General features: G+C 37.2%; 3 protein-coding genes across 19 annotated transcripts; 1 reads left to right on the plus strand and 2 right to left on the minus strand.

Annotated features, from left to right (window-relative positions):
- Window positions 1-2,444: 2,444 nt before the first annotated feature.
- On the minus strand, window positions 2,445-49,165 carry LOC127975000 (leukocyte elastase inhibitor). 17 transcript variants are annotated; one of them, XM_052578691.1, is made up of 9 exons: window positions 48,753-49,151; window positions 26,434-26,571; window positions 26,132-26,287; window positions 25,914-26,031; window positions 25,636-25,778; window positions 25,476-25,553; window positions 20,837-20,926; window positions 20,429-20,535; window positions 13,232-14,067 (listed from the first exon to the last, which is right to left on the minus strand). In XM_052578691.1, exons 1-9 carry the CDS (start codon window positions 48,975-48,977, stop codon window positions 13,767-13,769), a joined length of 1,356 nt encoding a protein of 451 aa, XP_052434651.1. In that variant the 5' UTR covers window positions 48,978-49,151; the 3' UTR covers window positions 13,232-13,766. The 17 variants fall into 17 exon arrangements, with proteins under 17 accessions (XP_052434654.1, XP_052434660.1, XP_052434656.1 ...); XM_052578702.1 differs by lacking the exons at window positions 20,429-20,535; window positions 20,837-20,926; window positions 48,753-49,151 and adding exons at window positions 24,905-25,120; window positions 30,211-30,387; window positions 30,500-30,607 and having other exon boundaries at window positions 13,256-13,958; window positions 25,386-25,553; XM_052578694.1 differs by lacking the exons at window positions 13,232-14,067; window positions 20,429-20,535; window positions 20,837-20,926 and adding exons at window positions 2,445-2,973; window positions 24,905-25,120 and having other exon boundaries at window positions 25,386-25,553; window positions 48,753-49,086.
- On the minus strand, window positions 39,570-41,561 carry LOC127975003 (THAP domain-containing protein 10-like). Its single transcript, XM_052578706.1, has 3 exons — window positions 40,981-41,561; window positions 40,369-40,510; window positions 39,570-40,182 (listed from the first exon to the last, which is right to left on the minus strand). The coding sequence occupies exons 1-3, from the start codon at window positions 41,329-41,331 to the stop codon at window positions 39,959-39,961; spliced, it is 717 nt and encodes a 238-aa protein (XP_052434666.1). The 5' UTR covers window positions 41,332-41,561; the 3' UTR covers window positions 39,570-39,958.
- An 8,100-nt stretch (window positions 49,166-57,265) lies between the features above and the next one.
- On the plus strand, window positions 57,266-59,146 carry LOC127975425 (uncharacterized protein C1orf232-like). The gene is made up of 2 exons (XM_052579471.1): window positions 57,266-57,601; window positions 58,297-59,146. Exons 1-2 carry the CDS (start codon window positions 57,498-57,500, stop codon window positions 58,637-58,639), a joined length of 447 nt encoding a protein of 148 aa, XP_052435431.1. The 5' UTR covers window positions 57,266-57,497; the 3' UTR covers window positions 58,640-59,146.
- Window positions 59,147-72,089: the final 12,943 nt, after the last annotated feature.

A 72,089-nucleotide genomic window follows, 5' to 3' on the forward strand; every position in this document is an offset into this window, starting at 1 on the left:
TCTCTGATCTGAAATTTCAAGCTGATCTTTGAGTCTATTTTTAGTTGCCTTTCTTTATGTCTTTTCAGTAAAACATGCCAACAAATAAAATCAAACACCACATAAATAACACTAGTTAATCGATTGTATTAAGTTTGATTGTAAATGTGACAATTTGCCCCAACCCTTTATCCCTAAAATTCCTAAATCTACGTATGTTTTCAGCAACATTCATTCAGTAATGTTACGAAAAACAAACATTTCGTTAATGGTACAAATGTAAAAGGATGCTGTCTCCCATCTTCTGCACCCCACTCTCAGCAATAAAGAGAATTATGTGAGCAGTGAACAGCTTCAAATACCTTGGCGTACACATCTCCGAGGACCTGACCTGGACTAACCACATTCAAGCTCAAGTTAAAAAAGCCAGACAATGACTGTACCATCTGAGACTCCTGAGAAAATTCAAGGTTTCCCCTAGAATACTGAAAACGTTTTTTTTTTTTATCAGGGCTATAGAAAGTATATTGAGTGCATCTCATGGTATGGAAACAGCTCAGCTGAGCGCATCTCCAGAACTGATCTCCACTCTCTGTAAGACATCCACACCAGGAGATGTAAATCTAGGGCTGTAAAGATCCTCAAAGACTCTACCCACCGTGAAAACCCACTCTTTAATCTGCTACAGTCAGGCAGATGCTTCCACAGTCTGATGGCAAAAACAGAGGAGTTTCTTCCCTCACGCTATCAGACTACTAAACATGGACATTATACACACTGCACTTTAGAGACTCTGGTAGTGTAGGGTTACCCAATAACTTTTTTAAGATTACCTAACTATGCAACTCATCCTCACTGCACATCATCTGTGTATTAGTTAAATATATTGTGTATATTTCATTATTTGTATTAAATTATCTTATTTTTTCTTATTTTTCTGTATATTTCATTCGTATTTAATTATCTTCTTATTTCTTTCTTCTTATTTTTTTTCCTATATTTTTATTTTTTTGTATTTTTTGTATTTTCTCTTATTAATTTTTTTTTTTTTGCACAGTCTAAAAAGAGTATACCAGACCTACATTTCACTGCTTGTTGTACAGTATGTCATATAGCTTGTATGTGACAAAAAATGTTTTTTGAATCTGTATATAACAACTTTGGAACACACCACAACATGCGACACATTTATAATATATATATATATGTGTGTGTGTGTGTGTGTGTGTGTATATATATATATATAGTCTAACTACTTTGGTAATTAATTTTCCTCTCTTTCTGTTTTGAAAGAGAGTTAAATAGAAACCAGTTTTATTCGAGTTTCTTACATTGTGTCTAAATGACCAGATTTCATTTGTAACAGTGGGTTCTATATATAAACAAAAATACAAAACCTCCCCCTCCCTGATTTTGGATATACTGCAGTAATAATCTAACTTCTGTGACAGGGCTGACGGGTCGTGAGATGTAAGGATCCATGTGCGAGCTTTTATTAGGAGCCTGTCCTCCATCACAAAACGACCATATGGGTGTTTTACACCAATCTCACAGTAATTTGTACATATTTTACTACTGTAGGTGGATTATTCGTTCAACTGACCACACCTAACCCCTCCCCTAAACCTAACCTTCACAGAAATCAATGCTAATTGATGATTTATTGAGCATATACATTTTCTTGCACGTCCATTCCCTGGGATCGAACCCATGATAGCATGATTACATATCAAGGTATAACACAATAATCTACTAACTGAGCTACACGAAACGCAAACCGGAGGGCAAATAAAAGAGTACAAAACATTAATATGAAAACGACATTTTGCCGATAGGGGCGCAATTGTAGTAAACGCTCTGATGCGTCGTATTTCAGGGATTTGGACAAACGACCTACACAAGCGTATTGGTTGGAGGACAGACAGAGGTGTGGTCATAACAGGCCTGGGTCAAACACTGGCAAACAGGTATATAGAAGGCAAGACACAAGAATAATCCAAGGGAAAGCGTTGGTCCTCGATGAGTGAACAATATCCAGAGGACTAAGCAAGAGGGGTAATCCAGTAACCAGAGCAAAAGCGTCAAAACACGACACGGAGGGTAGGGCAAGAAAAAGACAATGAAAACTAAAAACTGAAACAAGACTATTTTAACTAGAAACAGAGTCAAGATTACTGAAACAAGACTATGAAAACTAGAAACTAAGACAAGACTAAGAGAACTAACACGGAAAGGCTTTTGTATCTCTAGGAGAGGGATATTCGCAGAACAATACTTGGCTGTGTGTGAGTGGAAGTCCAATGCTTATAAAGCGTGTCAATGATTGTGCTGTGTGTGTGTGTGATTGGTCTCAGGTGACTGTGATTGGTGCAATGGAGCATGGGAAATGTAGTCAAGGGTGTACTGTGTAATTTGAGAGTCTGTGTTGTGGATGATGGAGAATAAATGGAAGATCAGTGACCAGATCATGACAGCCTCGTTTAATGCAGGAAACAACATAAGTGTTCGATGTTTACATAAACTGTTGCATAGATTACATATATGACATGAAAAGACCCGTGCAAAACTGCAACATCTGAATTATCAATAGATGAGACCAGGACAACTGTACTGCATTTAATATCTTCAATTAAAATACGTCGTCACAACATTTAAATTGCAACAGGTTCTGATACTGTTGGCACATTTACATGTTTCTTATACCAAAAGATGACAATTAGTAGCAGTTGTCCAGAGTCTCCTCTACTGATTCTAACCAGATCACCAACTAAACCAGCTGCAAGGGTCTCAAGCAGCAGGATTCGATCACGGAGAGCAGAAGCGTCCGCAAAACAGAATGCTCTTGGTTGGATTATGACGGATAAAGAAGAGGAATGGATGATCTGCAATAAAGGCCCGTGGGATCCTCCGACCCTTTTTCATCACGACGACGGCGGTGGCCGCAGCTGCTTCAGTTCCTTCCTCGTTTACTTCAACAAAGGCTTTATGAATCACCTTCGAAACCACCAGATCATTGTTGGGTGACATGCCTGAAAGATTCACCTTCTTCCCGTCAAACACATCCTCCATTCCCATGCTGATCAGAAGACTCTTCATGTCATAGGTTTCCTCCATCTTGAATCTGGGCAGAGATACTAGAAGTTTTTGTTGATGCATGACTTCAGGTCTCGTCCACTCAATCAGCTTCTCGTAGCTCAGTGCCTTTTCAAGCTGGATGAGACATAAAAATGTTTGAATGATTTTTGAAACCATCATGAATACTAAGAACTCTGCACATGTATTTGCTGATGAAACAACAAACCACATTCACTCTGGTTATTTGCACTGATGTTTCAGTGAAAAACCTTTAATATTCATAGAACCGTTTAATTTGATTAAAGGTTCTTTAGATGATTCAAATGTTCTTCACACGAAGAACGAATGGTTATTTTTAGAACTGTTCACTGAAAGATGACTCTTCTATGGCTTTGATGGAAAATATCCCTTTTTGGAGCAGAACCTGTGCTGTCTCACCTTCTGAAGGCCTGTGGTTTCATCTTGAATCTCGTTAGGAAGGATGATCAACATACTGAGATTATTCCCAACATACGGCAGCTCCAGAACCTGACTGTCCATCTCTGGGATGAAGGACAGAGGAAACATTTTGTTCTGATTCATCATCTTCACTGGTTTAGTTTGAGTCTGCAGAGCATCAATGCAAACACATCAAAACTCCTCCGATTTAATTTCATTACATTAAATCAACAAGAAGATGAAATCTCACCTTGTTCAACTTGAACTGTTCATCTCTGGTGGCTTCTTTTGGGAATTTCTCCATCCAGTTCCCCTTGAAGTAGATGGCGTTCACCAAGACCAGTCTCGTCATCGCATCGATGGATCCCTGTGGAAGCAAGTCCTTGATCTTCCCTGAAAATAAAATACTATAATAGTATATCAAAGATTCTTTTGAAACGTAATGCTCTACAAATAAATGTATGAAAGATCTTTGTTTTTAAATCAAGTCACCTTTATTTATATAGCGCTTTAAACTAAAAAGATTGCGTCAAAGCAACTGAACAACATTCATTAGGAAAACAGTGTGTCAATAATGCAAAATGACAGTTAAAGGCAGTTCATCATTGAATGCAGTGATGTCATCATCTCAGTTCAGTTTAAATAGAGCATCACAGTCCCGCCCCCAGCTGGTGCCAGAAGTAAAAATTCAATACAATTGAACAATTTCTGCATTGACAGTTGGGGTATAAGCCATAAAAACGTAACCATACATGGTAGACTTAAAACCAGCTACGTCTGTACTAAGCGATAGTATATGCTCATATAAACGCCAAAGGTTCATGGGGCACTAACCTTGTTTTGAGATAAATGCCTTTTATTCGCGATGTCTTGGATAAGTACTTCATTACCCACAATCCTGAACAATCCCACAATCAGTGATGCATCTGATTGGTGGAACTGCTTTCACACACGCACACAATATATAAAATACACGATGATAAATATAAAAATCAATACACAGTACCTATATAAAACACAATTCATTTACACGGTTAATACTGAAAGAACTGCTATTACTGCACATTCACTATATAAAATAAAATTCACTGGAGGAAAAGGTTCGCGCGGGCGACCGTCATCAGATTTGAAGTCGCTCAAATGGCTCTTTCGCGTTTGTGGCCTCAGTCGAATTCAGTTAGGCGCGGTGGTTTATGGGATGAGTGGTTCCTTCGCTCGAAATGAAAATATGTACACAGTCTTTTACCTTTGACTTTTTTTGAATTTTCTCTTAATTATTTCACTCTAAATGATATGTTATATGCTTATGATTTCAGCCGTAGCTGGTTATCCTCACACATGCTCTAAAACTCTTTAGATACAGATTTTTCCGAAAGTCAATGGGAGAAATGAATGGGAAATTTACTTCCGGCACCAAAGCTCTCTCGGGCTGTGGGCGGGACTGTGATGCTCTATAGTATCTGTGCGTTAATTTGCAATTAAGTCAATGATATCGCTGTGAAAGAAGTGACCCCAACTAAGCAAGGCAGAGGCGACAGCAGCAAGGAACCAAAACTCCATCGGTGACAGAATGGAGAAAAAAACCTTGGGAGAAACCAGGCTCAGTTGGGGGGCCAGTTCTCCTCTGACCAGACGAAACCAGTAGTTCAATTCCAGGCTGCAGCAAAGTCAGATTGTGCAGAAGAATCATCTGTTTCCTGTGGTCTTGTCCTGGTGGTCATCTGAGACAAGGTCTTTACAGGGGATCTGTATCTGGGGCTCTAGTTGTCCTGGTCTCCGCTGTCTTTCAGGGATGTAGAGGTCCTTTCTAGGTGCTGATCCACCATCTGGTCTGGATACGTACTGGATCTGCTGCCCGCAGTTGATTTAGATATTCTAGGAATTATCTATTTAACAGTGAGTCACTTTAAATTCAGATTAAGTTGGTCTTCACCTTGAGTGTTTTTCTCCACCCATTTGTTGATGTCGACACGTGTAGCGTCTGGTTTCTTCTTGAAGTCCACCTCCTCCAGTCCAGCTTCATAGTATCTTTTTGCATCATTAAGGAATTTCTGTTAACATAGCAAATCAATTAAATTAGCAATCATTTCCAGAACCTTACTCTTTAACACCACAAGCAAACCTTAAATTAATTGTTTTAACTGAGCCTTACCTCCACAAACTGGTATGATTGCTCTCCGTAGAGACGGTTGGCGAGACTCAACACATACGGTGCTCCTGGTTTCTTCACTTCACTCATGATCTTGTTGAAGCTGGAATGAATTTGGTCCTCAGTCTTTTGTCCAGCATCTGGCTGAGGAGGACATTTCTGTTTGCATCAACAATATCTAAATTATTCAGATGAACACAAAGACTACATGCATGACTACAGCAAATACAGCTTTTATTGCAAGTCATGAGGTTAGTGTTTCACATAAATACTCATAATAAATATAAGGTTCAGGAGGTACCTCAAACGTCTGGGTTTGTTGTGTAATGGATGGTCCATGTTGACCATGTTGAGCTTGTTGATGAGATGCTGGAGTCACTGCGTCAGGTTTGGGAGGATTGGTAAAACTCAGGACCTAGACAATTTTATTATGGTAGAATTCAAATCTTAGTATCCTCAGTCAAAAATGGCTGGTCTTTTAATTATATTTTTTTTAATCTCAAATTATTCTTTATTTTCACCAAATCTAAGATTTCATGATAATGTAACATAACGAGAAATATATAAGCAATTTGAATACCCTGTGAGAGCAAAGCCAGCTAGTTTTGATAACATTAGCATTTTTGTGATGACTGTGAGGCTTAATAAATTTAATATCAAACCATAAGTGCAGATTGGAACATTAAACCATAAGTGCAGATTGGAAATATAGTGCATATTTGGAATATAGCTAAAGCACAAGCTGCAACAGTGAGGACAAGTATATAATAATCATTTCTGGGTGAGCTGTTCCTTTAAAAATCTTTTGCGCAAAAGGCTTGCGTCACTTCCTGATCTTGTTTTCTCTCTTTCTCTATTTACTTTCACTTCACTCTCTCTCAGTTAAAGTAGGATCAGAAATTCAGATTGTGTGAGATCACCTTAAACATCTGCGCCGCTGTGTTTTCTTTTGCTCCGAGCGACACCATGGCCAGAGCCGAGGAGATGCTGATCGGAGAGTAGAACACATTTCCTGATGCGTCTCCTTCACTGATCTTCTTGAACAGGTTTAGACAGAACTGTGTGTTTGCTGCAGACAAAGACTCCATTTTCACGAGCTGAGCAAGAAAGAAGAAGAGAGAAAATAATTCCAAATCACTTTGTTCAGTTGTCATTTCCTATGTACACTTCACGTTTGTTAAAGAAACATAGAGGCTTTGTGTCTCATATGACATCAGTCCATCAGAACAGTTGTTTGAGGGTCATTTACACACACAGATACTTCTTAGTTCTATCAGACTATTAATTAAATAAAAATACTTCAAACTAATGAAAAATAGAGAAGTGAAATAAAAGCCTTACCTAGAGTATTCAGTAGAAGTGTCCCGTGTGTCAATGTATTCTCTTCTGTGTCCTTTTAATAAATGTTGCCCAGCCTCTAAAACAAATCCTGACTTCCTGTCAAACTAAAGGCTTGTTAGAGCTGAATGTAGTCGAGGGGAGGGTGGATGATTCAGCATCTCTCAGTAGATAAGTGATCAGAAAACCTTAGCTTTCCTTCTCAGCTAACACTGAATGTTCTCAAAAAACATTATTTATGTAATTTATGGAACTTTTTTCTGAAATGTGATGTGAAATGGGTGTTTGTGTTACATGTTTAATAGTTGTTTCAGAATGTTTGGAGAAAACTAAGAAGTAACATTCCCAAAAGGTTTGCTAAATAAATAGATCATTTATTACGATAAAGTGGAAAGTTTGCTTACTGTTGTATAATAATGAAAAAAAAAAACTTTGTTTTGGACATTCAAAGAATATTCTGAAATAAAATTTTAATAACTTAACCGGAACGTTAGCAAAACATTCTTAGAACGTAAATTTGTTAGTTGTATTAGGATAACAACCGTAACAATAATAATAATAAAGTGTCACGGGTGGTAAACCGTAGTCTCGGGTTTGCACTATCTGGGTGGAGTTTTGTTGGTCTCTCGTCAGCACTGATTGTTTCATGTGCGCGTCTCCGTTAATTGTTCATCTGCCACAGCTCCCCCCATTACCCGATTCTTACTTATTGCCCTGTCTTTCATCTTGTGTTTGTCAGAGCATTGTTTGAAGTTTCCCGATCACATGCCTTGTTTCTCGTTCCTGTTTCATCTCTTCGTTGGATCACCGTCAGACATCTCCACATACCTGTTGTTCCTGCCACTCTTCTCTGTTAACTGGACTCAGTCAATAAGTCCTATTTCTATTTACTTGCACTTGCTTCCTCACCCTTATTAACCGTTACATAAAGAAAGATCAAAATACAAGTATGTTTAAAAATAGTAAAATGTCTTATCTTTCAAACTTTAAATTGTTTTTAGTTTTTGTTTTTAGTAACTTTCTAACTGCATCTGGCAGTGGGGGATTCTGGCTTGTGCAGCTACCTAGGGCCGCTTTCTTCTGCTCTATATACTTTATTTTAAGCGGTTTCTATAGCGTGATCAGGCCCGTCGCAACAAGGCAGGCAAACCAAGCAATTGCTCGGGGCCCCAAGACAACGACTGGTTAAGAATAAAATGCAACGTCACTGTGTAAGCGCCCCTTTGATCGTCAATGCAGTAACGTGTAATGACACTGTTATCGGGTTCCCCCTCAAGGGGGCCTCTCTCAGTAGTCGCTGACAGCAGCCAGCCAACCAAGTCAAGTGATCTCTGCTTTTTTTTTTTTTTTTTTCGAACGGAAGGAATATGGTTACTGTAATATGTTTTTTTTTTTTTGTTAACGGGATAAGGAAAACGCAGATCAGAAATCGCAGACTGCAAGGAGTCAGCAGTGTTTTGATTTGAGGGCTCAGGCAAACATAAAGAGAACGTCGTGGCGTGTTTCGATTGCAAGAATCGCGGAATCCAGTCATAAAAACGGAATTTACAGTTTAACGCAGAATGACACGTAATTTGCCAAATTCTGAATGAATGAAATATGTCATTGCGCTTACATCAAACCACGATACGGACTAATATCTGTAAATATTAAGCAGGAACAGTCTGTTTAAATGTAAATCCTGCATGTTCTGCGTGTCTCTGTTAATGAAAGGAGCAGAAGCGAGTCTTCCTTGAAGACGCACTGAAGCGCGTGTGACGCTCGCGGTGATTTCAGTCTCGCGTCTGATGTCTCACTAAATAAGGATGTGAACACATGAACAACATCTACAGAACTGCTCTTAACAAAAACTTTAGTTTGCTTAATTTTCAATAATTAAAAGATAAATTAATGTTTGGTGTTTAATGTGCATCTCAGAAAATGCTTTATTTAAAAACCCACCTGAATGGCACTTAAATGCACTTAATTCATCTGTCAACTTTATTTGACATTGTTCAAAGTACAAGTACAGACAGAGAAACAATTATTAATAATTAAATGTTGTTGTTGTTTTTTTTTTGTTTTGTTGTTTTTTGATGTATGCATTGCATTCTATGCATTAAAAAAAGGAAACTTAGTTGTTCATTTAACACACCCCTGAGCTGGTAATAGTGACCTCTTTCAATATGCTAACAGTGAAATGGTAAAACGTACTTCACAGGTAATTTCAGATTTTTGTTTCAATTATTTCCCAGGTACACCATCAACTTCATCCTCAACATCAACAGATGCATCTCTTCTCAGTGCTGATGTTTCCCCTATAAAGCACACGGTACCACAAGCTCTATAATTATAGCTGATATCCTGCACAGCCCAGAGTTCAAAAGTATGTGCTGTCATATAATTAGAAGGGGCCTCTATGTCCATTTTGCTTGGGGCCCCCCAATTCCTTCAAACGGCCCTGAGCGTGATATATGACAAATATCAACCATGCATATAGTTACATGATCCATGTAATGCGCAAGGATGAATCTCTCCACTCGCAAGCGGAGTTCCTTCACTATCACAATACTGGATGTGTGCTTTTAAACACACATTATTTTTATTTTATGAATTGTCTCTGTTCTCGCTCCGATATTGCGTGTACTCGCTCAAACGTTGTCTTTTCATCACTAAAGACTAGCTTTTTATTCTAATTCAAGTGAAGAGTAGGCTTATCTCACTAAATGGAGGCAAGCTGATTATAGTTTATTATATTTATTTTATTAATAGTCTACTTATTTTAGTTAAGTGATTATATTGTAAATATGCATTTATTTAATTATTTCATGTAGTTATTTATTTTATTTTATTTTTTTGTATAGGCTATAGTTTTGCAATAAAAGCATAACAACCAGGGCCCGGTTCCCCGATAACGCTCACTCTTAGCGCGATAAGAAGACCTTGAAAGATATATCTTACCAAAGTTGTTTATGTTTCTAAGTGTGTTCCCCAAAGTGTCCCTTAGGAAGCTTCTTAGCACGCTGCCTCTTACGTCCGACGTCACAAGAGCGCTGTCCAAAGTGAGGGTGCTGAATTAGTTGGCATCGATTGCTCATGAATTACAGCGTTAAGAAAGACAACACGTTCTATGAAAATGAAAAATTCCTCAAATTATTACAGTAACATTTATTTTAACATAGTTTAAGTTATCAGTAAAATATAGACTATAAATTAAATTATCAAATGGTCAGTCATATGTTCCTATGATATGTTGTGACGGACAGACGAACCGGGTATCCCTCGCTAATCATCCACCATCCTTATCCCGTTCTGCCACTTGTGCCGGTTCTTGACATGGGTTTAACGACTTATAAAAATGATATAATACACTTTTATATTAATGGTAAGGTACTTTACAATCAGAATTGATTGGCAAGCAGCTGCAGATACTTATGTTTAATGCGGTATTGACTGCAATCGGTTTATGTTTTTAATAAAAAGCAACCTATCTACAATGAACAGAGAGAGAGAGAGAGAGAGAGTTCGATACAGAATATGATGGGGAAGCAACGTAAAAAGGGCACCAAGCCTATCGTAAGAGGAACTTGAAGTTTTGCTGGACCTTGCCACCAGGTCAGAGATCACACCCCTATGGTCCACTGTAACCTGCACGTTTATGGCCGCGTATCCCTTTCGCGATATGTACGCCTGATCAATCACTGATTGATTGGGGATTGGGATGAGTGTGCCATCCACCAGGATGTAATCCCCGGCATGGCGCATGGGCGTTGGTGACAGTGTGGACGCACCTCCACACAGAGGTCTTGATTAGGCCGTAGCCCTCTCCCACGACCTCGATGAATCTCTCTGTAACAAAAAAAAAAAAAAAAAAAAAGAAAAAAAAAAAATTAGCGCTGGGCTTCAGGGCTTAAAGCAAAATTCCGCCGCGTTTGCCTAGCAAGCGCAGGTTTGAGAAGGTCCAGCAGCTCCATCATGCTCCTTTGATTCAATACAAGGACACGTTGGATCGCTGCTATGGTCGCTTACTGGACATCACCATGCTTACCCATTTATAGATCTTAGCCATTTAGAGCCAAATTGTTTGCCAGATTTTAATTATCAAAAAATCGATTGTCAATTCGCTTTAATTACATTACGAAAAAAGCCTAGGCTAATAGTAATTACCACCTGATACTGTTCTTATACCACATAAAGTCAACTTCATAAATAGGCCTGTATCCATTGCGAACATAATTTATTATGAGTCTTAAAAATAACATAAAAGCATTGTTGAGCCACAACATCACGGGCGTAATTTCCTATGGGGACAGGGGGGACATGTCCCCCCCACTTTTCAAAATCCCGTCAGCTGTCATCGTCATGGAGGAGCAGGACCGAGCAGAACAGACCTGCCTGTCTGTGTCGATGCGCGCGTCCGCATATCGGCAGGGACGTCTCGTGCACACTCTGAATAGTGTAAGCGCACTGAAAGTTCTACTGAGCAGCCGGTATCGCTGTCAGTCATGAAACGCCAGCAACAGATGACTTTAATGTCTTCATGGATGAAAAAAAGAAAAGGAGATGTGAGTTGGTTGATTCAGTAAATTAGCTCAGGTCAGGGTAATCAAAATGTCTGTCTACTTATTTTTTTACATTCTATGGTCTACACACTGATCTATAATATAGATAGATCAGTTGGTCTACACCTGTTGATGAGCTAACATTAACATACACTGTTGCTAGGTAACTTCAGACCATTAGCTAGCTAACCTAAACATTTAATGTTGCCTAGAACATTCTGTGTCCACTTTAAACAGCAGCGTTTTCTGTCAGCAATGTATGACAAGCAGACTCTGGCTGCTGTTATAGGCCACTCAACTCATTATACTCAGATGCAGAAATAAAATAAGTCTTAATAATAAATGTTTTTCTAAACTTGAGTTATTGTTCACTTGAGTTATTGTTCACTTGAGTTATTGTTCACTTACAATATTTGTTCATTTAAAATGGAAGTTAATTAGTAAAAATTGATTTACTTGTTCAAAGAAAAGGCTTGATGTTGAGCTGGCCTGAGTTAGCCTATATTTAATATAGTGTTATGGTTATGTGGTGAGCCTGAGTATAGTTTTACACATCAGCCCAGTCTAGTCTGTAAAGTTATTGATACGCAGTCAGGGTTTTTTTTACACATTAATCTGAAAATGAATGTGGCACACCCAGTTTTTAAAATGTACATCCAGAGACTCTTTTCTGGCTATGTGGACTCAATATGATCATAACTCAGTTGTTTTCATATCAGAGCACAGATGAGGTGGAGCTGCTTCAGAACAGAGAGGTTGAGATAGGGAGAAGTAGCTCAGAGTTGCAGGTATGTGTTTTGTAAAGGGTCAGGTAATTAATTTTAATTATGTCATGTCAGAAACAGGCTAGCACATTTTCGTATTTCATAGGTGAGACAGGGAAAATTTTTAGTGAACGTTTTTTACTTCATAAAATTATTCTCTCAAGTCTTGGGTATTCAACAATAAATAAAGTAAGACATCTTTTTCTTCCACATAGTAGCCTATTATTCTTTTTGGCAGAATTTATCATTATAAACAACGTAATTATTTCCTGGATTTTGTATCACCATAGTCCCTAACTGTATGTAAATGGAGTAAATGGGATTCAAATCGAAAAAATGTTTTCCCATTTTGTGTCCCCCCCACTTTTCAAACCAAAGTTACACCCTTGCACAACATTGTCAACTTATCATAGTTTGACTTGTACTTCGCTGCGCTGATTTCTAAAGACTGCTGTACAGTAGCGTCTTGAGCTCAAACAACGCTAAGAGAGAGATTACGAATGGTCCAGACCAACCTTACGAAAGCGTGACTTACAGAAGATATACTTAGCGTATACGAACGTGTCGGGAATCGAGCCATAAGGTTAAGAGAGAGGTTAAGGAATAGGTTAAGAACTACTTAGCGATAAGAACGTTTTGGGGAACCGGACCCAGGTTCCCTGAAATAAAACTGAAGGTGCTTCTGAAATTAGTGAGGGTGCTATAGTCTTAATGCAGATTTTCACATATTTTGTCCTGTCTAATGTTAAGGTTATCACGATGTCAGTCACTGCTACTTCGAGAGTGAATCCTGCATAAATATGCAGACGTCATTCCCGAAACTTTATAAATAAATAAATAAATAATTATAATTATAAATAAACTAAGAAAGCTTGCAAAGAGTGCTCATAAACTTTAGCAAGCTGTCACTCTTTGTTTAGTGAGTGTATACACAATTTATTATAACACACATCATGTCACCTTGTTCCTGCAAAACCCTCAGAATCTATTTGAGTTTCTTACACCATGCCTGTAATAGCTGTTTTTATTAAATTAATTAAAATTCGAACAAAACAGGTTTTTTTATTGTGTTATAGCTTTGGCATACAGATAATCTGGAAAAACACAAATTCTTAATGTAAAAGGATGCATTTGATGACATATATGACATGTAGAGACCCGTGCTAAACAACAACATCCTTATTATTATCAATAGGTTGAGACCAGGACAACTGTACTGCATTTAATATCTTCAATTACAAACACATCAAGAGCCATAACAGTCTTATTATAGCAATAGCTGTTGTAGTGTGTTTAGTGAATTTAACTTGTAATTTTTGTAATTTTGTGTTTTTGTAATTTCATGTCTAATTTATTACTTCAATTTAAACTAAATAAAAAGAAAAGATGACAATTAGTAGCAGTTGTCCAGAGTCTCCTCTACTGATTCTAACCAGATCACCAACTAAATCAGCTGCAAGGGTCTCAAGCAGCAGGATTCGATCACGGAGAGCAGAAGCGTCCGTAAAACAGAATGCTCTTGGTTGGATTATGACGGATGAAGAAGAGGAATGGATGATCTGCGTTAAAAATGATTTTTGGGCTGATTCTACATAACAGCCTCACGGTGAAGCCGGTGGCTGCAGCTGCTACGGTTCCTTCCTCGTTCACTTCAACAAAGGCTTTATGAATCACCTTCGAAACCACCAGATCATTGTTGGGTGACATGCCTGAAAGATTCACCTTCTGCTCATCAAACACATCCTCCATTCCCATGCTGATCAGAAGACTCTTCATGTCATAGGTTTCCTCTATCTTGAATCTGGGCAGAGATACTTCAACATCTGTTTCATACATGACTTCGGGTCTCGTCCACTCCATCAGCTTCTCGTAGCTCAGTGCCTTTTCAAGCTGGATGAGACAAAAAATGTTTGAATGATTTTTGAAACCATCATGAATACTAAGAACTCAACATGTATTTGCTGATGAAACAACAAACCACATTCACTCTGGTTATTTGCATTGATATAAACCTTTTACATCAAAGAACCTTTTAATTTAAAAAAACACCAAGAAAGAATGGTTCTTTTTAGAACTGTTCACTGAAAGATGATTCTTCTATGACTTTGATGGAAAATATCCCTTTTTGGAGCAGAACCTGTGCTGTCTCACCTTCTGAAGGCCAGTGGTTTCATCTTGAATCTCGTTAGGAAGGATGATCAACATACTGAGATTCTTCCCAACATACGGCAGCTCCAGAACCTGACTGTCCATCTCTGGGATGAGGGCCACAGGAAACTCTGTCGTTTGATTCATCATCTCCACTGGTTTAGTTTGAGTCTGCAGAGCATCAATGCAAACACATCAAAACTCCTCTGATTTCATTTCATTACATTAAATCAAAAAGAAGATGAAATCTCACCTTGTTCAACTTGAACTGTTCATCTCTGGTGGCTTCCATTGGGAATTTCTCCATCCAGTTCCCCTTTAAGTAGATGGCGTTCACCAAGACCAGTCTCGTCCTCGCATCGATGGATCCCTGTGGAAGCAAGTCCTTGATCTTCCCTGAAAATAAAATATTATAATAGTATCTCAAAGATTCTTTTGAAACCTAATGCTCTACAAATAAATGTGTGAAATATCTTTGTCTTTAACAGTGTAGAGTCACTTTAAATTCAGATTAATTTCATGCTGGTCTTCACCTTGAGTGTTTTTCTCCACCCATTTGTTGATGTCGACACGTGTAGCGTCTGGTTTCTTCTTGAAGTCCACCTCCTCCAGTCAAGCTTCATAGTATCTTTTTGCATCATTAAGGAATTTCTGTTAACATAGCAAATCATTTAAATTAGCAATCATTTCCAGAACCTTATTCTTTAACACCACAAGCAAACCTTGAATTAATTGTAGTAATTGAGTCCTACCTCCACAAACTGGTATGATTGCTCTCCGTAGAGACGGTTGGCGAGACTCAACACATACGGGGCTCCTGGTTTCTTCAGTTCACTCATGAGCTTGTTGAAGCTGGAATGAATTTGGTCCTCAGTCTCTGTCGCTGCGTCAGGTTTGGGAGGATTGGTAAAACTCAGGACCTAGACAGTTTTATTATGGTAGAATTCAAATCTTAGTATCCTCGGTCAAAAATGGCTGGTCTTTTTAGAAATTGTTTGTTAATCGAATTTTTGTGAAAAATAAATCCTCTCTGGGACAAAATGACTGCGAGGCTTAATAAATATAATACATTCTGATAACTTAAAAAATATAATGTGAATCAATTTCTTAAATACCCTTTAGAAAGTTTAAAATGCACTACATATAATGACATTTCAAAGAATGGATGATGGTTTGTACTCTCAGGCCATTCATTACCTATAAATAAGTGGAAATATCTGGCATCTTTTTTTGTTCATGCCTGGCACTCAAACATTGATAAGCAGAATAAAGATGCTGTTTATGAAATCATTTTGACATATGTTCTGCTTATAAGTTAATGTTTAACAAATAGGGTCCACTGAACATTTTGCATATTTGGAATATAAAGCACAAGCTGCAACAGTGAAGTGAGGACGATTAAATAATAAGCAATGTTCATTTCTGGGTGAGCTGTTCCTTTAAAAATCTTTTGTGCAAAAGGCTTGCGTCACTTCCTGATCTTGTTTTCTCTCTGTCTCTATTCACTTTCACTTCACTCTCTCTCAGTTAAAGTAGGATCAGAAATTCAGATTGTGTGAGATCACCTTAAACATCTGCTCCACTGTGTTTTCTTTTGCTCCGAGCGACACCATGGCCAGAGCCGAGGAGATGCTGATCGGAGAGTAGAACACATTTCCTGATGCGTCTCCTTCACTGATCTTCTTGAACAGGTTTAGACAGAACTGTGTGTTTGCTGCAGACAAAGACTCCATTTTCACAAGCTGAGCAAGAAAGAAGAGAGATGCATTATCAGCATAACAAATAAAGTGACAATTCTAAAAAGTAGGTTTCATTTCCAATGTGAACAACACCACATGTTTGTCAAAGAAACATGGATGCTTTGTCTCATACGACATCAGATTTCTAATATCAGAACAATAGTTCTGTAGTTGGAGCATTTACACACAGATATAAAATTTACTGATTTGTTATTTCTGTTAGACTATAAACTATTTAAAAGTTACATTAAAGTACAACATTTCTGTAATCTATATACCAGTCAACAGTTTTTGAACAATAAGAATTTTTACATTTTATAAAGAAGTCTCTTCTGCTCACCAAGCCTGCATTTATTTGATCCAAAGTACTACAAAAATATTAATAATGTGAAATATTTTTACTATTTAAAATAACTGCTTTCTATTTGAATATTTATGTGAAATAAAAAAGCTTTTGTCACTTAATACTATACCATTCAAAAGCTTGGAGTCATTATATTTTTATTTTTTGGAAAATAAATTTAACAAGGATGCTTTACATTTATCAAAAGTGATGATAAAGACATGTATAATGTTACAAAATATTTTTATTTCAGATAAAAGCTGTTCTTCTGAACTTTCTATTTATCAAAGATACCTGAAAAAAAAAAACTCAGTTTTTCCAAATACTAAAAATATTTCAATATTTCATATTTGTTTTGCTGTACTTTGGATCAAAATAAATGCAGACTTAGAGAACAGAAGAGACTTAAAAAAAAATTAATTACTGATCAAACACTTTTGACTGGTAGAGTATAGGCAACATAATTTTTTTCTAATTTCTAGCTTTAAATGGCTTAGAAATTATATAACTGCTGGACAATAATCGATAATAATTTGTTAATGTTTATATCTACTACAAACACTTGTTTTATCACATAAGGCAGAATGGTTTCTATACTGTAATAAATGATATGTCATTGAGCACTGCATTATTTATTACCTGGAGATGATATGAAAAACACAAATAAAACATATATTGTCGCAATCGTAGGTTTAATGTCTTCATGTTTCTTGGACGCTTTCTGTCAATTTCCTGGTTCGAGTTTCTGCGCGAGAGTACGAATGAAAGAATCACAGACTGCAGGATTGTTTAGTGCTCCGGGATGTGCATCTCGCTTTATATTCTAGGTCCAAGTAAATTAGGTCCTGCACAGCCTGTCTCTTTGAGTTTTAATCACACCGGCTCTTGATAACCTCGATGCAAACATTGACCGAAAAAGCACGGGGGATGAATTGACGGGATATTTATATCCTGATACATGTTACCTCGCCCCAAAACCCAGCCTCTAAACCAAATCTAGCCTTCCTGTCAAACTAAAGGAATGTGGAGGGGAAGGTGGGCGGCTGGAGTCGAGGGGAGGGGTGGAAAAGTGTTGTTCGGGTGAATGTTTCAACATCTTACAGTAGATCAGCGATGTGCATCAGCAAAAACCTACACTGACTTCCCTTCTCCGCTAATAAATGTTCTCAGAATGTTTCACCAATGTTCTCTCGAAGTTACTGAACAAACGCTTTACGAGGAACTAGAATGTGCTTTCAAAATTATCTGGTCTTAATATAAAAAAAAAAAATGTTTCTGAAACATTTTAGTTCGAAATGTCACTAGTGGTTTCTGAACATTTGGAGAACATTCAAAAGTAGCATTCCCATAATCTTTGCAATTTGAATGTTCAGAGAAAATTCTAAATCGGCTACTACTTTCTGATTTTTCAGACTTCAAACCACAAACAAATGCTTGTTTCCCCCATATTTGCATTTATAGCCTATACACTATATTAAATACTATAGTATATACTAAAAGAATACTATAGTATATACTTATCCACAACATCGGACAGTCAGGCTGATGTGATTCATGTGAATAGTAACTTACTTTCTTTAAAAAGAAGGTTATGAAGTCAGAACTGTGAGTTATTCTGGGTGTGACTGTGCGTGTGTGTGTGTTTTTTTTATTGAAAGTTAACAAATTCCAGTTTATTAGTCTGCAAACCACGAGATGTTCTTGCAAAATATTTTAGGTTTCTTCCCACACATTTGACTAACACATTTCAAGTAAGTGGGCTGTCGTATGTGGATATATATAGTACTGCTTATACGTTTGTGAACTGTTTAGAATAGTCTATATTTGTATATAAATATAACCCAAAAATCATCGGAGTCCGGAAAGTTGACAAAGATACAATATAACATATCTATGAGCAGCAAAAGTATGCGCATCTCTAGGATTAGCTGTTAATTTGAAGGTGAAATTATTGTCCATCTGTTCAGAGGTGTTTTTAATCAGTGAGATGAATATCAGTTGTCAGTATGTGCCCTGTTTTAATTTAAAGAACAGGGATCTATCAAAGTTTGGCCATATTTGTGGAAGTGTATCATGGCACAAACAAATAAGTTCTCTGAGGACCTCAGAAAAAGAGTTGGTGATGCTCATCAGGCTAAAAAGGTTCAAAGCCATCTCTAAAGAGTTTGGACTCCACCAATCCACAGTGAGACAGATTGTGTATAAATGGAGAACAATTCAAGACCAAAATAATTCCCTAGGAGTGCTCCACCAACAAAGAACACTCAAAAAGCAAGACGTGTAAAAGTCTCCTAGGTTTCAAAGGACTGCAGGTTAACTTCTAAGCAAAGGACTTTCTCACATTGGCTAATGTTAATGTTTATGAGCCCACCATCAGGAGAACACTGAACAAGCATGGTGTCCATGGCAGAGTCGCAAGGAAAAACCCACTGCTCCCCCAAAAGAACATTGCTGCATGTCTGCAGTTTGCTAAAGACCATGTGGACAAGCCAGAGGAATACTGGAGAAATGTTTTAAGGACAGATGGGCCAAAATTGAATGTTTTGGTTTAAATGAGCATTGTTATGTTTGAAGAAGGAAACCCAGTATAAGAAGCGTATCCCATCGGTGAAACGTGGTGGTATAGTTCCATGGTTTTGGCCTGTTTTGTTGCATCTGGTCCAGGACAGCTTGCTATCATTGATGGAACAATGAATTCTGAATTATACCAGCAAATTATAAAGGAAAATTTCGGACATCTGTCCGAGAACTGAATCTCAAGAGAAAGTGGGTCATGCAGCAAGACAAAGACCCCAAGCACACAAGTCGTTCTACCAAAGAAAGATAATTTTTGATTAAGTCAAATTCCAGACCTTAATCCAATTTAAATTTAGTGGAAGGACCTAAAGCAAGCAGTTCATAGGAGGAACCCACCAACATCACAGAGCTGAAGTGGTTCTGTACCGAGGAATGGGCTAAAAGCCATTGTGCAGGACTGATCAGCAGTTACAAGAAACGTTACCTGCAGTTATTGTTTCACATTCTTCTGCCACTCACAAATATTTAACAAAAATAGTTTCTATTCTAGATTGTACCAACATGTAGCCAATTGAATACACTGCCTGGACAAAAAAAGGCTTAATGAATCACCTTCGACAGCACCAGGTCATTCCTGGGACGATATGCCTGAAATAATCGCCTTCTGAGGGTAAAAGGCAACTTTTACATGGAAACTGTGCCATGTCATAGTTTTCTGACATTTCAAATTTGGGCAGAACGCAGGCTGCTTATGCGCTCACACAATTCTAGCATTGATTACTTTAAGTCATGGCCAGTTCATTATTACAAGGACACAGAATTTAGTAGGGATGCTATACGACATGTCTCTACAAATATTCAGCGACTGAACTCTTCCAAGCAATAATTTTGATCAAACAATGAAATGTTATGTGTATGTAACTGCTGTTATCGGCTGCATCTGAAATAGGTCATAGCATTGATACCATACCACTGAGTTCAAGAAATAAGCCTGAATACTTTGCGCTTTCAAGGACACACGTATGACACATGTGTGGAGTATGTTAGGAGTTCCGCTGAATGATAGAGTTTGATGAATATACAGAGTAGGATGAATATAGAGATGCAGTTTTACTGTTTTAAGATTAACAGCACTTTGAATCTAGATCAACTTTGAAAGGAGAAAGGAGAGGTTCAGAGAATGCTCTTGGTTGGATTGTGTCGGATGAAGAAGAGGAACGGATGATCTGGTGGCTCCAGCTGCTTCGATTCCTTCCTCGTGTACTTCAACAAAGGCTTTATGAATCACCTTCGAAACCACCAGATCATTGTTGGGTGACATGCCTGAAAGATTCACTTTCTTCCCGTCAAACACATCCTCCATTCCCATGCTGATCAGAAGACTCTTCATGTCATAGGTTTCCTCCATCTTGAATCTGGGCAGAGATACTTCAACTTCTTGTTGATGCATCTTGCTGGGTTTGGTCCACTCCATCAGCTTCTCGTAGCTCAGTGCCTTTTCAAGCTGGATAAGACATACAAATGGTATGCCTCAAATCGACATGAATGCAAATAACTCTGTAATGTATAACAAATAATGAAACAACAAGACATATACACTCTGGATATTTTCATTGATGGTTCAGTGAAGAACCTTTAACATTAATGTAATCTTTTCATTCCAAGTTTCCTTAGATTATTAAATGTTCTTCACACTAAGAAAGAATGGTTCTTTTAAGAACTGTTCATTGAAAGGTTCTTTAGGGAACCCAAGATATTTTTTTTTACTTTGCTGCAAAATGGCCGCAGAACCTGTGCTGTCTCACCTTCTGAAGGCCAGTGATTTCATCTTGAATCTCGTTAGGAAGGATGATCAACATACTGAGATTCTTCCCAACATACGGCAGCTCCAGAACCTGACTGTCCATCTCTGGGATAACATAAAAAACATAAAAAAAAGTAAATCTTTATAAATAACCATCAATTTTTATTAATTAATTATTTAGTGTTTCATTTTATTACCATTAACTAAAAGTAAAGACAAAACCATTAAAAAGGGGTTCATTACTTAAAATGAAATTAACTGAAACAAAATTTTTATAACCCTTAATCATATTTTTATTTTTAGAAGGTTGCCAAAAACACAACAAAATTACTAAAACTTTAACCAAAATAAATAAATAAATAAATAAAACATTAATTCAAAACTTTAATAATAGAACTATAATAGGATCTTTGCACAAACATTTAATAATGCCATTCTAGTATTGCAGACTTGCTCTCTCTTGTTTAAATGCAAACTGTAAACTGTAATGGATTGTAAGATAACTAAAAAAACTAACTAAAAAGATTTTAAAATGGTGTAATCTTAAATTAATATCTTTTGTTGCCATAATTATTTGAATGGTGAAATGGACACGCACTAGCCTGACCTGCAACCGCGTACCCTTTGCCCACCAAAGCCGATGTTGTTCTGAGTGGCTTTGAGGGCAATGCCGGGGCCTTCAGAGACGATGTCGCGCTGGGGGAAAGATAGCTCACGAGCGTCTGTTCCACCCGGGGCATCGCTCTATAACCGTGCTCTCCCATCCCCACGACATTTCCATAATAATCAGATGAGGGGACGTAGAGGCGAGCCGAGAATGGGCGTTTCCACGAGCTGGCGATCTCTTCATGCAGGTCGGGAAAGAATGGAAGGCCCCGGCTGGGAGGTGGCTGACTTGCGCGCAGGAAGCGTTCATCAAGCTTGCTTCGCTGCGGTTCGTTTGTCTTTTCGGCGGGCCAATCAATGCTTAACTTGGCCACCACTCGAGTAACCTCCTCCAAGAGCTCCTCATATTGCGGCGAGTAGAGTGGCAAATCCCTGTCGACCGACTCCACATTATTTTGTTTTGTTATTTGGGTGTTTATGTAATATGTGAGATAATGTACATTCAGCTGGTTGTTATTGCAAAATAAAGGCCTACAGTAACTTATAAGCCTGTCTGGCTTTATTCTGTGATAACCAGCTGGAATGTACATGATCCCTTTATACCCTGTGAGAGTAAACTTAGTACATTTAGTCATTTTTGGGAAAAAAAAGAAAATCCTCTTCATGTCAAAATGATTATGAGGGTTAATGAATATAATCTTACATTTCTCATGTGAATCCATTTCTTAAAGAACATTGGATCACCATTTTATGGACTTTAATTAATTGTGCATGTGTAGCTATTACTGTGTATTAACTGTAATAATTAGCAGCCGGAATGTAAGAGTCAGGTATAGTTCTATTATTTTGTACACATTTTTTGTGTTAATTACAGCAGCTGGTGGTGGCAGAAGTAGTAAGAATTTATCATGTGTTCACCTCGGTGTTAGGGGAAGAAAGAGGGTGATGAAGGAAGTCTTATGTTTGCTGAACACCCCCCCCCCCCCCCCATCCAGAACCGCCCATCATTTCTGCCAGACTGTGAAAAGGAGAAACACATTGGGGGAATGGAAGGCACCATGGCCGTAGCCAATGAAATAGCATAGACGTAACATACTTGTTATACAGATGTCAGCACTAATATGCAACAGTTTTGATTGCATTGATTTTGTTTCTGACAGATAATATTATGTTTTTTTTTTTTGTCTTTAGTTTGTCTTACCAAATGTGGTGCCCTGTCAGAAATAACATGTCTGTGGGCTCATTTGATTACTATCAGTTTAAGTTCTATAATAGTATAATATTGGCTAATCTTACCCCACTCTCCTCATAAGTATTAGACATTTAATTTAATATTTTACATCTATATTTTAAATCTATATTATATACTAATAAACAATTGATTTAGAACATTTATGCTATATTTTAACTATTTATAGGCCTACTATTAATATGGTTTTAATAAAGTATGATGTGTTATAGATTACTACTAGTATCAAGACAAGTGATAATAATGGGAAATATACTTAATTACAAGAATTAAAGTGTGACAAACTGCTGAATATTCTATATGATGTTTTTTTTCTGCTGGCTTGCTGGAGCTTTGTATTCATGTTTGCAATGTTGAACTGTCTTTAGCAGCCTCCCTTCACTCTTTCTATCTCTGTCTTCTTTTTTGGGAAGATTTTTTTCTCGTCTAAAATGTGTGTAGACAAATTTGGTGTAATATATATTATATATGATCAGGTACAATAATTTAATTAGACGTTCTAATTTTAAGAATATTGATATTTTGTACAACTATATTAGAAGGCTGAGTCATTACCGACAAAAACAGACAAAAAAAAGCTGCTTTTTAGTAAAAAGGTGGACGGCGAGAGATATGGACTTAAAGTCTTAAATATAAGTGGAATATATCAACGTTATTTATATGTGCCAGTCTTCCTGCTCCCAGCTGGTGGCACTATGACTTAAACTGGATTTTGGTATAACTCTAATAATTTATTTTCTTAATTTTATTATTATTACTATGAAAATATGTAATTATTAATTTACTAAATAATAAACCAAAACTGCCAGTAGGTGTTGGTAATGTCTTAATGATTAAGTCATCAGGTCATTTATTCATTCGTTTGATTCTTTGAAATGGCTGATTCATTCAGGAGTGAAGTATACGGTTCTTAATGATCGGTTCATTGAATCATTCGACTTGAAGCGGGCCATCACCATCAGACCGATCGGTGTGTGAAATCAAAGTACCACAAGAGTTTAGAGAGCAGACGTCTCCTAGCGCTTTTGAATCGCTCTCGCGGTACTTTGATGCCATACACCGATCGGTCTGTGCAGCGCCACTTGCATATGTGATACTCATATTTTTTTTTAAATGTTTTGCTCAATTTTGCCAACCAGAAGATAACTGTTAATCTCCGAGCAACCCACAGCGCCATTTAATTTCTAAATCCACGTTTTGAACGAATTTAGTGAACCATTTGTCACGTTGAACCATTGGTTTGCTTTGAAGACTCGTGTGATATTATACTTAGCCTACAGCTTGTGTTATATTTCTTAACTATGTGATGTAAATATGAGACACAATGTTGCTTTGCCTCATTAATCATCAGTCCACTGTATAAAATAGTAGATGATCTACATAGGTCTGGGGCGGGGCAAAAGCGTAAAATTAGTTAATAATTGTAACGTGTTATTATTCTCCATAATTCATCGAATTAATGCGTTAATATATATATATATATATATATATATATATATATATATATATATATATAAAGAGAGGAAAGCGGTTTTTATAAAAACAATATATACATTTTTATATACACTACTGTAATAATTTGACTTTAATAGATCCTCGTTTAATGCAGGAAACAACACAAGTGCTTGATGTTTATATAAATTGAAGCATTTGATTACATATAGGACATTCAGAGACCCGTGCAAAACCACAACATCTGAATTATCATCAATAGGTTGAGACCAGGACAACTGTACTGCATTTAATGTCTTCAATTAAAAATACGTCAAGAGTCACAACATTTATGATGTGCACTGTAAAGTATCTCTCAAGCTGAGAAAAATATCCATACTTTGAATAGATATTTTGTTTTATTACTATTAATTTAATCTAAGTCTTTCTCATGTAAATTGCAACAGGTTCTGATACTGTTGGCATTTATAAGTAAAGATGACAATTAGTAGTAGTTGTCCAGAGTCTCCTCTACTGATTCTAACCAGATCACCAACTAAATCAGCTGCAAGGGTCTCAAGGAGCAGGACTGAATCACGGAGAGCAGAAGCGTCCGTAAAACAGAATGCTCTTGGATGGATTATGACGGATGAAGAAGAGGAACGGATGATCTGCGTTAAAGACCTGTGGGTTCCTCGCAGAAAGCAACATCATGACGACGCCGGTGGCTCCAGCTGCTTCGCTTCCTTCCTCGTTTACTTCAACAAAGGCTTTATGAATCACCTTCGAAACCACCAGATCATTGTTGGGTGACATGCCTGAAAGATTCACCTTCTTCCTGTCAAACACATCCTCCATTCCCATGCTGATCAGAAGACTCTTCATGTCATAGGTTTCCTCCATCTTGAATCTGGGTAGAGATACTTCAAGTTTTTGTTGATGCATGACTTCAGGTCTTGTCCACTCCATCAGCTTCTCGTAGCTCAGTGCCTTTTCAAGCTGGATGAGACATAAAAAAGGTTTGAATGATTTTTGAAACCATCATGAATACTAAGAACTCTGCACATGTATTTGCTGATGAAACAACAAACCACATTCACTCTGGTTATTTGCATTGATATAAACCTTTTACATCAAAGAACCTTTTAATTCAAAAAAACACCAAGAAAGAATGGTTCTTTTTAGAACTGTTCACTGAAAGATGATTCTTCTATGACTTTGATGGAAAATATCCCTTTTTGGAGCAGAACCTGTGCTGTCTCACCTTCTGAAGGCCAGTGGTTTCATCTTGAATCTCGTTAGGAAGGATGATCAACATACTGAGATTATTCCCAACATACGGCAGCTCCAGAACCTGACTGTCCATCTCTGGGATGAAGGCCAGAGGAAACTTTTTGTTTTGATTCATCATCTTCACTGGTTTAGTTTGAGTCTGCCGAGCATCAATGCAAACACATCAAAACTCCTCTGATTTAATTTCATTACATTAAATCAACAAGAAGATGAAATCTCACCTTGTTCAACTTGAACTGTCCATCTCTGGTGGCTTCCATTGGGAATTTCTCCATCCAGTTCCCCTTGAAGTAGATGGCGTTCACCAAGACAAGTCTCGTCATCGCATCGATGGATCTCTCTGGAAGCAAGTCCTTGATCTTCCCTGAAAATAAAATACTATAATAGTATATCAAAGATTCTTTTGAAACCTAATGGTCTACAAATAAATTTAAGAAAAATCTGTCTTTAACAGTGTAGAGTCACTTTAAATTCAGATTAATTTCATGCTGGTCTTCACCTTGAGTGTTTTTCTCCACCCATTTGTTGATGTCGACACGTGTAGCGTCTGGTTTCTTCTTGAAGTCCACCTCCTCCAGTCCAGCTTCATAGTATCTTTTTGCATCATTAAGGAATTTCTGTTAACATAGCAAATCATTTAAATTAGCAATCATTTCCAGAACCTTAGTCTTTAATACCAGAGTCAACCTTGGAGTAATAGTTTAAATTGAGTCCTACCTCCACAAACTGGTATGATTGCTCTCCGTAGAGACGGTTGGCGAGAGTCAACACATACGGGGATCCTGGTTTCTTCAGTTCACTCATGAGCTTGTTGAAGCTGGAATGAATTTGATCCTCAGTCTTTTGTCCTGGGGCCGCTTGAGCAGGACATTTCTGTTTGCATCAACAATATCTAAATTATTCAGATGAACCCAAAGACTACATGCATAACTACAGCAAATACAGTTGTTATTGCAAGTCACAAGGTTAGTGTTTCACACACATACTCATAATAAATACTCATAATAATCAGGAGGTACCTCAAACTTCTGGGTTTGTTGTGTCATTGAAGGTCCATGTTGATCCTTGACACCGCAGGCAATCTGGGGCTTCTGAGCTTGTTGATGAGATGCTGGAGTCACTGCGTCAGGTTTGGGAGGATTGGTAAAACTCAGGACCTAGACCGTTTTAGTATGGTAGAATTAAATTCTTAGTATCCTCAGTCAAAAAGGGCTGGTCTTTTAAAAATTGTTGGCAAATCTCACACTATGCTATATTATCACCAAACAGTAGAGGTTTAGTATTTATTTTAACATGTCCACTCAAAAATTAAGGTACAACATATTAATGAGCACTACGATCAATCATTTCCAAAAAGAAATGCAAAACCTGTGCTAATTAAAAGAAAACAAGTCGATAAAAAGATTAAATCTAAATTTTCATCATAATATAACATAACAAGAAATATATAAGAAATTTTAATACAATGTGAGAGCAAAGCCAGTATGTTTTGGTCAGATGTGATGACATTAGAATTTTTGTGAAAAAGAAATCCTCTCTGGTACAGAATGACTGTGAGGGTTAATTAATATATTCTCATTATTCTGATAAATTCAAAAATCTGATGTGAATCCATTTCTTAAATACCCTTTAGAAAGTTTAAAATGCACTACAAGTAATGACATTTCAAGGAATGGATGATGTCAAAAAACCATGGTTCCTCGAGGGAACGAGATGCTGCGTCAAAATGCTGGAAGCCGTGACCTAGTGGTTAAAGAGTTTCACTCCTAACCCTAGGGTTGTGGGTTTGAGTCTCGGGCCGGCAATACCACGACTTAGGTGCTCTTGAGCAAGGCACTGAACCCCCACTGCTCCCCAGGCACCACAGCATAAATGGCTGCCCACTTCTCCGAGGATGTGTTCATGGTTTTTGTGTGTTCACTGCTGTGTGTGTGCACTTTACATGGGTTAAATGCCGAGAACGAATTCTGAGTATGGGTCACCATACTTGGCTGTATGTCACTTCACTATGGGGAAAATGAAGTGAAGGACTCTGTATATCGTGTGTAATCTATCCAATGGAAGAGTGTTACATCATGGGCGGGGTGATGTAAGTGACCAGGAAGCTATAAAAGCATGTGCAGCGCAGCTGGCATCAGCAAGTGCTGGGAGTTTGGGATCGAGACGCAGCATCTTGTTCCCTCAAGAGACCATGGTTACAAATACGGAACCTTGAGACGTTCCTCTTTAGGAACTCGAGCTGCGTCGAAACACTATGGGGAACGAGGTACCCAAGCCGCCAGTCTTCCAAATCCCTGCCTATTGTGTATCAGAAGAGCACAGCTAAGATGAGAGAACAGAAGAGCCCAGCATGGCTTGCATATCTAGACAATAGAATCTGATGAAATTGGAGGGTGTGGATCACCCCACAGTGTTGCAGATATCCAGCATGGACACATCTGCTAAGAAGGCCTTGGAGGCAACCATACCCCGTGTGGAGTGAGCCTTAACTCCCATGTGCGAGGGGAGACCAGAGGACTCATAGGTGTCGTTAATAGCCTCAACTGTCCAATGGCTAAGAGTCTGCTTAGATGTAGGAGAGCCCATCTTGGAGGGACCATAGCACACAAGCAATTGGTCTGATTTTCTCCACAGGGCAGCTCTGTGGACGTACGTGTCCAGTGCTCGAACTGGACACATACAATTAAGCTTCTCTTGGTCAGGCTCCCTAAAGGGAGGAGGGCAAAAGGCCTGCAGCACTATAGGTTATGGTGTGACAAAGGGGGAACTTTTGGAACATAACCCACTTGAGGGTATAAGAAGGTTTTGGCACCGCGGAGGAAACATGTAACTAGGGGGTGTTTTTCACCTTCCACCTCAGGGCATACAGTTTCTTCGTTGAGGAAGCTTTGGATTGGAGAATGGTCTCAACAACCTTGGTTGAGAGACCGGATGCTAAGAGGGGGCCACATCCACAGTTTCCACAACTCTGGGTGAGGGTGAATTATCATGCCCTGCACCTGTGAGAGTAGATCTCTCCTGATCGGAATCTTACACGGGGAGTTGTAGAGGAGCAAAACCAGATCTGACCATATTCGGCCCTGCCAGAATACTGATAACAGCCGAACCCTGTCCTGGCATACTCTCCAGAACCAGAGGGGACATTGCAATGTCTCTTGAGTCGCAAAGAGGTCCACCTGAGCTTTGCCAAATACTCTCTATATCTGCTTCATCATTGAGATATTTGAAATATATACTGCTCTGAATGAGAGGAGTTTGTCCTGGGACCATACAAGGATCTGGTGTACCAGCTTGTACAAGGACCTCCCTGGTGGTTGATGTAAGAGACCACCGATATGTTGTCTGTGCGAACCAACACATGGTGACCTCTCAGGTCTCGGAGGAAATATTTTAGTGCTCGATTAACAGCTAGCATTTATAGACAATTGATATGCCATGTCAGATGGTGACCTCTCCACAGACCGCTGGCAGGGTTGCCACTCATCACTGCAGGGATGAATCCATCGCTAGCATTACATGGTGACAAGGAACTCCCAGCACCGAGCCCTGATTCAAGAACCAAGGTTTCTTCCACATGTCTAAGACACGGAGGCATCGCCGCTTGACCTTGATGGTTTGAAGTGGATTCCCCTTGGTGAAAATCCCTTAGTCTTGAGCCACCACTGTAGGGGTCTCATGTACAGCATGCCAAAAGGTATCAGGTTGGATGCAGCTGCCATCAGACCTAACAATCTCTGAAACTGATTGACAGTGAGTGCCTGGCCTTCTTTGACTCTTTTAACTGATGTGTGAATTGACTTGATACCAGCAGGGTACAGATGTTCCTGCATCGCGGTCGAATCCCACACTATGTCCCCATGTAAGCGATAACAACATCTCGATGTCAAACCGCCATCTGCTCTGATTGAGCTAAAATCAACCAATCTTCGATATAATTCAGAATGCAGATGCCCTGCAAATGCAAAGGAACCAGAGCCACATCTACACATTTCATAACGTGCGGGATGAGAGTCCAAGGCTGAAGGGAAGTACTCGAAATTCGTAAGCTTCATTTGATCTGACTGTTTATGCGACTGCGAGCCTCTCAGTTCCGCTACACTTGCGATCGGAAAAGACTGAGAGCAGCGCTCACTGGAATCCGCTGCATCCTGGAGCTCTTGTAGGGTTAGCAGACCGACTTCCCGAGGGCACTGAGGTGAAACAGGCACCATTTGATGAGGTGTACCCCACTCTACCTCGGCAGAGGCTGCCCTCTGAAGCCCTGAACCCCTCATTTCAGGACTTCTTGGCCAAGGACTTCTTTGCTTCAATGACTGCCCTTAGATCTGTTTTGGGCTTAGAAGAGACTCTCTGTCCCGACACGGAGGAGCACGAGAGGCAACACTCATTCATTACCTTTAAATAAGTGGAAATACCTGGCAGTTTTTTTTTGTTTCTGCAATGCCTAGAAGTCCAACATTGATAAGCAGAATGAAGATCTTGTTTATTAAATATTTTTTACATATGTTCTGCTTACAAGTTAATGTTTAACAAATAATGTCCACTGAACAGTAAACCATAACTGCAGATTGGAAATATAGTGCATATTTGGAATATAAAGCACAAGCTGCAATAGTGTGGTGAGGATGAGTATATAATAACCAATGTTAATTTCTGGGTGAGCTGTCCCTTTAAAAATATTTTGTGCAAAAGGCTTGTGTCACTTCCTTGTCTTGCTCTCTCTCTGTTTCTATTCACTTTCTCTAAACTCTCTCTCAATTAAAGTAAATGCAGAGATTCAGATTGTGTGAGATCACCTTAAACATCTGCGCCACTGTGTTTCCTTTTGCTCCGAGCGACACCATGGCCAGAGCCGAGGAGATGCTGATCGGAGAGTAGAATACATTTCCTGATGCGTCACCTTCACTGATCTTCTTGAACAGGTTTAGAGAGAATTGTGTGTTTGCTGCAGACAAAGAATCCATTTTCACGAGCTGACCAAAAAAGAGAAGAGATGCATTATCAGCATAACAAATAAAGTTATATTAGACTATAAACTATATAAAAGTACTTCAAACAAACAGATAAGTGAGTTAAAAACTTTACCTAGAGTATTCTGCAGATGTGAAGAGGTTTCCTGTGTGTTGGAGATAAATAAATTATCTTATGGGTGTCATCCTTATAAATGTTGCCTCGCCCCAAAACCCAGCCTCTAAACCCAATCCAGCCTTCCTGTCAAACTGAAGGTTTGTTAGAGATGAATGTGGATGACTGGAGTCAAGGGGAGGGGTGTAAAAGTATTAGGGGGAATGTTTCAAAATCTCACTGTAGATCAGCAATTTGCGTCAACAAAAAAAAAACACTGACTTTCCTTCTCAGCTAATAGTTGTTGAGCAAATGCTTTTTGAGTAACCAGAATGTGCATTCAAAATTATCTGATCTTATTGACATTATGGAATGTTTTTTATGAAACATTTTAGTTCTGTGTTCCTGTAACATTTCTGAAATGGCACTAGTTGTTTCTTAACATTTGGAGAACTTAAGGCATGTCATAGGTAAAAGAAAAACACATTGAAAGCACAGCTGATGAAGAGAAATCTGACCAAAATCAAGCTGAAAAGGGAAAACTACAAAATACATGACACAGTTTAAAGTTAAAAGGTGTAATTCAATGAGGGTTAAACTGTGCCTTCATAAGGTCATTTGAATGGCTGTAAAGTAACATACTTACTTCAAAATGAAGGTTATTAAGTCAGAACTGTGAGTTATTCTAGGTCTGACTGTAAGAAGACACCAGTGTGAAAAAACATCATAATGTAGGGCTTGCGTAATCTGTGTGTCTTTGGTTTTGTGCCAAGTAGATTGTTTTTATTGAAATTTAATTACTTAAACAGTATTTCCTGAAGACGTTCAATCGGGTTAAGCTCAAGACTCTATGGTGACCAATTAATACATTAAAATTATTCCTCATGCTCCTTGAATCACTATTTCACAATTTGAGTCTTGACACTTGACACTATTTTTATAAATGAAAAGCTACACACACTACATAACTGGGGGTTAAAAGAATTGTTGCCAAATATACAACAGGCTTTATGAAAAGGCTTTATTAATCACCTTCGAAAGCTCCAGGTAATTCCTGGGCAATACGCCTGAAATATTCACCTTCTGAGGGTAAAAGGCAACTTCTATTTCCATGATGATCAGAAATTGTGCCATGTCATTGTTTTTTGAATTGCTGTATTTTAGTCTTACCTCCACAAACTGGTATGACTACTCTCCGTAGAGACGGTTGGCGAGACTCAACACATACGGGACTACTGGTTTCTTCAGTTCACTCATGAGCTTGTTGAAACTGTAATGAATTTGGTCCTCAGTCTTTTGTCCAGGTGTCGGCTGAGCAGGACATTTCTGTTTGCATTAACAATATCTAATTTAATCAGATAAATACAAAGACTACATGCATGACTACAGCAAATACAGCTGTTATTGCAAGCCATGACTTTGTTTCACCTAAATACTCATACTTAAGTTTACCTCAAACTTCTGAGTTTGTTGTGTCATTGACGGTCCATGTTGACCCCTTGACCCTTGACCCAGGCAATTTGGGGCTTCTGAGCTTGTTGATGAGATGCTGGAGTCACTGTGTCAGGTTTGGGAAGATTGTTAAAACTCAGGACCTAGACAGTTCACCAAAAAGCACAGGTTCTGTATTTCTTTTAACATGTTCACTCAAAAACGCTTTCGTTTCGTTCGCTGAAGCATTCTCTTTCTAACATTCACTCTCGTTATGTATGGGAACGAATCCAATCACACCACACTACAAGCAACAATTACATGCTGCTCTGCTCTGCTCTCACACCAATAGGGCATTCCAGTCCAGTCCGACCTCCAAAACAAAGAGTTGTTCAGACTGCCTAAAGAGTTTAGAATGCTCTAAAGGGAGTAGAGACAGCGCTTGTAAGTCACCCACATGCTTAACCGACGCCAATGCAATGAGAAGGGCTGTTTTAAGCAATAAGGGCCACAAGTCAGCCGACCTAAGCGGCTCAAATGGGGGCATTGTTAGGGCCACAGCACAGTCCAAGGGTGAGGAGGATTCAGTCTCCTCGCACCCTTCAGAAATTGAATAACCAAGTAGTTTCTGTCTATTGAATGGCCAGCCTTGAGAGAATGATTCGCCGCGATGGCCACCTCATATACTTTGAATGTGGATGGGTGCGCCCCTTATCCAGCAGCTCTTGCAGAAAAGTCAGCACGCAAGACAAGTCACATGAAAATGGGTCTACTTCCCAAGCTGAGCACCAATTGATGAATACTGACCAATTCCAATTATCAGACAAAACTGAAAAACTAAAATGTATGTAATGTGTGTGTTTATATATATTTTATAATATATATATATATATATATATATATATATATATATATATATATATATAATTTTTTTTTTTTTTCATGTAAATGGAGCACAGCTGGAGGAAAACAAAACTAGAGGTATTTCATATTGCTTGGTGGGAAAGTAACCTATCCAACAGACAATCATTAAAAAACTGCTAAATCTGATTACTTTTCGTCTGTTTTAGAAGATAACAAACATAAAATCAGGTATATATATATATATATGATAAATTAAGCATCAACAAGTGTTGACATTGCCCAACATCACATCAGTAATGACTTTATGAACTACTTTATTTCTAATAATTCGATAATCGAGCAGTGCAGTGATTTGAAGTCCATGATATGACAACAATACCCCTAATTGTTCAGCGGAGTAGGCAAATTGAACACAAAACAAACCAGCTTGCATTTAGACAGCACAGTGACACCAGTTGCACAGCCCCTAAGGCACATTCTGTTCCACCTCAGACAGGCTGTTGAGAAAAAATAATTAACGCCTTAACATGGACATTATTGAGAAATTTTAATGCACAACTCCTTGGGTAAACCCAGTTGTTATTGTGCCCAAAGCAAATCCAGAAATAAGGATGTGCTTAGACATGAGGCAGGTCGAAAGCTGCAATCATTCGTGGGAGGTTTCCAATTCCCACAGTTGATGAACTGTTTCAGGGAATGAATGGATCAGGCATATTTAGCAAACTAGACCTGAAGTGGGGGTACCATAAGTTAGAGTTGACCCGAGTCTTGATACACCACAATCTTTGCCGTTCACAATGGCATATATAGATACAAAAGACTGATATTTGGAGTTTCCTCTGCAAGTGAGCAGTAGCAACACGACATAGCAACGGTTCTAGCTGGCACTGAAGGAGTAGAGAACATATCCGATGAGATAATAATCCTTGCACCTGAAAAAGAGTTGTTTGACTCTGAATGCAGAGAAGTGCCAGCTTAATATGGACAAGTTAGTGTCTATGGGCATGCTGTTGTCAGAGAAAGGGATTTGCCCTACAGCAGAAAGAGTGAGAGCAGTCGTGGAAGCAAGGGAACCTGAAAATGCTTCAGAAGTAAAATGTTTTCTTGGTTTAGCTGGCTATAGCAGCTGTTTAATACCTCAGTTTGCAAGTATCTCAGAACCTCTGTGCACACTGACAAGGAAGGATGCCAAATTACATTTTGGGTCTGAGCAAAAGAAATCGTTCAAATTCTTAAAGATAAGTTGGCTGAAGCCACAATGCTGGCTTATTTCAACAAGGACACTCCAACGAAAGTCATTGCTGATGCTGGAGCAGTACTAGTGGAGGACCAAGTAGGAGGAATGGTTCCTGTCTGCTATGTGAGTAGGAGCTTGACAGAATGTGAACAGAGATATTCACAAACAGAGCACGGGGCATTTGTACTGGTGTGGGCATGTGAACAACTACACCGATACGTGTATGGTCAGAAGTTTGATCTGGTCACAGACCACAAGTTATTGGAGGCAATTTACAGCCATCGTTCAAAACCATGTGCAAGAATGGAAAGCTGGGTCTTGAGGTTACAGCTCTATGATTTTCGGGTGATTCACATACCTGAAACGCACAACATTGCCAAAGGTGCGATCCATGCACATAAAGCAGTGGAATATATGCGATTCATAGCTGTTTTTGCGACACCAAGTGCCCTGACCACCAAATGATGTGAAACTGCCATTCAAAAAAGATTAATTCGAAGACTGCCATGCATACAGACATATTGCAGGTGAGCTATGTGTTGTTGTCAAAATAATAATTAAAAAAATAATTTGTTATATATTTATTTTTAATGTAGCCAATGTGTAACTGTTGAAAGTTCCATCTGAGAAAGACATCCATATTTTGAATCTAAATCTATTGTTTAATTATTTCTATGTTAAATGTTTGGCGTGATTATAGCAATAGCTGTTGTAGTGTGTTTAGTGATATAGGTAACTTGTAATGCTCAATTAAAAGTTAAATCTTTACAATGACTAATGCTCATCATAAGCAACTAATTGAAGGCTCTAAAAGAATGTTATTTTTGTATAATGTTATATATTTTAAAAAAAATTATTCATTTTTAAATGTTAGTTTTATGTAACCTTAAAGTTTTTGTAATTTTGTGTTTTTCTCATTTCATGTCTAATTTATTGCTTCAGCCAGTGTTGTAGTCGAGACCAGCTCATTCGAGTCCGAGTCCAGATCGAGTCCAGAGAGGGTCGAGTCCGAGTCAAGACCGAGTTCAGAAAGGGTCGAGTCCGAGTCAAGACCGAGTCCAGAAAGGGTCGAGTCCGAGTCAAGACCGAGTTCAGAAAGGGTCGAGTCCGAGTCAAGACCGAGACCAGAGAGATTGGGTCTCAGACAAGACCTATAGAAATCTTCAAGAGTATGTAAAATGTTAGGTGGAAACAATAAAGGGTAAAAGGGCCACATAGTATGTGGTGTAAAGTTAATTTTATTAGTATTATGAATTGTTACTTGTCAATATTAAGTGCTCATTTTCACATAACATCGTTGTACCACTATACACATCCATATAACCTTTCTAGTAAACATAACATTACTGTATGACTCTATATTGTAATTCTACATAACACTTCTAGTACAAGTAACATAACTGTACCACTATACCTGTAAATGTTCAACTGTAACAGCTTTTACATAACTTTTAACCTTGAAGCTTAACTAATGACTGCTAATATCCTTACAATGGCTTGGATTATGTTCACTTTAGATGTTGTGAAGATTACAGATGGGCAACTGTAGTATTACAACTACTTTTCAAAAAAATAAGTGAGGAGACCATCCTGCTACCCAACCAAGCACGATGTGGTCTCATGATCAATCCACCCAGACTAAAAACTCTCTCTACTGGCGCAGAGGAAGCGGGGACTGACAACAGTTACCATTTTATCACTTTCTGTAACAGCATCGGATAATCTAATGCTAATTTCCCTGGATGGTGCGTTTTAAGGGTAAAATACACACTAGTCCAAGTTTTTTTTAGTTACGGAGGGCATACACACAAGAGCCGACTGACTGTCCAGGAAAATTTCATGAAAAAGTGTGTATGTGCCAGGGGAAGAAAGCTGGATGAAATGCCATATAAGTTCAATGCATTCTGTCAGACATTTTTTTTTGGGGGGGGGGGGGGGGGATGTTTAGTGTTGAGACAGTCAGTCTGTGTCTGTATTCATTATATAATTTAATTAAACGATTTTTTTTTTTTTTTTTTTTTTTTCTGTGACCATTTTGTCCTACTTTGTAAAAATAACACAGTTGAGAGAAATAATGTAGCAATGTGGCTTTCTGGAAAGCGGGATCACTACAGGCGGATGGCAGGAGGGTAACTTAAGGCCGGTGACACACTGGCTGCGTGGCGTCTCTGCTGCGTGCCAGAAACGTGGTGGCTGCTTCGCGTTTTCTGTGTCTTTACACACCAGAAGCGTGCCTGCATGCGGCGCTTGGTTCGCTGCTGCTGCTGTAGGTGACATAGAGGGAGGCCGCCGAAAAAACAGGCTCTTGTCTTCATGACAACAATATCAACTTTTTTTTTTTTTTTTTTTACACACCTACTGATAGGACAAAATAGAGTATGTTTGACAGGTGCAATATTTGAAAATCGATCATTATTAATTTATTTTCTAAATTACATTTATATCTGAATTTATGCCAACCTATAGACTTTCAAATATCAAAATGTCATGAATTAATATGTATTTGTGTACAAAATGACATATCTTCCTAGTATATTTTGCCTGGAAACGCTTCTAACATGCACGCGTGTCACTTTAAAAATATGCGTCGGTTCTATTTCTAGCATGCACGGGTTTTCCGCGCGTCTCACGCAGGCAGTCTGCAAGATCTAACCTGTTAACATGGGAGCCGAATTAAAAACAGACACGCCACGCAGCTGAGATGCTTGCGCTACACATCCGGTGTGTCGCTGGCTTAACGTCTCACGTCAAAAGAAAATCACCAGTCATTGGATGTGTCAATCAATTTCAATTTAACATCAATTCAAATAAACATTAACATACAGTAATAATCATGAAATATTTTGATTGGGACTCGAGTGGACTCGGGCATAAGTCCGATTCCTAATATGTTCGAGTCCGAGTCAATACCGAGTCAAAATGCACACGAGTCCATGACAAGACCAAGACCATTAAAATACGGTCTCGAGACCGAGTCCAAGACCGAGTCCGAGTCTCGAGTACACAACACTGGCTTCAGCTTAAAGGCTATGGTGCAGGTTAAACACTACTTTCGATTAATGGGTACGTAAAGCAGTCAAGATATGTATATAAAGTTAGAAATGTCTCCAAAATGGTGTTAAAGTCCAGTTTTTGTAGTTTTTGGTTAGTAACGGTTATTTTTTACGCAATTCGGCGATGACGTCACATGAGGTAGACGTGCTGGAAGGTAGCCCCAGCCTTGCAGCTCAGCAGCTACTAGAACTAGTTCTAGCACTCAGTGACTATGGCGTCTAACTGGGATGAGGAAGAGGTGGAAAGACCCACAGTTAACATTTATGATGGCCCACAGCCATATAATTTCGAACCGTTTAGACGTGACAGGGCGAATGAGGAAATACCGAGAGCCGATGGCAATCAAAGACAAATAAATGCATGGTCAGAGGAGAATGACTGGAGAGTTGGTGAAGTGTCCTGGTGAGTTGCTACCATTTAGAAACGCAGCAATGACCGCTGGAGCTAGTAGTCTGTGAACAGCAGTGCATACAATAACAACTTTTTTTTTACTGTCAGTGAATAGCACCGAATAAAAGTCAACGTTTTCTTTATATCTAGTGACAGTGATTAGCTATGGGCTAGCTTGACAGTCCCACCTGTGAACCCCTACTGTTAATTTCTAAGCTTTTACCACCTCCTCCGGTGAAAATGTTGTTTGCAAACGTAGCCGACGCCGACGGCTGGTCATGTCTTCAGTGTGATTATTGTTGATAGTGCCAACTAGTTTTCCTCGTGATTAATTGTCATTGACACCGTCAGGCTTACCGGTAGAGGGAGTGAGTAGTATGCGTCTGTGTCGCTGTGTTTGGCAGGTGTCTGTGTGGGCGGTGTCGTCCCATGGAAACTGTGGTGGAGAGCTTGTGTTGTAGGGAGGTGAGCGCGTTTTGGTCGCTGGTCGAGGACCTCACCCCGCGGCCAGCAGATGTAACGTGCCTAACGCAGCATCCTGGATTTGAGGCATGCTGCCTGAATCCGTTTGTGCTACACATAGCATACTCACACTTCAGGCAGGATCATGGTCCCCTTCAAGCCAGCACGCACGAGTATGTTCATGGTTTGTTTACTTTACCAATCTTTTTACACTGAGTCTTTTGAACAACAGCTATAGGTGACAGGAGATGTGTTGCATACACAATAAACATGCATAAGAGACAGGCTTAAAATGACGTTTCCAACCTACTTACAGTTTTAAACTTAAGAATCTTTCCTACTTATCCCTAGGCCAGTGGTTCCCAACCTTTTTCAACTCGCGGCCCACACAACCAAACACATATGTTTGCGCGGCCCACTTCAAAAAAATTAACTGACCCCGCTTTTGTTGGGTTAATAACTTAGTACTCAGAAGCTAGATTTTAAACTGTATTTATTGAATAAACATGGACAAAAAAAAAAAAAAAAACTATCGCGATTTTTTTGATCAATTTTGCAATTGTGACACACACCGATATGCTTTTACAGTCATATATGCATTCAGGATTAATTTTAAACATATTTCCAAAAGAAAACCAATCAGAGCTTTATCAAAAAGTTGTAACATCTCTAGAACAGACATAAGTCAAAATTATCACTATAGTGAAGATGTAAAAAAATGTATAGACTTGTGGCAAAAAAAAAAAAAAAATCCTGTATACAGGGACTTTTTTTTCTTTTTGCCATGCATTCTTCATAGAGCTCATTAATTGTAGCGGTGCCTCAGGTGTTTGCAGTGTGTATACAGTAGGCTATGTGTTTGCAGTCAGCAGTGAGAGCGCATAAATATAACGCGAAAGCACATTAAAATAATGCACGAGTGCGAATCTCTCAGTTCGCACGCAGATTTCCTTTTCTCGTTCACACTTAAAACGTGTCTCCTCTCACTTAAACTGCATCCTGTTCACTAACAAATTCACTCTATGCTCATGTGTTGGACATGAATTATTTTCGCACATTTTTATTTCTAGCCTTTTACCGCAGTGAGAACGCTCTGATCCGTCAACATTGGCTCAGAAAAAAGGCGCATCGCAGACAGTGTGTGAACCTGGAGTTAGGCATATGCCCAGTCTCTGTTCTCGCGCTAGGCGCAATGCATTCTGATTGGATCAGATAGCATACTAAGGGAGGTCAGGGCCACGGAAAACTGTGCTATAAAGCGATTTAGAAATCGCGCACGCTCAAATCGTGATTTTAGGACGTTTCCTTTTAATCGCACAGCCCTAGAATGGACTGCAAATGAACAGAAAATAATTGGCGGCCCACCTGCAATACCACCGGCCCACAGGTTGAAAACCACTGCCCTAGGCAATACCGGTACACTGCGTACAGGCAGGCTATACGCTGGGCTTATGGAGTTTTAGGCAGGAGTATAAGGAAGCCTCTACCCTCTTGTGTGGTTTCAACCATCAGACAAAAATTTCAAAGTGGTGACCAGACCTATCAGGGCTTTCAATGGCCTCGTTTGGATGAAAATTAATAAAAATAATTGCTTATTCTGTTGTGATCCCCCAATTGCCCTTAAAATGTTATAAAGCACACAGAACACATGAATTTTGATAAGAAAACACAGTTTATTGGCATTGCTTTTAACGGTTACTGAACATTTACTGAACAAGGACGAAGATTACTGACCTGAAACGTTTGCACAGTTTCTTTTGTTTCTCTCACACACACACACACGCAAAAGCACATCAAGCAGACACACAGTGAGCCCAGACAACACCGCACACAGAGGTTGACAAGGCACAGGTAAAATGATTGGTAAATTATTTTGAATTACATACAACAAATTTCATGCAAATAACATGCAAATAACAGGCAGAGGAGCAGACATGCGGCATGCAGGACCCCTTGAATGGGGTACAGCGACAATTATTGCCACTTACAAAGATGGAAATAAAATGAGCATTCAAAATGGTCTATGTTGGTTTTAAATTATCTCACTTGTGGTGGGGGTCACACGCGTAAGGTGGCTCCTCATCAAACAAGTCCTCCTTATGCATCGGCTCTTCGGGCACCCACGATAAGTCACTAACGACAGAGGCATTATCATCATCTTCATCATCTGTCTGTTCAGGACTAGCGAGGGGAGTGGAGGTTTGTGGGCTGAAAGACGTCTGTGTACCCACGCTGACCATCTTGGGCTTCAGGTTAACCTGCACAGCTGTGGAGAGGCAGTAAACATACCCAAATATGTGACAATCATAGCAAATCATAGCAAATCTAAGCGGCTATGTTTTGGTGTAGGCTATGTATTAATTTAATCAATGTGTATGGAAATGTACTGCTTGCATAGATACTGGCAATGATTTAGACAGAATATCTACCACTTAAAATACCCAAGACTTACCGCGAGACCATCGGGGGGGCTTCAAATAACACTGTGTCACAGCGTCAGAAGTGGAGGAGGACAAGGGCTGATCGCCAGTATCGACACTCTCCACAGTGTCTACACTGTCCACGGTCTCCTGCTGTGAGGTATCTGTCATCATCTTGCCAAAACAAATATAATAATTGGTTATAAATGTCTAGAGTACATGTGGTGCATAAACTCTATGAGGTAGTGAATTTACTGAGAGGTAGCTAAACTTTGAAGTGAAAAGTGGATAAACTGTTTCTGACATTTCAGAGGTGGGTAAACTGTGTTTACTTGCGTTTAGCCTCCACTACACGGTCACGGTCAAATATATGTGAAAGAGAACCGTAGCAGTCTAACACAAAACGCAAACACACTATTGTGAAAGCCCATTGCCGATGATGATTCCCGATGTCCATATTATGGACATTTACTTCAGGGCAATTTTGTTTTGGCTCATATTCGTGAATCACGAAATATGCTCTTCTAATGTCAGAATGATCACGCTTGTAGTGGAGGCTGTGTCAAAGGGAACACGGTATGCAAAATACAAACAGAGCTAGCTAAAACGCAGCTTGTAAACATTAACGTTAGCATGATGCTTACCGTGGCAATATATCGCTTGCGGCAGACGGTGTCTCTCGACCTCGGGACAGGACAAGCAGAGAGGTTTGCATTCACAGACGGCACGGCGGTAGGAATTAACTTAGCCATCCTCATACTTTTTAAAGAAAGTGCGACCATCTTGGCATCCCCTGAGTGGTAATCCTCCTCCTTGAAATGCGCGCTGCATATTCTCGAGTAGGCGGTGACAGAGCTAGCTGAAAAATCTGCCCGCCTAATCTTGACAAATTGCACCCAGCTTCGGAAGATCCCTTTGTCCTTGGGGAAACAATGGACCCTATGTCCAGTTTTGCTGGAGTTCTTGCACCCGCCACAAACACAGTAATAAACCATGTTGTCTATTTATTCTCTACTCTTTCTCTAAGCTATCTGTTATGCTATGCTATCTCTGACTATATATTTATGCTATGATATCTATCTATTTATCTATCAATCTATCGATCTCTTTCACTAGCTACTACTCTCACTACTCGTCTCACTCTCTCAATGGTATTACGGCGGGCTTTCGTTTGTCGTCCAAAAGCGAGTACCTCATGTGACGTCATGCAATGCATTGTGGGAGAAACAAGATTCATTGCTAACCTGTAGCTAACCGCTAAGATATCACCTACTTTTCCTTATTATATTTCTTTTTTGTAATACCCTACAACATCAAATACAATAGATAACTGTTTAAATGTTTATTACGAACTAGAAAATTACCAGAAAAGAAAAAAAAAAAAAACCTGCAACATAGCCTTTAAACTAAACAAAAATGAGAAATGTTGCCTTGGCACTACCTGAAAAAAAGTTTTTATATTTAATTTTATTTCAGTTCTTGTTTATTTTATTTCCAATAAGGAAAATTATTTCCTTTTATTTTTAGTGACTGATTATAACCCTGCTCTACAATGATCATTACAAAGTATTTAATGCATTTCAAATGTTTAATGCAGGTCCCACTTGAGCGAAACAATTACCAGACAAAACTAAAAACTAAAATGTATGTAATGTGTGTGTTTATATATATATTTTATAATATATATATATATATAATTTCTATATTTTTTGTTCATGAAAATGGAGCACAGCTGGAGGAAAACAAAACTAGAGGTATTTCATATTGCTTGGCAGGAAAGTAACCTATCCTACAGAAAATCATTAAAAACTGCTAGATCTGATTACTTTTCCTCTCTTTTAGAAGAAAACAAACATAACCCCAGGTATTTATATAATAAATAAAGCATCAACAAGTGTTGACATTGCCCAACATCACAGCAGTAATGACTTTATGAACTACTTTACTTCTAAAATCGATACTATTAGAGATAAAATTGTAACCATTCAGCCATCAGCTACAGTATCACATTAGACAGTGCACTATACGTTCCCTGAGGAACAGTTTGAATCATTCTCTACCATAGGAAATAAAGAATTGTATAAACTTATTAAACCAACAACATGTATATTAGACCCTTCTCCATCTAAGCTCCTAAAGGAGGTGCTTCCAGAAGTCATAGATCCTCTTCTGACTATTATTAATTCCTCATTGTCATTAAGATATGTCTCCAAAACCCCCAAAATCAAAAATGTTAGCAGAGGGGGCTTATGAAATTTGGCATGTAGTGATCTATTAGGGTTCAGAATGTTCCATAACATTAAATTATTTGCTTTGAGTCTTACCTCAACAAAATGGTAAGACTGCTCTCCATAAGTGCAGATATTCATCAATAACACAAGCTGTTAGTTCTGTTAGTGCTGTTTTAATCAATAATGCATATTACTGTACCATATACATTCCATTTAGAGAACAGTGCCTTCAACAAGTTCAATAAAAGCATTACCTGGAATAATCAGCAGAAATTATGTTTCCCAATGTGTCTGTGTTGAATGAATTGACCGTAAAGTGTCAGTCTAATAAATGATGCCTCACCATAAAACAGCTAAAGCTTTTAAACCAAGTCCAGCTTTCCTTTAAATATACAAATTATTGTTTGTAACATTTATTGATATACTTAAATTGAGTGATTCATTCTTAATTTTACTTTTTGTTTACAGTAAATTAAGAGTGCGTTGGTGAGGAAATAATAGCCAAATACAAGAAAGATGAATCCTAAATGTATTAATTATAATTAGTCATGTTTAATCATAATGTCTGTACAAAACAACAATGGATCAGCTGTTGAGGGTAAAAGTAGGCATCTATGTGATTCTTTTTATTTTGTAAAAAGCTAAATAAAATAATAAGCTTCATAACTACAAACACCAAGAACAACTGCTTTTCTAAATGACATTTAATAAGTTACAGTTATGTAGTGATGTTGATCTGTGTAGTTTTCACTAATTTTTGGTTGCATTAAAAAGGTTGTGTGTTGTATATACAGCTTTTTAACCTTTAATTGAGTATCATATTTGACACTTTATGGCTCATATAGTAGGAAGGGAAAACAGCTGATTATTTATTTATTTGCACCAAATGAGTAGAAATATGCAATATGTGCTGTGTTTGCTGATGTTTATAATGGCCAAAAAATAAGATAAAATTATTTGCGATAGCTTGTAATGTAATATATGTCTTAAGATGATATTTAATGCTTACCCTTGCATATGAAGATTATATTTTTAACAAAATGATAGTAAACAGTTGCTTCAATCTTGATCTACACAAATTAATATCAACATTATTCTTATACTTAAAAAATAAGACACATGCCATGTGCAAAATGTGGGCATTTTCTGTAAAATTATACTAAAAGGCCATTTAATAATTTTTTTTTATTAGATTTTCAAAAAAACACACACACTCACACACACAAAATAATTGACAAATGAATGACGAATTCTGTCAGCACTACCTAAAAATAAGATGAATACTTTACATGACATAGTAATACCCTAGATATGAGTACTTCACGATTTGAAGGAAAAACATCTTACTACCTAATGAACAGGTCAGAAACAGATTCTACAACTCTTTGCCAGGCCTGTACCGTTCTTGGTTTACCTTTATTAAGAGCATTCCATATTAAATATATGTTGCATATTCAGTAACCACCATTCAGTGTCCCTCCAAAGTGCGATTATTGTTTTCTTTGCAGCAGTGAAACCCCGAAAAAGAGTCATTTTGTCCATTGTGCCAAGGTTCAAAGAAGAGTCATCATTCAGCAAGCACAGGCAAGGATCCGTAGTGACCTTACAGTTAATCAGTTCTTCTAAGTCCCGACAAACTTGCGTCCAAAAATGACTGATTACAGAACATTCCCGAAACATTGTATCAGCAACAGACTTTTATAATAACATAAGCTCTATGGATAGTTTTAAAATGAATAAGTTGGTGACTCCAATTCCGAGATGTTTCACTCATATTTGACCATACCATAAGCCAATCAGGATGAAGTCCAGCCTGTTCTAAATCCTTTTCTCACACTACCTCAACTGATATGGGTTTACACAGTGTTTTTAAAAGAGAGTTATACATTTGTGAGACACTTTTGCCACTTTAGGCATTGGTCATTGGTTCATTGGTTCTAACAGAAATGTAAACTCAATTGTCAAAAATGTTGCTTAATGTAATCCTACTAACAAATTCACTAAAAGTATTTAAAAACTTTAAACTCTAAAGCTCTAACAGTGAATGTTCTAGGCATGTTCTGGCAAGGTTCTCTCAATGCTATGAACAAATATTAATAGAACATTTGTTGAAAGTTATATGGTGTTTAGTAATGTTTTCAAAACTTTACCATAAAAATGTATCTATTTTTCGTTCATAAATGGACATTCGTCTAATATTTTTAAAATGTTACTAAGTGTTTCAAAATGTTCTGAGATGTTTGCAAAATGATAAAATGGAATGTTCCCTTAACTTGTTTTTTAAAGTGTTTAGATGTTAGCAAAATGTTCTTAGAACTTCTATTGGTTAGCTGAACTCAAGAGCCCTGTCAAGCGGGAGACCATCTTAACTGCATATAAATTACCTCTAACAAACAGAGTTCAGCAAAAGCATTACCTGGAATAATCAGTAGAAATGGTGAAGTTTACTAGTGTGACTGAGGCCAATGAATCAGTAGTTATGGGTGTCTTTCTAAAAAAAATTAAGCCTCGCCCTAATCTAATCATCAAAGTCCAGCCTAAAATATAAATTCATGTTTCTATTAGATATTGTTATAATTATCCACTTAACACCACCAAGCATACACCGAATGATTCATTCTTCATTTCACTACTGTCATAGAAGTCAAATGAAAGAATGATAAATCTAAACTGTATCATTCGCAATTTATCATCCTGGTGTCTGTGCATCCCAATAACGGATTAGCTCAGCATTTGGGAACCAGTGGCTTGCAAGCCACACCTGCCTCTTTGACACTGTAGTTCACTTTTTTTAGTTCACTCACGAGCTGGTTAAAGCTGGAATTAATTTGGTCCATTGAAACATTAGGTACTGGAGTCCCGAAGTGTGTGGGAGGATTGGTAAAGCTAAGGATCGGAGATGTTACAATGTTAAAGGGGACTAATTTTATTTATTTGTTCCAACTTGCAATGGCCTATAGCCTAAGTTAGCAAAAGAGCTGAGTGCGTGCGCACATTTGAGTAATGTCAGTCTGTAGATGGGTTCAGGCTTTTTAAAAAGCTGTCAATCAGAACTTGTCGGGCCTAACTTTTAAGGCCCGATTATAGCTTTAGTTTAGTTACAGTTACACTTATTAACACTTCATGTAGTAATTGTGATCTGTGTAGTTTTTACTGTGTAGGCTTGTCAGATGTTTGATTGCGTAAAACAGTTCATGTGTTGTGGATAAATGTGATATAATTATATTATGTAATATAAATACAGCCTAATAATTATGCACTTTATATAATTATGCTAGTGAACTGAGATCAAATCTTATGCAGTGGCCATTAGAGTAATTATTTCCTGGAGACTTCTAGTTATTTATTTTTCTTTCAAAGTTTCCGCAACAGACATGAAACCTAAGTTTTTGCATATATGTATGAATCTGTTCACCAGAAGGGGGCTCTGTTACCATTAATGACAATAACTTAGATATACACTGAACAAAATTCGAAACACAATACTTTTGTTTTTTCCTCCTTTTTTCATTAGATGAACTCAAAGATCTACACAAAAGGCATAAGGCACACCTGTGCAATTTATCTCCTTTAGCTCCAATCTATCTCCTATTTGTTTTAAATTCTGTTGCCTGTTTGGTTGTCGTAAAAGTTAGTGCTGTGAAGTTAATGCATACAGACATTACTAATTCATTATTTTCAATGATTTAATAGACTTTATTTATCAGAGGAACACATACAATAGGAATTGTCACTCCATTATTGCCATCTTCAAGGAGAACAGAAGCGTCCGTAAAACAGAATGCTGTTGGAGGGATTATGACGGATGAAGAAAAGGAATGGATGGTCTGCAATAAACACCGATGCAAATGAACGATTGGCGACGACAACACCGGTGGCTGCAGCTGCTTCGGTTCCTTCCTCGTTCACTTCAACAAAGGCTTTATGAATCACCTTCGAAACCACCAGATCATTGTTGGGTGACATGCCTGAAAGATTCACTTTCTTCCCGTCAAAAACATCCTCCATTCCCATACTGATCAGAAGACTCTTCATGTCATACGTTTCCTCTATCTTGAATCTGGGCAGAGATACTTCAACTTCTTGTTGACGCATCTTGCTGGGTTTGGTCCACTCCATGAGCTTCTCATAGCTCAGTGCCTTTTCAAGCTGGATAAGACATACAAATGGTATGAATATTTTTTTTAAACCACATGAGTACTAAGAACTCTGCACATGTATTTGCTGTTAACATACTGTATACTGGAACAACAAACCACTTTCACTCTGGTTATTTGCATTGATGGTTTGTGAACATGCATAGAACCATTTCATTCCACAAAAGATTCTTTAGATTATTAAAACGTTGTTCACACTGAGAAAGAAAGGAAATGTTCTTTGGGGAACCCAAGCTGGTTCTTCTATGGCTTCGCAGCGAAAACCCCCTTTTGGAACCTTCATTTTTTGGAGCAGAACCTGTGCTGTCTCACCTTCTGAAGGCCAGTGGTTTCATCTTGAATCTCGTTAGGAAGGATGATCAACATACTGAGATTCTTCCCAACATACGGCAGCTCCAGAACCTGACTGTCCATCTCTGGGATGAAGGCCAGAGGAAACATTTTGTTCTGATTCATCATCTTCACTGGTTTAGTTCGATTCTGCAAAGCATTCATGGAGACACATCACAACTCCTCTGATTTCATGACTTACTGCATGAGCAACTTAAACTACTGTATTTCAAAAAGAAAATAAGAACACGAAATCTCACCTTGTTCATCTTGAACTTTCCATCTCTGGTGGCTTGTTTTGGGAATTTCTTCTCCCAGTTCCCCTTGAAGTAGATGGCGTTCACCAAGACCAGTCTCGTCATCGCATCGATGGATCCCTGTGGAAGCAAGTCCTTGATCTTCCCTAAAATACAATTGTGTATTTTCAACTTTGAGCATTGGTTTGAACTGGACTGGTTGGTTCGTTCTTTCAATCTTTTTTTAAATAACTATATAGCTCAATTCAAGAGCCCATGTAGCCAAACACTGCCATTTCTGCTGTATCTATAGTGCTGCAAAATACATGAAATAGCTAAGACTAAAATAATAATTGCTGGTCTTCACCTTGAGTGTTTCTCTCCACCCATTTGTTGATGTCGACACGTGTAGCGTCTGGTTTCTTCTTGAAGTCCACCTCCTCCAGTCCAGCTTCATAGTATCTTTTTGCATCATTAAGGAATTTCTGTTAACATAGCAAATCGATTGGCGTGCAAATTAAATTAGTGTTGGAAGCATTTCCAGATCATTGTATTACTTGCTTTGAGTCTTACCTCCACAAACTGGTATGATTGCTCTCCGTAGAGACGGTTGGCGAGACTCAACACATACGGGGATCCTGGTTTCTTCACTTCACTCATGAGCTTGTTGAAACTGGAATGAATTTGGTCCTCAGTCTTTTGTCCAGGACCCGGCTCAGGCGGAGATTTCTGTTTGCATCAGTAATATCAAGTTTAACTAGATGAGCCTAAAATCGACATGCACCAATTTGGCAAATCCGGCTGTCATTAAATCATAAAGTCATGAGGTTAGTGATTCATGAAAATACTCATACTAAACCTTGAGTTCAGGAGGTAGCTCAGACTTCTGGGTTTGTTGTGTCATTGATGGCTTCTGGGCTTGATGAGATGCTGGAGTCACAGCATCAGGCTTGGCAGGGTTGGTAAAACCCAAAACCTACACAGCATTTTTTTTTTGTAGAATTAAAATAGGCAACCTCGCTATACTGATAAATTTAATCTATTGTGAATGCATTGCATAAAATAGTGATTCAAACACCATACTGATTTACTCCACACACGTTAGTACTATACTGTTATTTATTTAACTGAAAAGACACTGACTGACTGAGCATTTAGTCATATCTGAAACCCAGGAGTGACCATGTTTTTCCGTGTCCTGCCCTTTCAATGAAACTGCAACATGAGACCACAACAGTTTTGTTTGTACAAACACAAAGCTCATTATCACAGGAAAAATCCCACATTATTATCCTCAGAGTAAAGAATGTGGCAGCATTCCATGAAATTAAGAATAGCTTTTAATTCAAATTCATGAATTCCATTTGAATGAATACAGAATTAGAACGAAAAAAAATCACTTCTGCCATTTAGATTAAAGGAAAAACAACTGGCCATAAAAAATGCATAAATGTGTGTTCACCTTAAACATCTGCGCCGCTGTGTTTCCTTTTGCTCCGAGCGACACCATGGCCAGAGCTGAGGAGATGCTGATCGGAGAGTAGAACACATTTCCTGATGCGTCTCCTTCACTGATCTTCTTGAACAGGTTTAGACAGAACTGTGTGTTTGCTGCAGACAACTGCTCCATTTTCACAAGCTCAGTGAGAAACAGCAATAGTTTAAATAACAGTAAAATCTTCTTCATCGCTGCACACAAATATCTCAAATCTGGTTGTTCTATTAAATGACAGGCATAAAAGTACCTAAAACGAACAGCGTTCAACAAAAGCTGTAACTAGAATAATTAGCAGTTTTCCCTTCTGTCTGAGGTGAATGAATTGTCTGTTTTTGGGCGTCTTTCAAATAAACGATGCATCACCAAACCTGCCCAGGCTTTAATCTACTGTAAATCCAGCCCTCATAGAAGACTGAAACTACAAACCCTGTAATTAAATTCTTGTTCCTGTTATTCATAAATGTATACACATCTGACACTGACAAAACCAACCATTTGTGTGATGTTTTATGCTTTACCCTACATAACTGTCTTTCAGATATTGCCTATAGCTCAACCTCACTGTTACAGCCAGTGTTGTGTTCATTTTATCTGACTGGCTCTTTTTTTCTGCATAGATAACAAAAAACAGACTATTTTTACACTTTTGGTATAATGATTAGAAATGATGCACAATTAAAGATTCTGAACACAAGTCATATTTACCTTGATCACATATGAAGCTTTTCACCGATAATTGAAGTATACAAACACAACAGTATTAGGGGCAAAATATTGGTGTAAATGATTGAATTTGTGTAAAAACTGACAAATCGTTTTCAAAAATGTGTTTGCCTTTATAGATGCAATAATATTTGGTCTAGCAAAGACGTTCAGGATGAGAATAAAACCAGAAAATCGATAGATAAAGGGCAATTTTAATAATAAAAATAAATAAATAAAAAAAAACTAATATGAAAGGCAGGGTAAAAGACTTACATATAAAAAAATGTAAATTGTCTTGAATAAAAATCAACCCTGGTAAATAAAAACCATCTTAAATGCAAGGGAGAAAATTATGTAATAATCATTGTGTACAATAATGATCTGATGAGGACTGGACTAATTAGAGAAACTTTTAAAATCCCCATTATAAAAAATAAATAATCACCACACACAGCAAGTAGTCTGTTTAAAAAAATATATTTTTGTAAACAATATTTAAAATGGTTTATCTGTGCGATATGATTCCAAATATGTTTCATAATTGTAGGAAATATACAGTAAAAGAAATCATAAAGAAAATATATATTTTAGGACCATTAGGATTTTTTGCATTAAAGTAAATTTACCTCAAATTATATTTACTGTAAAGTGAAAAATATATATAATAACAGATAATAGGGCATAACAGATTGGAAAGTTTTAGAAGACGATATAAAAGGGCTTAATATGATGTCAGGGCTGTCAGATGTAATTCTTTTGATATATGTGGAGCTTTAAACATGTTGTTTCTGCTTATAAGTCATGCTCAATCCTGTCAGTAAGATGTTTTTGTAAACTCATGCCATGTTTCTAAGACCCCGTCTGTAAACTGTACGGCAATGACATTAACTTCCAAACACCCCAGTTGGGAAATTAAAAAAATGACTTCATTGTATGTTAGAGGATTTTTCACAATTGTACAATACTGCAAACAACCCACGCTCATTTTCAATGGAGGAAGCGTTATTATGGATTAGGAAGTCATATTTTAGCCAGAATCACCCGTTTGAAGTTAAATACCTTGTAATTATGCATTTGTTTGTACAAACATACAGATTTTAGGTTGTGTATTTCATGTGGATTTTTTGATCTCGCATTCTGATGGCACCCATTCACTGCAGAGGGTTTATTTGTGAGGAAACAAACTGATCTAGATCTTGGATGGCCTGAGGGTGAGTTACTTTTCACCAAATGTTCATTTTTGGGTGAACTATTGATTTAAAGTAGTCAAACTGGTTTGTACCAACAAGCAAATGTAAGCTGGTGTGCCGATCATTTGATTCTCATATGTTCACCAGCCTGTAGTCATTTCTGGGCTGTTGTTCTGATTGGTTGATCTGGTGGCGACAGGAGGAGGATTTGGTTCCCAGGCATGAATAGCTGAACCAGAGCCCTCTGAATAATGGAAACCAGTGAAACTCAATGCAGCACATCAAGAGCGCTAAGAGATCTTCCATGTGCGCCTTTCTAAAATTCACTGTTTCTAACTCATGCTGCCTAAAAGTTACAACCTACTGGTTTCAAACCTTAAAGGGACAATAAGTAACTTTTTAGGTATTTTATTATCTAAAATCAATATTTTTATTCATAAATATGCCCTCAATGGTGTACAAATACCTATGCCAATGTTTAAACTAATCCTCGTAAATGAAGAATTTATTATCTTTATATACATGGGACGGGTAGGTCGACGGAGGCTTCCATGTAGTTCCGCCATCTTGCAAAACTATAATATCAGAGAGGGACAAAAAGTACTAAGCCAACGCGTTTCCACAGCGCGTTTTCGGTCAGAGCCAGAAACGCAGGTGCAGAGCAGTGAGAGGCGCTTGAAACTGCACCGGCAAGTTTAAAAGTCTGGATTGCATTCTTATTATGGACCATACATATGCCGCGCCACAGGAGAAGAAAACATCGTCGCCAAAAGAGTCAAAAATAGAACGTAAAAGGAAACGTGACCGTAGATTACAGAAAACAAGAGTTAATGTCGGGGAAACTTTTTCTAGGTGGAAAGAGCTAATGCTTGATAAAGATTTCAAAAGAGACGCTGAAGTGGCCAGTTTTCTTCTCGACAGGTAAGTCAGTGTTACAATCTATATTATAATATTTTTTTTATATCTAACAATGCACATTATTCAGAAAATATAACGAATAAAGAAGACATAACTACTAATTACAATATTTCATGTTTTCCACAGTCAGTAATTCATACTGTAACATTCGTTTGTTAGTTGTCATGTTGCAGTTTGTTTGAAATAATACACCTGTTCACCTGAAGGAAAACTCGACGAAGTGCTATTAGAAGACATCCTGTCAAAGCTTTTTGGTACATATCGCCTACCTTAGATGCAACGCGCATTTGAAAAAGCGAGGCGCTGGAGAGCAAAATTAGTTTGAATGCAAAATACAATTTCACCACTAGATGGGAGTAATTCCTACTTAGTGTCCCTTTAAAGATTCTGGCTTGCATTTAAAGAAAGCAATGATGAAAGTCACATTATGGCATTGGTAATGGTCTGAGACTTGAGATCCAGGTTCAAATACAGCCCTATCTTCACGTTAATAAATATAAAGGCTATCTATTAATAGTAAACTGAAAAGCTCTTAATCATCCTCCAGTATATAGATATCAGCAACCACCACAGATGTACCAAAGGTATACGTGACACCTCATACATCTTTAATAACGTCTGTCTCCATATATTGCACTGGCAACTTCAGATCAGGTTAACGAGAAGAAACAAGCTGCAGGAAACTAATGTGTCAGGTGAAATTACACAAGAAACATTATCATTCGATTAGCTGGAGTCTATGACTGACATGCACAGGCCTCTGTTATGAAGCACAGGTCAGAGAAAACACACAGAGGTGGAGAGTCAACTTTAAACACTGCTGCTGTTACTGTAATCATTTTAGACTTTCTCAAATGTTTGTGTACTGATCTGTGGCCAGTTATTTTTTTTTTAATATAATGACAGACAGACAGACAGACAGACAGACAGACAGACAGACAGACAGACAGATAGATAGATAGATAGATAGATAGATAGATAGATAGATAGATAGATAGATAGATAGATAGATAGATAGATAGATAGATAGATAGATAGATAGATAGATAGATAGATAGCATAAAGGATTTTAATACCTTCAGGATTTTTTTAAATGACTGTAAATTAAAATAAAAACAATGATATTCATGGTATTTTATTTAAATTGTTTAATATTTTAATATCATTTGTTATTCTTCCTTTATTTCATGATGACTAAAATTAAGAAAATATATTACAGTAACAAAGATTTTTAAAGGGATTACTATTGACAATCAGTTATTTAAATATTGCTTACATTGGATTTATCAATATTTTATATTTTTTATATTTTCTGTTTTAATTTTCTGTTATGTGCATGCTTTTGTAATTTTAATCAGCTACAAATATTTTACTAATTCTATTTAGCTTTATTTCATTTTTATTTTTGTAATTCAGTGCTTTTAAATACATTTAAGAATTTCAGCTTAAAATATTCGGAACATTTAGTTGACAGTTTTTCCAGTTTTTTATCAAATGTTTATATTTCATTCTATTTCATCTCTGATACTAAATATGCAAGAAACATAATTTTCCGTAAAAGTTGGTTTGTTAGATTTGTATCGTAAAAAGCACTATACATACAGATAAACTTGAATTTAATTTAATTTCAATTAATGAAATAAATTTATCATTTAAATAAAAACACAGGCATGTTCAAAACCACACATCTGTTTTGGTGTTCTTAGAAAACATTTATTGAATACTTTAAATAATAATATCATAAATAGCACATTGTCACTATGCAGATCTGACATTATTGATGACTGAAACATGGCGTCTGTAGATGTTGATTCTGTGGGGTTAAAGTTACACGGCCTGCTCTTCTTAAAGCAGCCAACAATGAAGCTCAACTAATAGCAGAGCTGCTTGAAATATTCAGGAGGAAACCAACACCTGTTTCCAGGTAACCGATGCTGGGCTTTTTAGCTGTATCACAGTGTGTGTGTGTGTGTGTATGTGTGTGTGTGTCACTGCTGAAACAGCCTCTTTCATCTACTTCACACTCAATTCAAGGACTCCACTAGCAGCCCAAGTTTTTTATTTCATATAAAGTGTCGCATAAAGACAATGAGGAAAAGCTGCTTTTCATTTTGCACTGAAAACTGACTGTCTCTAACTGATGGAACAAGAGTATAGTTAAAGACTGAGATCTAAACTAAGGCTGGGAGTCTGTTGATGGTGGCATAGAGGTACCTTGGACTGTTTTATGAATTTTTGCACACATCTGAGGATCTTTTGAAGTCGTGCGTCATGAATCCCCTGTGGAAAGTCTATAAGAGTAAGGTGATGAAGACCCTCAACCCGGAGATGGAGGAAGACACGGTGGAAGAGGTAAATCCACCGAACCTGAGGACAACATTAAACAGGCTACATGGGCAGATATGAGTGAACATCATTTGAGGCCTTCATTTAAGATTTATCTGATTCGTTTGCATGCAACATTTCCATGCATTTGAATTACAGAGTTTTAACATAAACTAATTGTGATGCATATTTGACAGAAACAGGTAAGATATCTCAGCGTAAACTATATGCATCCGCTTGGTTTTAATTAAATACTTGTATAAAAAAAATAAAATCTGCATAAATCTGCTGAGTAGAAAGAAAAAAAAAAACTAATTCAATGAAAATTGCATTTAAAAAAAGTGAAAAAAAGTTTGAAAGTATGAATATTGTTAAAAATAGATGTGGAACACACAATATATAGTTATTTAAAGTTAGTTAATTAACGTATGAGATTGAAACTAACTGGATTTATTGTTGATAAATATAGAAGCCTGTTTATTGTGTATTTAAACACATGCAGTTTATTAATAGATGGATATTTTCACATGCATAAATATTATATTTAGGCCTATATTTGTGTGTTTTTCTTTTTTGCCAACTCCAATCATTCAAATGAGGAAGAACAACATTTCAACTATTGTACAATGGCAAACCCTTACACAGGATACAATTGAATCATTTGAATGCAGAAAAGGTTCTTTATATTCGAAGAATTGTTATTTTGGGAACAAAAAAAAGGTTTTTTGATGGCAAAAACGCAGAAATAATATCACAAAATGTTTGAATCAAAGACTTTAAGTGCACTGAGTGCCATGTCAGTGGGAAAAACTTCTCATCTGAACCTTTAAAGTTCAAACTTTTTGACTGAGGGACGCTTTTTCTTCTGTTCCTGTTAATGTATGTTAATTGGCTAGAGCATCTGTTTTGGAAAACCTAATGAATGCAGTTGTGAGTGTCAGGGTGCATTCACATATTTTAAGTATTCTTTCATGTATATGATCACAGTGGCGGCTCCAGACAATTTTGATTGGGGGGGCAATGGGGGGTCCTGGTCTTTTCAAGGGGGGTCTCATGAAAACCAACAAAAATACAGTGGACATGGCTAATAACTGCTTATTACTGCTACTCAACAACAAAAACACCATTGCAATGTAAACAAATGACAGGCTACATTTGTTATTCGTATCCTTCACACTGCACTTTGATGTCAGGTATATTATTCATATATTGACATTGATATTTTTACATTTATTTCCAGATAGCCATTATTGAGTTTACAGGCTAAAGTGGTCTTGCTGTTTTAAACACTGTTGCTATTGTAGAAAAAATATTTGCATCACATTTAAACTATAATTATATTTTAATTCATTTCTGAATTGTTTTTATTTTTATAATGATAATTCAGAGAATGAGAAGATCTGAATAAGCCTTACCAATGTTGTGATAATTATTTTCACGTGTTAAAAATTAATAAGTACTGTAATATAATAAACGTTTATTCAAAAGACATAAAAAACACCGGACCCCACGATGCCTGTGAAACTTTTCTCCCTCAAACAGCACGCTAGTGTTACTTCTACACTACAGGCTACACACAGCAATATAAACAACATATCTGCATGTTCTCACATCACATCGTTCTTGTAAAATAATAATAAGTAAATTAACATCAAAATCACTTCGCTGAGAATGAAACACCACTTACCAGCTGCCACGATGTTGAAAATATCCTCTAGCAATTAAAAAATGCGCGTGCAGCATGAGGAATCTTCCCGGTTGGATAAGGTCGTTGTCAGGTGAACTGTCATCATGTTGGTCATTTTATTTACGGCTAAATTATTATTAATAAATTGTACTAATATTATGATTGGGCATGGGCAGGCATTCACAAAAGTTTATGTATTACAAAAAAAAATGCGAGGAAATTTTGCTTTGACAAAAGGGCACTTAAGGGGCAAAGGAGCAGGTGCTCAAGTGAACCGGTTCTTTCGGACAATTCGATCAAATAAGCCAGTTGAGAAAAAAAATGGTTCACCGGTTCTTTTGCGCTCAATGTAATGCCGTCATTGGCGATGATTGCCCTTCATTCAAGCCTTTGGTTTACCCGCGCTTATAACATTAGCACAGAATCAGTTCAGAATCAATCACCAAAAGAATCAGTTCGGTTCAGATGCGCTCTGTGTCAGACTGCTTCACACTGAATCACGCATGCGCAGTTATCATCAGCTCATCGGTTCTCGAATCGGACACGTCCGACAGAAACGGTTCTCGGTTCAGTGTATGAATAAATGTCGAAATAATTATTATTTATTATTGTTCTGCGTAGTTTGAAGAGAAACATTTTTGGATCTTTATCCCGAATATATATATTTTTTAATCAGGAAGAGGCTGGGGGGTCAAATGGGGGGTCAAGGCATTTTTTGGCAGGGTCTTGAGACCCCCCAAGACCCCCCATGGCGCCGCCGGTGTATGATCAAGGGAAACCTTGACCTACTTTTCAAAGGCCTGTAACTGGATCTACTGGGGTGATAGGAATAGGATGGCATTCCAGCGATTGATTTGAGACGGAGAGCATACACTAGGGTGTGTTGGGCTTGTCGGCAGATTCTGTGTGACCTTTCACTTACCAGTGAACTTCTACAACTGCTACAACACAGCAATGCCAACAGCTTCCTCAAGATAAACTCTGCATGCGTGCTTTCCCCCGTTTCTTTCAGTAATTTATGCATCAAAAATACATGATTACATGTTTTCCGTTTTTAGTTGAAAACAGTTTTTTCATTGGCACTTCAAAATTGTTTTGTACAGTTCTTGTTTAGTTACAGTTTTATCCAGAAAGCCGTTTCATCAACCGAATAGCCAGTAGGCCAACAATTCACTGTATGCATGTATACTTCAGCCCATCACAGCCACATTTTCATTCCTATCAGAAATGAAATAGCCCTAAGGTGCTGCTCTGATAATAGTATTATTTGAAAATATTTGAAACTATTCACTCTCGCCTTAAAATTACCTTGATGTAGTTTCGCTACAAACCACATGAGGGAGACAAAATATTAATTTTCATCACATTAATTTACGCACGTAAGCTAGTTTTATCTACAAAAAGAGCTCAAACTTGCATCTAATGTCTTAAAGAATGTATTTTTTCCCTGTTTTTTTTTTTTTTTTTTTTTTTACAAATCAATGTGTGTTAGATTAAGTTTCAGAACTTTTTTTTTCTTTTGTGTATTTCAGTGTACATCTATTGTAATCTAATTTCTCCTTCTGTAACTAACTTTATCTACTATTTATTTTTTGCACTCATCATTATAACTTTCTGTTTGTCTGTGAAGGTCACTGATGCTGCTGAAGATATTATGCCTATCCAGTCTGAAGAAGGACCCAATGCAATGACACAGCTGGCCAAGAGAGTAAACCTGGAAAATAAATATCATTCATAATTATTTCATTAAATGAAATGTAGTTTCTGTTAGCTTTGTAAAGAGAAAAAAAAAGGCCACTTCTGAAACTTCTTGAATTTTCAAGTCAGTTTAACATTTAGGCAACCTGATGTTTGTTGGTTTGAGTCATTGTGTTCATTGCTCAGATGCAGGGAGCTGGAGCTAAAGGTTGGAAAAGTGTTTCGTCTCTATTCACCAAGGAGGATGAACACCAGCTTCTGGAGGCAGACAACCAGCCGGCAGCTGATCAGTGAGTGTTGGGATGCATTTAGCTCATTTTTCTATTGGAAAAGCATGTTGACCAAATGTTTTAGTCACAGATTGTTCTATACTACAACTCCTTACAGAAGAAGAAAATATATGCACCATGTCACACTTTTAAGAGCGGAAAATGGTCCATCATTACCATAATATATGTACATTTTTAAGATTTAAATTATTGTTGTAATGTTCGGGGTTTGTAAGATACTTTAATGTTTTTGATTGAAGTCTGTCCTGCATATATTCGATAAAAAATGCAGCAAATATTGGAAAATATCATTACAATTTGAAATATATGTTTTCTCTTTGAATAAATTATACAATTCTCAGCATCACTCCTCCAGTCTTCAGTGTCACATGATCTTCAGAAATCATTCTAATATGCTGATTTGCTGCTCAAAAAAACACTTCTGATTATTATCAATGTTGAAAACAGTTGTGCTGCTGAAAGCTTTTGTGGAATCTGTTGTATATTTGATTTGATCAGGATTCTTTGACGAATAAAAAGTTAAAAAGAATAGTCTTTATTTGAAATAGAAACCTTTTGTAGCATTGTAAATGTATTTACTGTGTGTATATATATACCAACCACTATTTTTTGAACAGTGCTGAACATATTTCTTGCAAAAATATTTCATAGATCAAAATATATTGAATCCCAAGTTGCCTTTATCGTCTTTCCAGTCCACTGGCAGTGAAGCCAGAAGAGCCTGCTCGACCCAACAAGCGCAGCACTGGATTCTGGGATAACTTTGCCACTAAGTGGCATCAAGCTGCTGCGATGAGGCAAGCGGAGGCAGGAGGTGACGGCGGTGAGGAGGTGGGCAACGAGAGCGGGGCGAGAGCAGAAGACGGAGAAAACCAGGTCGAGCAGGAGGCCGAGGCGGGCGACAGCGGCACGGGAAACAGCTTCTCCAAATACACCACGCTCGGAGAAGAGAGTGAAGACACACCGGCCTTCAAGTGGAACTTTGTCACCAGCAAACTGGCTGAGCTGAAGACCAGAAGCATGGCCAAGAGTAACTAGCCAACAGAGAGAGCAGGTGATCTCAGTTCAGACCACATGGGCCACAGTTCTCCATATGAGCCGTATCACACAGCTGTGCGGTGATTTCACCAAACCAGTCTAAAAGCATCGACTGTGACCGACACTGTGGCCTCTCTGGGCTTGAACTGGTTGACATTCATGTGGAAACCGCTGGTTATGGGAAACGTCTGTTCGGTAAAGGTGATGTGTGTATTTTTACTGATAAAACACTGAAATTTGCTTTATTGCAATTCCATTTGGTGCAGAAAAAATTGCACTTCTCTTAAAAAAAAATAACACTATTAAAAAAATCAGGGAAGCATGAGAATAAAGTGTTTATATATAGATATAAAGTTTATATAGCTTGATGGAAAAAGTTCTGACCTGAGCATATTTGTCATAAATAATCACTAAAATAAAATAATCAAGTGTTGTTAAGTGAAAATAGTTTCTTAGAAAGAAGGTTAGTTTTAGTAATAATGCCTAGAAATACCCTTGCAACCATCAGGGGTGCGTTTCCCAAAAGCATAGTTGCTAACCTGTGAGCAACTTAGTTGGTTGGCAATGGGAAATTGTATTGCAATATATATATATATATATATATATATATATATATATATATATATATATATATATATATATATAACAGGTTAGCAACTATGCTATATATATATATATACAATATATATATATATATATATATATATATATAGCGACCATCCACTGCAACCAGCCAAGAATACTCTAGAAGCGAATGATGTCATAATGATATAAATACATTTATTATTTTCATTGATTTATGTCATCAGGTATAAGTAATTAATGATTAAGTGCAATAATAATTAGCCCAGTAAACATTAAGATTAAACGCGTTCTGAAAACCCCAGAGGAACAATCTCACCCAGAAAAAAGTAGAATGAATCAGATGAATCAATGATTTTGCTATTTTATAATGTGTATATCATGTACAATACTTTTTATTTAGAAATGCAATTGATAAAGTTGGGAAATGTTTAATTTACTATTTTAATTTAAAGGGTGGAAGTTTACAGAATATGTGTCTGGTGTCGTTCATGCAGTGTCTGTTTCATAATCTTCTTCCACATTGTTTTGTGTCTGAAGTCCTGAAGTCTGATGTAGGCTAAGTGTTGTGTCTGCTGTCGTTGTCTCTGTCTTTTTGTTTGCTCTGTCGTCAGATGTCACATTGAATGATAATTTTTCCTGCTTTTATGTTTTATTTTATGATATAATAAAGGTATGTTGCAAAAAAAAAAAAAAACATTGTTTTGAGATTTTATTAGGATATGTTTAAATAATATTACAGGAGTTTGAAGGGGCATAGTGAGTTTTCCTGCGAATGCCAATAGTGAACAGCTGGTGTCAGTGCAAGCTATAACAAACAACACCAAAATGAGTGGAAAAATCCCATTCCAGCATGACTTGTTATCAGCAAACTATATGTGAAGGGAGGTGACAGTCATTAACGTCCAAAAGTTTGATTGCGACTCTATTTCAGACGATTCATTAAAGATTATCGGTTCAAAAGTACAATTCGTTCACCAACTGAGCATCATAAAGTTGCTAAAATGGTCCATAATTAATACAAAAAATTTAAATATATAGCTTGTTTTGACCTTGGCTCGTCGCTGTTAATTTTACTACTTAATTATCATAAATATATGTGATGAAAAATGCGTTTATGATATTAACTTATTGGTTTATTTCTTGTCGAAAGTGATTTTCTGCCAGTTTTTAACCTAGTTACTTATTAATCAATGCTGACGCGAGTCGCGAACCGATTCAATTTGGTGAATTGATTCATCCAGTGTTCACTTTAATGAAGCGAACTCGACGATTCAATTAAACCGGTTCAAAAGAACGAATCGTTTACGAACCGAACATCATTAAGTTACAAGCTGAAAACAAAACGTGTTTTGTTTATATTCTCACTCTGCTCAAGCTCGCAAATGTATAGCATTTTACCACTTCTATTGACCTGGCCCAACCACCTTTCTACTTAAATCCAGATTTCCTTCAAACAGTAAGGTAAACAGAATAGTTTAATCAATTAGTTTTATGTATGACTGCTTTGGCTAATTTCAAGTTTGTTATCGCAGTTTTATTGATCAAATAATAAACAGCTGTTATTTTTGGTGGAAACTCAGGATGTCACTTTCATGAATCCATTAGAGTTCAACTATTGTCTTTGCTGGACTGCTCAGATCCATGAGACATGCAGACTACTGCTGTTTTTATTGTCTCTGAGTAAAATAACCCTCTCTGAGCCTGTCATAACATATGGCTCCATGCAGGACTTGCATAGTTTATGGCCTGCAGGTATGTTTTTCTCATCCAGGTGTTGTGAGAAGAGCTTACAGCCCTGCAACAATAACTCATTACAGCAGACACATAATGTTTACGGGAACAAAAGTAACTGCAATTGTCTATGCTTATGGCAATGCTTAAAATTGACCATTATGTGTCTTTACAAATGTTACATGTTTTTTTTTACATTTTATGAATTTAGTTAATCTAATGCATAAAATAGAACTAGGAAATGAGCATAAATCAATGTAACTTTTTTATTCTATATGCAATGCACTGCATTTTTTTAACTGTAATCGAGTGAGTCACATGTTTATGGATAGATCTAATGAAAATATTTTTTTACATATTTTAGGAGCGTTTTTTTGCATTTTGACATTTTAAAATGACGATTGCACTTGTAATGAAAATAATAATGAAAAAAAATAATGAAAATAAATCCTATAATAACGTAATCAAAGTTTTATTTTTTCAATACAAATATTTCTTTTAATTATTATAGTATTTTTTTCTGTAGTGCCTTTATTTGGATAGACCTTGTGAAAATAAAAAAATAATTTAAATGACAATATGCACACCTGTAATGCAAAAACATTTTATTTGTTGTACTTGTTTATATAGAAGAATAAAAATCATTTTGTTTGTATCACCGTATTTTTTCAGTGATAATTTATCACACTAATGGGAATGTAATGCGAATAATAATCATAAGAATAATGCAAACTACAAAAAAGAGAATGAGAATTTGGAGATTAAATGTGCTTAAATATTATGCAAATAACCTCACAATGTAAAAATACATACATGCAGTACATACATTAAAATAAATACAGTTTTTGTCTATTGTACCACAATTGTAAAGTGTTCCATAAGTGAGTTTTGGGGAGGCACAAATTAAACATCATCATTATTATTGTTATTATTATTGTTATTATTGTTGTTAAAAACAGGCACATTTATTCTTATAAAAAAAAGTATGCAAAATATAATTTCTTATTTTTCTCATTTGATTTTAAATGACTTTTTTTGCCTGTTTGTTTAAGAGATATGAGATTTTTCTGCATTTCTTTTTCTTCCATCCTAGAGTTTGTTGGTGTCTTAGATTCTTGTGAGGTATGACATCACCTCGGGTGAAATTATAAGACAAGCATAATAAAACAGCGCAGACTTTAGTCATGTTCATGTAAGGCCGTCCTGCGCTGCAGACAGACATGCCTCCAGCACCTGAGGGTGACATGGGCTCGTCTGTGAGGGTCTGTGACTCATCTGTGGAGGCAACAGGTCCATCTGGAAGATCTGTGTCTGAACAGAGCCACACAAACACATGCATGTGCCACTTCACCTTACAAACACAGAGCCGCCTGAGGCCAGGTGTAGTTTCCCATGATACAGACACAGTTTCTCCAGAGGACTACAGTGAACAAATGTTAGGGAAGTGTTGACCTCCTCACCTGCGTTTCTTCTCTGATGTGGCACAATTGCCCATTTGTTACCGTTTGATGTCTCAGTAAAAGCTTTGCAGTCTGGACTAAACATGCAGGTTACACCTTAGTGGCTGTCCTTTCACATGAGGTGTAGAGAAAGACCTGTGATTTAGGAGAATAGTTGAACGTGGGAAGAAAATGTGCTGATTATTTATGCAGCCTAGCCTGCAGGCCACAGGAGCTGCTTCCTGAGAAACTGGCAGTAACCTTTTTGCTTGTTCATAGATTTTTTAGAGATTACCGGCTCTTTCATCCCCCCGCGTAATATACAAGCGTAATGCTTAAAGACATTTTAAAACTGAACCAAATTGTAGGGAAAGTGAAAAGGCCTGGAAGGGCTTATGAATAGCACTTTCCCATGAATCAAAAATAAACTGAGATCAAAAAAGACGTAAAAGATGTAAAAAAAAATAATAATAATGATTTATATATATATTTTTTCTTCTAAGTTTATGTCGATATTTTTAGATTTTTTTTTTTTGTAGAATCGTGTTTATTAATTTTTTTTACATATTTTACGATGATTATTATTATTGTTGCATGTTGATGTTATTTTAATAACAATTTGTCATGCAAAAACAAAATATATAATATTCATATTTTATTATTTGTACTATATTTTCGTATATATATATATATAAATAATATATATAATTTTTTTTTTTTTTTTTTGCAGTGTCATGTAAAGCCGCGTTTCCACCGCAGGAACTTTACCCAGGAACTAGGGACTTGGTCCGGTACTTGGTGTGTTTCCACCGCAGGAACCAGGAACTAAATAAAAGTTCCGGGTAAAAAAATGCCCCCCAGAAAGTCCCTGCTGGCGAGGTGGTACTTTTTTAAAGTTCCGGAACTTTCGGGGGCGGGACTTTGGCGCTAAACATGCTGATTGGTTGAGTTCACACAGCATTGGTTGAGTTCAACCACCATTTATTCGGATCAACATTTTCAAAATATTACTGTTATTGTGTCATGAAATGTAATTTTAAAAGTATTTCAGGCGAGAATGTAGTTGTTTCAAACTCAAATCTGTTGTTTATTTATAAAGACAGCGCCTATTTAAAAATGTGTTTCGCCGATCTCGTAGATGGTGAGCTCCACTCGATCAGCGGGAGCTCAGTCCTCATGTATCCGCCGAGAAGCAGCCTCTCCTGGGATAGACCTTCTGATATGCGCCGCTGGCTCTGATGTGTCTTTAGTGGTTAAACATAACATATAATTCAGCTGCGGGGTAAATCTAACAGGTTTCTTTGGTCTGTATTCAATTTATCTATATGTTAAAATGAAAATAAAAAAGGCAAATTTATATAATATTTTGTTTCATTGTAATGCATATACACATTTCCCTGAACTAAGTACATTTCTGCAGTTGTTATTATGCTTAAATGAAAACGAAAGGAGGCAGTGGTATTTGATATCATATTTCGTTTTATTGTAAATATACAGTAAGGAAAATTGGAGTAGCCATGACGAGCAGACTGAAGTTATCAAGTACCATAGACAGTAAAAGAAATGGACACAGCGACCCCATTGGAACTCAATTGAGACAAATGAAGCCCATTTTTAGCGTTTTTGAGCACTTCCGTTTCTGACGCGCAGACTCAAACGAAGCTTGATGACGTCAGCAGCCTGTCTGACAGATGTAAATCTTCTAGTAGCTGTGCGTGCAAACTGCCATCGTTAATCTTGCAGAGACAGCGAGCTTGAGCGGGGAGTTCTTTGGCGTGAGTGAGCAGGAGTAAGTATTCTGATTAATTATTTTGTATAGTATTTTAAAATGTAACGCCAGTACGCCATATTAAGTTAATTGCCTGCGAGCTTCTCCTCCTGTCTGTACAGTAATGCGACAGAGAGTCGAGTGGTTATGACGCAATCGTTAGCCTATTTTTTACAAAAACTGTTTATACGGGGCCATAATGTAACATAGAAGGTAATGGAGCCCTTTATACATTGTCGTGTATCTTTAGAAATAAATAATGGACAAACAGAGTCTTTAAACGCCTCAGATGTAAAGTTATTCGCTGTCAAAGTGACGCCAAAATGAATGGGAGTCAATGGGAATGCTAACGCAAGTGAAGTTCTGCTAAAAGATGGCAGCCCCCACCCGACTTCAACTTCCGGTCGAGTTCCTTGACCCTTGTCAAGTACGCTGCTGTTTATAGATTTACCGGACTTGCGTCGTCGCGGACATCACACTCCCGAGACGAATGCACAAAGTCTGAACCAACTACCGAGGATGCACGTCCAAAATCAGCGTACTTTTTTTTTTTTTTTTTAATCAGCGGTACTTTGTTTTGAGAAACGCGCGCAGACCTACGTCACCAGTCTATTTGCCTAATCTACCCGGTACTTTACACCGCGGTGGAAACGCAGAAAGCAACAGGTCTGGGGGGAAAAAAGTTCCTGGGAAAAAAAGTTCCTGGTACAAATGTTCCGGGTAATTTCGGTGGAAACGCGGCATATCATTATCATTCTTTTTAACATTTTCACACATTAATAACAATTAGGCAAATTTGTAATGCAAAACAATCTATTGTATTATTATTTGTTGTGCTGAGTTTATGCAAATATATAATTATTTTATTTGTATTACAGTATCTTTTTACTATATATATGTGTGTGTGTGTGTGTGTGTGTTTGAAATGCATAATGGTAATAATAAATGTGCTTAATTGTAATTAAATGTGCTTAATTTTAATACTATTAGGACATAAAATAAATAAAGGGAGGAACGTTTATGCACATATCGGCATTACTGTGAAAACCAGCTTTTGAAACCTAATTTTATATGAGACTGAAGAACAAGTTTCGAATGTGAGAATTGGCACAAACTTTTCCTAAAAAAACCTCTTCTAAAGTGATACAATCAGCATGTTTCTTTGTAAGTTATTTATGTGACCTATTTACGTGCAAGAGAGCTGAGAATGTTTCAGATTTGTCTGTATGTTATTCGTCAGTTTTACTGTAGACGTCAGACTCTGGGTGACGCTTGATGGGAAGCAAATGGGAATCATGGGAGGTGAGCTTTTTTTTCCCATGACACTCATTCAAAAATCAATATTGATTTAGTTATTTATGTATTGCCCATGAACATGAATATTGATGTTTGCACTCTTACATACTGCCTGTACAGGCCTGAAATGGGAACAGGTCAGTGTTAGTGTTAAACTAAAATTATTAAATCTTTTTTTAATTGAAATTAATTAAATAATACATAAAATGTTAATAGTTAAATTATATGAAAATTATTAAACAGGAATTAATATGAAACAATTATATTAGATTAAAAACTTTACAAAAGAAAACAAAAATGAAAATGAGAAATGTTACCTTGGCAACTAACTAAAATAAATGTAAGGTAAAATAAAATTAAAACTGAAATAAAAATAAAGCTAAAAATACATAATAAAAAAAAAACCTGATTAAAATTACACTTTAAAAAAACGAATAAAAAGCACATTAAAAATACAAATTAATTAAATTCAAAATATCAATAAATACTATAATAGTATATAAATAAATAACACTAAAATAAAATAGCATATATTGGAACATATGCAACAAGCTATAACATTTATGCATTATCAATGTTTTGTTCTGAATTGTGTTGCATTCTCAGTATTGTCTGAAGGGGCGCTATAATGAGCTTGATGATCTGTCTTCTATGACAGTTTTTTATTTTATTTTATTTTACATATGCAAGTCAACTCCTGATATGTCAACTTGCCTGAACATAACAATTGTTTTGTTGTAGGGAGCAGGTATTGGAACTTTATTCGTTTTCTGACATATTGGCTATGGTAAAGCCTGTTGTGTGTTTGTTTATTGTATTTCAGGATGTGAATGTGTCTTTAACCCTCTCCCCACCGCTCCAAATCCACCTGGTGTCCATTTACTGTTTCTACAGCTGTTTGGGATGTTGTCTTTACTTTGCACCCGTGCTGCCAATATAACTTAAAATCCCCTTCCCCCGGATCCCGGAGTCCAAATGAGACCTAGTAGCACAATAGTGACAGGACATTTAACATAATCCCTAACCACTGACAGAAACAAACTTTTCCATTATGGGACAATTTAATGCAATTATAATAAAAATACACTATGGGGCTAACACCAGTCAAATGAAATCAATATCAACAAAATCCATCTTTGGAGTCCTACTTGAAGTGGCAAGGAATCTGCATCTATTTGGAGTGTTTAATGCTGCTAAAAGAACATTTAGAACAGGTTGTAATTTAGATATATTTTTGAGATGGAAAAAATGCAATTTTACAAATGCTAGAAACGTGACTTTCTAAGGAAATATTGCTATCAAATAGCACACCTAGGTTCTTAACTGATGATGAAGAATTAACATCAATTCTTAAGACAATTTTTCAGAATTTAGCAGTAAGAAATTACTCCTCATCCAGTTTTTTTATATCAACTATGCATTCTGCTAGTTGTTCAACTGGTATGTTTCGCCGGACCATAAAGAAATATAGAGCTGAGTATCATCAGTGAAACAGTGAAAGCTAACACCATGTTTCCTGATGATATCTCCCAAGGGTAACATGTAAAGCGTGAAGAATAATGTCCCTAGTACTGAGCCTTGAGGTACTCCATACTGCACTGCATCAATAAACGGACATGGTATTTCAAAACCGTACAGCTAGCCGGTCTAGACAGGATTAAAAGAAGATTTTTTCATGTTTATATACACTTTACTTGGCAGTGCCTGGTACTAGACGCCATTAAACAGAGGGAAGATCTCAACTATCTGCCTCTATTTTCACCTATAGCGTGATCTGCTCAGGGTCAAACATTCCCTCCTGTCCGGACTGTCAGCAACAAGTCATTACAAATAGAGTTCATCATGAAATTCCTCTGGACTTGAGCTCCCATGTCTCTATTTCTGGTGTGAGGTACCAGCCTGAGTGTATTTGAATACTTGTGATGCATTGATATGAAAATCACCCCGGGATGTTTATTCAGAAAGTACGAAGACAGTTCACAGGTCACTCTTTTGGCTGATATGCTCATTAGAAATCAGCATAATTGGCTATTTATGTCCAGGTGTTCACACACCCTGTGTGTTTAGAGGGTCTCTGAAAGGCTTCAGGTGACAGCAGTCTTTTGTGTGGGCTGTAGACAGATTAGATTGAGATAACAGGTCTTTTTTCAATGTGGCTGATATGATTGCCATTGAGCTCTTAAGTGCGTGTGTTGTTTTTCTCCTCAGGGTAACTGACCCTGAAGTAATACACACACAGCTCAGGTTTAATTCTTCAAATGTGGTTCATTTTATGTTATTAACCCTAATGCATTGATAAACTTTTTCTCTTTTTTTTTTTTCTTACAACATAAATGCAAAGTCTTACTATACATCAAGTGTAATTTCAGAAGCCAGTGAATTATGGATGTAAAAAGGCTTGTTTTAGGAAGGAAAGGAAATTGGTTGCAAGTAATTAAATCTTACTCGCACTGCTAAAGAATTTGTTGCCTACAGCTTACAAAAAGGCTGCCCTCAAATAATCTATGTTTATATTTAAATCTTAATAAAAAACTGGTAAAATGAAGCCATTAAAAAGCCATTAAGATAAAATTGTGATCATAAAATCGCTTTTTTTAATCAATCATTTAATTTGCATACTTTTTTTCCACTTTGAAGCTTAAAATATTCACAAATTGTCTTTCAAAATAGTGAACCCATAGTGTAATAACAACACTAGTTTGTGGTCAGTAGGATTTTTGTTATTGTTTTTTTTTTTTAGAAGGTTAGAAGTTATCTATATCTTCTATATACTTACAAAATATCTATATTTCAAATAAATTATGTTTTTTATTCATAAAATAATCCTTAAAAATGAATCTGCAACTCATAAGTGTAAATATGCATTGTACTGGGTGTGACTTTATGCTGCCTACCTTTTTGTAGGTACTAACATTTGTGATTACTAAAAATACTCCCTACCTAGGCAGCTCCCTAACCTCAGTAATACAGCTGATGTGTGTCTCATTATACAGAGCAAATGGTCCTTTTGAAGAGCGTCTGCATGAGTCAGTCACCTATAGCTGCCACAGATGGAAGGGAAAATCTCATTCATCATGGATCAAATGGCACCGCCGCTCCATAATATAAACGTGTTGTGATCGTGATACAGCGAGTTTGTTTAAAGCTCTGCGCTGTGGCCGAGGGATGCACGACTGTGTCACGCTGGCCAGGGTTAAATACAGAACAGCTCGCCCCAAAAACTGTGGGCGAGGTCACACCCCAGCGAGTCTTTGATGCGTCTTCTCTCACTGGAGCGCTACACACGCCGTGAGTGCAAGCAGGGATACACATGTGCACACAAACAAACACAGATGCTCTTCCCATGGAAAACATATGGATGTTTTCCAGCTCTTGGAGCTAAGCGGGCTAATTTCCCCAATCTCCCGTTAACCTTCCCAGAAGTACCTGATCCCGGGAGAAATACCCTTAAAGCCCAGCGTAGAGTGTGGGAACAGCACTTTTGACTCTTCCCCCATGAAAACGGCTCACAATTACAGAGAGAAGGACAAGCAGACGTAAATTAGATGGAGATCCAGCTGCCCATCACTGCACTTTATAATCAGGCTCATCAGACTCTGGGTGCGTGGGTGATGAAAAAGCACTTATTTGCTTTTTGATCCAATACCAAGTATAATGAAGACCAACATGGCTGTAGATAGATAGATAGATAGATAGATAGATAGATAGATAGATAGATAGATAGATAGATAGATAGATAGATAGATAGATAGATAGATAGATGTTTCTGCATGAAAAATACCAAATACAGTATCCAAAAAATGTGGTCAATTATGCTTTTATTTAAAGAAATTAAAATGTTTATTCATTGAAGTTTGCATTAAATATATTAAAAGTGGCAATAAAGACGTTTATAATATTGCAAAAGATTTCTGTTTCAAATAGATGCTGTTCTTTTGAACTTTCTATTCATCGAAGAATCCTGAAAAGTAAAATTGTTTTCGATCATTGATAATAATCAGAAATGTTTCTTGAGCAGCAAATCAGCATTCTGAAGATCATGTGGCACTGAAGAGTAATGATGCTAAAAATTCAGCTTTGATCATTGAAATAAATTACATTTTAACATATATATTCATAGAAACCAGTTATTTTAAATTGTAATAATATTTCACAATATTACAGTTTTTACTGTATTTTTGATGCAGCCTTGGTGAGCAGAATATGCTTTTTTTCAAAGGCATTACAAATATATTTCTGACCCCTAACAGTTGGATGGATGTGTAGCAATAGTTCAAGTTAAATCACCATCATTACAGATGAAACATTTGCACAAATGCTTTAAGGGGGGAAAGATGAAGGCATGACTTTTGAAATAATGTGTTCATGGTTCAGTCAAGGTATAGTGAATTGAACATGGACTAAACATGGCACAGCTGTTGGCCTGATGTTCCTCCTGGTTTTCTACAGTGTAATTCAACCACTTCACTGGAGTCTCTAAATCTCCACAGATGGCAAACGCTCCATGGCAGACCTGCGCATTCATATGCCTGGTTGCAGAAACCACTTCTTTTTTTTTTAGTACAATCAAGGATATTGATTTACACAAAACATGGAACACAGTAATGTGATTTATTTGTAATGGAATCAACTTGTTGATTTGCATGCAGGACTTATACACAAACTTTAACTAGATTGCTCAGGGTTGCTTGTACAGAGACGTTAGGCATCGTGTTACTCCTGAGGCTTTTTACCCCCCATAACATCAAAGTCTGGCTTTCCTCGCGTCCAGATTTACACAGCTCGAAACTCTTTAAACATAAGCTGATACCATTCCTGCTTTTGTTTGTGCCTCTGCAGCGTGTTGTAAATGTGTCTTTCTGATAAGTTTACTGTAGAAATGTCCAGTGTTGTGCAGTAACGCATTACTAACACATTACTGTAATTTGATTACTTTTATATAACTGAGTAATTTAACACGTTATCATTTTCAAAGTAGTAATTAGAGTATAGTTACAAGACGAGGTCTCTATACGTTATAATATGTTAGTAATACAGTAATAAGCTAATAAATAATAATATGTGCAAAAAAAGGGGTGATTATTAAAAAGGGGTTATTATTAAAATGTTTTTAAGAAGCCATTGGATATATATATTTAAATAAACATATTGTTTTCAAAAAAAAAATTTTTTTTGCTACATTAAATCAGAGGGCTAAATATGATATGCGGAATAAATTAAAGAAAATTTTTATTCACATATTTTATTCGCCATATTGTCCAGAAATTGAGAGTTGCAAAACTTAGAAAGAAAAATTTAAAAGATAATATTTAAGGTGCTTTAGGGAACTTTTGTAAAAAAATATTTTTTACATATTTATTAAACCTGTCATTATGTCCTGACAGTATAATATGGGACAGATAATCTGTGAAAAAATAAAGCTCCTCTGGCTCCTCCCAGTGTCCTATTGCCGTTTGCAGAAATACATCGCTCCCGTTAAGAAACAACCAATCAGAGCTGCGGTCCGTAACTTTGTTTGTGTTCAAAATGTAGAAAAATTTATATAATAAGCGAGTACACCATGAATCCATTTTCCAAACCGTGTTTTTGGCCTGTCCTGAATCACTAGGGTGCACCTATAATAAGTGTTTATATTCGGACTATTTTAGATTGCTTCGGGGGTACCGCGGCGGAGTAACCCAGTACCTTTGTGATTCTTCATAGACATAAACAGAGAGAAGTAGTTCAGGCTACGATGTTCTTCCACAAGCAGTTCTGTTTATTAACCGCTAGAGCGCCAAAAGTTCCCTACCGCAGCTTTAACTATAAATAAATAAATAATAGTTTTATTTAAAAAAAAAATTACATATTGTCTAAAAATAAGATATAGGGATCCATAAAACATCAAATAAACAAACTTTTTGTCAGGTTTTCCTGTGATTTTCCACCAGCCACTCTCTGCCCTTCATTCTCAGGTCTGTCCTGATGTCAGGAGGTCATTACAAAGAGCCGTAATTCACTTGCCATGTTCCCACAGAGCCCCTCTCTCTCTCTCTCTGACCCCACAGAAGTGAGGTTACGCCTCACAGACTGAAGTGAAAAGGCCTGTCCTCTGATTTATGACCTTCTGCTGCCATCGGATCTTCTCCTGCGCTCGGACGCTTTTTGTGAAGCACCGAAACAGACCCTCCCAGAAACCCCCAAGAGTTTTAGGTTTCCAAAGCCCATCCAAGTTAAGTCTTGAAGCTTTCACACACGTGCAAAGATTGCTATGATATTAGGAACTTATTTTTTATACTAATATTTTATACTGCATTTTTACTGTCGAGATTTTAGATAGGAAATCTAAAAGTAAATGTTGTTTAATTTAAAATAAACGCTGTTCTTTTGAACTTTCTAATCGAATTGTATCACGCTTTACACAGAAGTATAAAGTAGCATCTGTTTTCATTATCAAAAATAATGTCACTTATAATAATACACTTATTTTGAATATTAAAATTTTTACTCTATTTTTAATCAAATACATGCAGCCTCATTACTCATAAAAACATTTTTAAAATCTTATGAACCCCATACTTTTAAATAGCTTCATCATTTATTAAGGTCTTAAATCTATGGATAGTCAATATTAAATTGTGATGTATTGTGT

The sequence above is a fragment of the Carassius gibelio genome, chromosome B16 (assembly GCF_023724105.1).
Source record: "Carassius gibelio isolate Cgi1373 ecotype wild population from Czech Republic chromosome B16, carGib1.2-hapl.c, whole genome shotgun sequence".
Lineage (NCBI taxonomy): Eukaryota > Metazoa > Chordata > Actinopteri > Cypriniformes > Cyprinidae > Carassius > Carassius gibelio.

Excerpts from the sequence above, each read along its gene's own strand:
- LOC127975003 (XM_052578706.1), bottom strand. The coding sequence starts at position 41,331 with ATGGTTTATTACTGTGTTTGTGGCGGGTGCAAGAACTCCAGCAAAACT. Across the intron at positions 40,511-40,980 it reads GCAAGCGATATATTGCCACG|ATGATGACAGATACCTCACA; the intron begins GTAAGCATCATG and ends TGTTTTGGCAAG. Across the intron at positions 40,183-40,368 it reads GCCCCCCCGATGGTCTCGCG|CTGTGCAGGTTAACCTGAAG; the intron begins GTAAGTCTTGGG and ends GCCTCTCCACAG.
- LOC127975000 (XM_052578691.1), bottom strand. The coding sequence starts at position 48,977 with ATGAAGAAGATTTTACTGTTATTTAAACTATTGCTGTTTCTCACTGAG. Across the intron at positions 26,288-26,433 it reads AACAAACCCAGAAGTTTGAG|AAATGTCCTGCTCAAGCGGC; the intron begins GTACCTCCTGAT and ends TGATGCAAACAG. Across the intron at positions 20,927-25,475 it reads TCCCAGAGATGGACAGTCAG|GTTCTGGAGCTGCCGTATGT; the intron begins GTTCTGGAGCTG and ends ATGGACAGTCAG.
- LOC127975425 (XM_052579471.1), top strand. The coding sequence starts at position 57,498 with ATGCAGGGAGCTGGAGCTAAAGGTTGGAAAAGTGTTTCGTCTCTATTC. Across the intron at positions 57,602-58,296 it reads AACCAGCCGGCAGCTGATCA|TCCACTGGCAGTGAAGCCAG; the intron begins GTGAGTGTTGGG and ends TCGTCTTTCCAG.